General features: G+C 38.8%; 3 protein-coding genes and 2 long non-coding RNA genes across 5 annotated transcripts in view; 2 read left to right on the forward strand and 3 right to left on the reverse strand.

Annotated features, from left to right (window-relative positions):
* Positions 1–24,034, reverse strand: part of LOC133878841 (uncharacterized) — a 26,321-nt gene extending 2,287 nt beyond the window's left edge. The window contains exons 1-5 of the mRNA XM_062317386.1: positions 23,798–24,034; positions 23,267–23,423; positions 17,275–17,360; positions 7,262–7,374; positions 6,933–6,998 (exon numbers count right to left, since the gene is read on the reverse strand). Coding sequence (XP_062173370.1) covers positions 6,933–6,998; positions 7,262–7,374; positions 17,275–17,360; positions 23,267–23,423; positions 23,798–23,892 — 517 coding nt within the window. The 5' untranslated portion in view covers positions 23,893–24,034. The remainder of the gene's footprint in view (positions 1–6,932; positions 6,999–7,261; positions 7,375–17,274; positions 17,361–23,266; positions 23,424–23,797) is intronic.
* Positions 24,035–30,913: 6,879 nt separating this feature from the next.
* Positions 30,914–32,510, reverse strand: LOC133878996 (uncharacterized). Its single transcript, XM_062317549.1, has 4 exons — positions 32,370–32,510; positions 31,985–32,134; positions 31,612–31,713; positions 30,914–31,529 (listed from the first exon to the last, which is right to left on the reverse strand). The coding sequence occupies exons 1-4, from the start codon at positions 32,508–32,510 to the stop codon at positions 31,341–31,343; spliced, it is 582 nt and encodes a 193-aa protein (XP_062173533.1). The 3' UTR covers positions 30,914–31,340.
* A 146-nt stretch (positions 32,511–32,656) lies between these two features.
* On the reverse strand, positions 32,657–34,551 carry LOC133879546 (uncharacterized). The gene is made up of 3 exons (XR_009902113.1): positions 34,414–34,551; positions 34,070–34,126; positions 32,657–32,880 (listed from the first exon to the last, which is right to left on the reverse strand). It is a non-coding gene; the product is annotated as an uncharacterized LOC133879546 (long non-coding RNA).
* Positions 34,552–35,792: 1,241 nt separating this feature from the next.
* Positions 35,793–39,403, forward strand: LOC133879324 (uncharacterized). Its single transcript, XR_009902040.1, has 3 exons — positions 35,793–36,140; positions 37,444–37,539; positions 39,141–39,403. It is a non-coding gene; the product is annotated as an uncharacterized LOC133879324 (long non-coding RNA).
* An 11,700-nt stretch (positions 39,404–51,103) lies between these two features.
* On the forward strand, positions 51,104–59,988 carry LOC133880407 (uncharacterized). Its single transcript, XM_062319354.1, has 5 exons — positions 51,104–51,502; positions 51,577–51,737; positions 51,989–52,019; positions 57,887–57,989; positions 59,560–59,988. Exons 1-5 carry the CDS (start codon positions 51,182–51,184, stop codon positions 59,670–59,672), a joined length of 729 nt encoding a protein of 242 aa, XP_062175338.1. The 5' UTR covers positions 51,104–51,181; the 3' UTR covers positions 59,673–59,988.
* Positions 59,989–63,718: the final 3,730 nt, after the last annotated feature.

A 63,718-nucleotide genomic window follows, 5' to 3' on the forward strand; every position in this document is an offset into this window, starting at 1 on the left:
GAGCTCAAAAACTCAATTATTGTATTTTCAAGCAGAGCACCAGTAATAGAATTAAAAATTCTAAACAAAAAATAGAATGCTATTTCAAATTCCTTTTCTTTAGCTCTGAGCAACCAGACTTAACATAAATGTAGCCACTGGAGCCATTCTAAAAAGGGAGAAATTAGCACTACTAGGTGAAATAGATTCTTTTAGAATCAATTTCAAACAGTGATAAAACTAACCTTTCTTGAAAAATAGAAGAAAAAAAGCCCTTTGTTAGACAACCTTTAGCGTTGCCTCCATTGATGAAAACCCCTTCACTCCACTCCCTTACAAAGACCGTAGGAGTCCCAACAAGTTTCAGCCATTCAAAAGCGAAAAAAGGACAGGAAAATTTCAGCAAGAAAACGGATGCTGCAGTAGTTTGATTGCTGGGGAAGAATTTCATGTCCAAGTTACTGATGTTTTCATAGAACTTGTGACAAAGGAAGAAATGGGGAAATTGCCTGAAGAAGTTGACAATAAAGAGGTGATGCCTTTAAGAGGAGGGTAGCTAAGGGTGTGGATGAAAAATGAGAGATAGACAGGCCACTTCACCTCAGGATACATCCAATGATGCACAAGAATCAAATTCCGACCAACTCTGGAACTCCAGAGAACCAAACAAGGCCTGCTTTTCCTCTCTTTAAGTACTGTTACCTATTTTCAAATCCTGATTGGGTTAACAACATCTCTTATCCACCAGGATATGTAATTCCCTATTTTCAAGTCTACGACAGAGAATGAAAGCCATACGAACATTTGGTACTCTTCCTTCATCAATGTCGAGATAGAGCCAGACATGACGCTTCAACAAAGCAGCAAGTGGTCATGGTTAATGAGCCATAAGCCAAGGTGAGGATAACCGGTAGTTGCAGGTGGTGACTCTGAAGTGTGAGATGCTGAGCTTCGACATGGTTACAACATTTTCTTCAGGAAATTGGTTTTTCGGCTCCTACTCTATGGAATTCTTTTGTGATAATCAAGTTGCTCTACATATTGCCTCTAATCCGGTATTTCATGAAAGGACTAAACATATTGAGGTTGATTGTCATTTCATTCAAGATAAGATACTGAGAGGAGATATATCTACACCATTTGTGAAGTCTAGAGACCAACTTGCTGATGTGTTTACAAAGACTTTATGTCGTAATCGGTTAGAACTACAAGGACATTGACTGTCCATTTTGTATAAGATACAACTTGTCCAAAATAAGCAGCCGGCAAATTAACATATACAAATACATAGGAATTGAACTCCACTTAGTATGGCTCCAAATAGCCAGAAAGGAGAAGCATGAGAGCAATGCACAGGACTACAACTTCAAGCTTAATTGTTCATCTAAGAATATATAATTTTAAGGGTTTACAGAACTTCTAAACATCTTTTCCTACGTTAGATTAGGAAATGCAGAAAGGAACCAACACCGAGTTCTCTTTTCTTCCTTGTATACCATTTCACACTTAACTCTACTACAAAGGTGCATATTAAAAAACTACTAAAGACCTCTCCCCAAATGAAATTTCTTGAGACACCCACCGCACACCCGCCGCCGACGAACCACCACCTTCTCTCTCTCTCTCTCTCTCTCTCTCCCTCCCCTACCCGTTACAAGACAGTCGAATCATCTATAGAGATATGGAGGCAAACGGGAGATTTCTACGCAGATGGTCTGTAGAGTCTAAGGACTTCGAAATGGAGATAGGGGGAGCCGTTGCAGGCTTGAGGATTCGTGAGAACTGTCACAGCTCGACGAGGCCCATTCTCCTCAACAGAGATGAAACAACATGGCTACATGGCTCCTTCGAGAATATGATGATAGTTAGAGACTCAAGGGTCTTCTGGAACCAATCCATTCCTGGTTTTCCCATAATTTTAGCCCAAAGACACTCAAACAAACACGGTCACTTTCTGGTGCTAGAGGAATTCGAAGGCAGGAGGACTAGTTCGATGCAAAGAGACATTAGAGCGCATCAAAGTGGAAATTGATACTTGGCTGAAGAAATTGAGTAAAGGCCTCTGCCCTTCCTGTGCGCTAGGCCTCCTCAACGCCAAAATCTAGCCCCAGGTCCAGCCCAAGATCCAGCCTAAGGCCCAACCCAAGGCCCAGCACAAGGTCCAGACCAAGAGGCACTTCTCGCGTGCTGAGAAAGGGAAAGCCAAAGTGGGCTCCCACTCGGCCCAACCCCTCTCTAGGCTGAACCCTGACCCTCATCAGTTAAGGCTTGGCTCCCTTAACCCAAAAACCACTTTCGGCCCGTCTACACTGGAACCCTACCCATCTAACCCAATGCCGTCACTGAACACGGCCTAGCTTACTCCGACGACCTCTGCACCCGCCCCCGCTGTCTCGCTTCTTTGAGCAACCCCCTCGCTACTGTCATCGAGCGTGGTCCGGTTTAGTCCGGTGATCTCTGAGCCCCCCTTCATTATCTCACATCCTCGGGCCCCTCTGGTTTCCACGCCGATCAGCCCCCCCACCTGTGCACTCCAGTGACTTCTAAGGTCTCCAGCGCAGCTACGCCTCCTTGTGTCACGCCGGTGTGCTCTTCTTCAATGAGTCCTATTCCTCGCCGTGGGATGGATCCTCCTCCTGTTAACCAGACCACGCCAGAGACGGACTAAGAGCTCACAATTGGGGTGGGTTCTCCCACAGCTTCTCTTCGAACAACTCTAGAGCTGTCATATCCAGAGGGCACGGATCCTGATCCACAGTCAGCCCGCACCACTGAGCCCTCTTCTCCTACCCAGCAAGGGACCCATCCATGGCAGTCTCTTGTGGCTGACGACTCATCCTCCTTAGACTTGAATCCTTCCTTGTCCCCGATGGTTGTCTTCACCTCTCCCCAGCCTCTTGGAGAGAATAGAAGGGAGCTAGGCTTAGCTTGTTCTGGATTGGAGGTGGATATTTACATGGAGGCGGAGCCCACCCCAATCCTATGTTATCCAACAGTCAATCTTAAGGGTTATGCTGGGTTGCGGCATTCCAAATGAATTTTTCAGCTAGTCGAACAGCTTAGGCACATCGTGGGTCTTTCGTCCGATGGTTTTGAGGAACAGCTATCGGCCCTATTTACGGCCATTATCGCTAGCAATGCTAACCAAGGAACGGGCTCTTCCCCAAAGGCGGGAAAAAGAATTTCAAGAGAAGTGAACAATTTGTTCTGCTCTATAAACTATGATACACATAGCAGCAGTGCTCTACGTGGCAGGAAAAAGGCAAGGGCCCAAACAGATTTTTATGAAGCCTAAACGGCTTTCATGGAACATGAGAGGGCTAAACGAAGTTGACAAGTGGTTGAAAGTCAGAAATCTTTTGAGACTGCGTGTGGGAGAGTATGTTGTGGCCTGCTCCTTCAAAAATATTGCAGACAATTTCACTTGGGCTTTTGCGAGGGTCTATGGTCCAAATATCGACAGTAGTAGAAGGTCTCTTTGGGAGGAGTTGGTGGGATTTGCCTTGGTGCATCAGAGGCGACTTCAATGTTCCCCGTTTCCCTTGCGAAGGATCGGGGGAAACTTGTTTTTGTCCTACGATGATGGAATTTTCAGACTTTATTTCTGAGCTGGGTCTCATGGATCTTCCCCTTTCTGGGGGGACTGTCTACGTGGTCCAACAATTCCTCTTGGTCAAGAATTGATCGGTTTTTAGTCTCTCCGGATTGGGAAACTAATTATCCTAGGCTCCTTAAAAAAAGGGTTCCCCGACTGTGCTCGAATCACTTTCCCATTCTCCTCAACTATGGTGGCATTCAAGAGGGAAAAAAACCTTTCAAATTTGAGAATTTGCGGATGAAAGAAGCTGTTTTTGTGGATAAGGTGAGGCAATGGTGATCATCTTATAGTTTTCAAGGCTCCCCCAGCTTTATTTTGGCTTAGAAACTGAAGGCTCTATAATTCGATCTTATAAAGTGGAACACTCACGTGTTTGGTAATATCGCTTCCCTTAAACAAGCTTGAGTCGAGGAACTGCACACTTTTGATAGACTAGAGACAAAAAGAGCCTTATATCCCGAAGAGAAGCTGGGTAAAAGTCTGATTTCCAGTGATCTGGAAAAAATTACTCTTCAAGAAGAAATTAGTTTGAGGCAAAAATCAAGGGTTCTTTGGCTTAAAGAAGGTGATAAATGCACAAAGTTCTTCCATCGGCTTGCTAACTCAAACCGGAGATCAATTCTATTGAGTCGTTTTTTGTCAACGGCTCAATTACTTCTGATCCTTCAGTTATCAGAGATCACATTGTTCAATTTTATGATTCTTTATTCTCTGAGCATCACAACTGGAGGCCCAAATTGGATAAACTTTCTTTCGACTCTCTAGAGGTGGAGGATGCCTCTCGGCTAGAGCTCCCATTTGAGGAGGAGGTTTTAGAGGTGGTGAAGGGTATGAATAGAGATAAGGCCTCAGGCCCTGATGGCTTCTCTATGGCTTTTTTTCAACATTGCTGAGATATAATCAAATCTAATCTCATGAAGGTTCTCCTAGATTTCCATGCTCACAGCTATTTCAAGAAAAGCCTCAATGCCTCCTTCATTACCTTAATTCCGAAGAAAGCTGGGGCGATCGATATCTCTGATTTTCGACCTATTAGCCTTCTCAGTGGGGTTTATAAGATCATCACTAAAGTCCTTGCTAATAGAATGAGTTCTATTATGGAAAAGATTATCTCTAAGCCTCAAAACGCCTTTGTTAAAGGTAGGCAAATTCTGGATTTGGTCCTTATAGCTAGCAAATTTTGGACAGTCGTCTCAAGTCTAGCGAGCCTGGGTTACTTTGCAAGTTGGATATTGCATAGGCTTTTGACCATGTCAACTAGAATTTCCTCTTGTACATGTTGAGGAGGAGTGATTTTAGGGAGAAATGGTGCTCTTGGATAGCACATCATATATCTTCGGTTCGCTTCTCCGTTTTGGTAAATGACTCTCCAACTGGCTTTTTCAATAGCTCTCGTGGGTTGAGGCAAGACAATCCCCTATCTCCTTTCCTCTTCGTCATAGTCGTGGAAGCTTTGAGCAAAATGATCACCGCTATTGTTGACAGAGGCTTTCTCTCAAGCTTCTCTGTGGGTTCTAGGCCTCCAACCGTAAATATCTCACACTTGTTGTTTGCGGATTATACTTAGGTTTTTTGTGGGGCCAACCCTAGCCATCTCCGTCATCTCCAAGTTCTACTCTTACTTTTCGAAACTGTGTCTGGTTTAAAGGTTAATCTGACTAAGTCTGTCTTGGTTCCTGTGGGCAATTTGGACAACATGGGTGAGTTGACTGGCATTCTAGGTTGTGAGACCTCCTCTCTGCCTTTGAAGTATCTTGGCCTCCCGCTAGGGGCTTCTTACAAGGAAAAGTCTATTTGGGATGTCATTTTGGAAAAGATGGAGCATCGGTTGGGCAATTGAAAACGGATGTATCTTTCCAAAGGCAATAGGGTAACCCTTATCAAGAGCACACTCTCCAACCTTCCTACGTATTTTTTGTCCCTCTTCCCAATCCATGCTAGTGTGGCTAATCGCATTGAGAAGCTCCAACGAGACTTTCTATGGGGAGGGATTGGTGATGAATTTAAATATCACCTTGTTAGTTGGGATAAGGTTTGCTCCTCGATCTCTAAGGGAGGGTTGGGTATTCATAACTTGAGAATGTTCAACTGCGCTCTTCTAAGTAAATGACTGTAGCACTTTGGTATTGAGAGAGATGCTAGGTGGAGAACCGTGGTGGATTCCAAATTTGGCTGTTTATAAGGCGGATGGTGCTCCCTCATTCCCACGAGTGCTTTCAGGGTGGGTTTGTGGAAGAATATTAGAAAAGGTTTGGAGACTTTTTCAAGCTACACCAGATTCGAAGTGGGAGATGGAACCAGGATTAGCTTTTGGCATGATCTGTAAGTCGGGAATATAACTCTCAAGACAGCTTTTCCAGCCTTGTTTTGTATAGCCGCTGCGAAGGATGCCTCTTTTGCAAATAATCCAGAGTTCTTGGGTAGTTCCAACCAATGGAACGTGAGCTTTACTAGAAAAGCGCATGATTGGGAGGTAAATGTTTTTGCTTCTTTCTTCCAGACGCTGCATTTAGTTATAATTAGAAGAGGCGGGGAAGACAAGCTTTGCTGGATCCCCTCCAAAAAAGGCCTTTTCAAGGTCAAGACTTTTTTTCACTCCATAACTCGTACTATACGTACCCACTTTCCTTGGAAGTGTGTGGCGGGCCCAAGCCCCCCCAAGGGCGGCCTTCTTTTCGTGGTCGGCGACTCTTGGAAAGATCCTCACCTTGGACAATCTCAAAAAGCACCATGTCATCATGATGAACATATGCTATATGTGCAAGAAGATGGAGTTGTCCGTAGACCATCTTATTCTCCATTGTGATGTAGCTTCTGCCTTGTGGTACTCTCTTTTCAGTCGCTTTGGGTTATCTTGGGTTATGCCAAAATAGGTTATCGATCTGCTTGCTTGCTGGTGGTCTTCGGGCTGGTCGAGGTGTGCTACGGTGTGGAAAATGACGCCCCCTTGCCTCTTTTGGTGCTTATGGAAGAGAAAGAAACAACCGAAGCTTTGAGGATGTGGAGAAGACCCCTAAGGAACTTTTATCCTCCTTCTATCACACTCTGTATCTTTGGACTTCGGCTTATGTGTTCCCATTATCTATTAGCTTACTTGACTTCCTTACTCGTTTTTCTAGTTAGGCGTTTCCTTTTATATACTCCCAATATACTAAGGGGAGCCTCACGCTTTTAATAAAATTGGCTTATTACTTATAAAATAAATAAAGAAATAAATAAATAAACTACTAAAATAACAAACAAGAAATTTTAACTTTTTTTTTTTTTTTTTAGTATGTTAATAATTGAAGTATCCACACACACAATAGACTTAGAATATTTAAGATATGAGTCAATTGAAACAAGCATGACTCACCATGCAGCCATTGTAAAGCTGAAGACGAAGAAGTAGTAAGAATAGTAAAGGAGTAGATTATCTCGCCTGCTGGGAAAAAAAATGATAATTATTATCCAAACAAATGCCAGTAATTGGTAACAAATGGTAGACGTGACAATAAGAATGTGGCAACAACTATGGACAGCATAATAGACATTTTTTTATTCGCTGAAATTTCAATCGGTTTAACACAAAGAATATATCCGTTAATGGAGCTGAGCACATATAAAAATTAATTTAATATAGTCTTCCATTAAATGCATCTCAAAGGTATGAAAAAAAAAAAAAAAAAAAAAAATTTGGTTAACCTTCTGAATTTTTCCATGAATCATAAAGAGCAGCAAACACAAGAGGCCGACCATCCTCAAAATGGATGTAGTACGGCTGCTTTCTTGGCCCATCTTTTTTCCACTCATAGAATCTGGAGAAAGAATCAAAGTCAAGTTATAGTGTGGTAGCTCTGAAGCAATGAATGGATAAAGCAGAAAACAGACATAAATAAAGATGCAAAGCTGAGCATTTCTAGCAAGATGACCTAAAATCATATCAGAAAAAACCCTTTGAAGGAAATTAAAAAGTTTTTTGAACATCGTATATACAACTTCAGCAGAAATATTCAGAGTCAAATGGCAATGAAAGATACACACTTTGTTTGCATTATCACCTTCCAGAATATATGGATGTACACACTTTGTTTGTATAATCACCTTCCATAATATATGGATGGTGTCGGTAATTATATCTGCACAAACTGGTTTTGGAGCAATGATTTAAATAAAAAGTTATGGAACACTGTATTGGTTAAACATTGAATAAGTCAGATCCAAGCTGGAAATTCAACAAGGTCTAACATCTTCATGCCTTCTGTTAAAATGGCACAGCTGGGCGAGCTCCTAATGTATCCAGAAGTTTAATTTGGTTACTTTGATTCTTTGTCTACTGCAATGACTAATGTAAGGCCAAGACCCAAAACTATAACAAACGCCAATGGAGACTGGTCACTCCAATAAAATCACTGCTAACAAGGCGTCAGTATAGATGTTTTTTTTTATAAGTAAGGCGTCAGTATAGATGTTGACAAGGTAATGTCAAGCAAGACCTTATGTTAAATGTTGCATTGTGCTAAAAAATGTGCCAATAACGCACCCAAAACAATTTCAAATGCAGCATGTTATCAATTATGTGCTGATAAAGCACCATTGATATTGAAGACTAAAATTCACTTAAAAAGTGGGTATACTCCCTACATTGTTGGCTGAGGTTCAAATCCCCTGACTAACCTAGTACTTAAGGACAGGTCAAGTCCTTGAGGTTTACCATACATTAGCACAATATAATCCTTGTGTGGTTACCTACTTTGTCCTAGTTATCTGAAAAAATAAGAATAAAATTCACTTGATTGCCAGGCATTTCATTACTTGATCTCAAACAAAATTGAGACTACTTGTGTCCATAGTAAACACCATAGAGAATCTACGGATGGAATAGCAAATAGGGATGGAAAATGATAACGACAGTTTACGGTTTAATCTCCTGACCATGTCAAAAGCCATGGTTTCATTTCATTTGCATCTTTAAGTCACTTTCTATGGGCATTTTAATGCCAACTAATGAGCTGCTGCCTGTTTGATTATTGGGATGTTTAAAGTAACAGTCATTTGTTTAAGATGGTTACATACTACTTGCAACATGGCTATACAAGGTACCATTAAATTTTTTTTTTTTTTGATAAATAATAAAACCAATCTCATGGAAAGCGTAAGACACCACTAAGCACACATAAAATATACAAAAGGAACAACCTAACTAGAAAGAGCAAACGAAAAACAAAATCACCAAAACTAATCAACAATGATGAAACATAGGAATTATGGAAGTTGAAACCGTGCTCTTTACCGAGCATTCATTGATCTTATATAGAGTTTGATTACAGAGTTTAAGCTAAACACTAACTCTAGTCTAGCAACCGGTTTCTACCTCTAAAATACATTCAAACTATAACACTTGGAATCTTTATCTAGTTATGAGACTATTGCATTAGGACTCTATAACATATCTCGGCTTTTGGATAGAATTAGAGAACTTCTTAGTAGAGTCCCGGTTGGACACCTCCACAGATTGAGTTGCACAAGACTCCTGCTGAGACTTTGAGTCTTGTGCGAGAGGTGTTCTAATACCCTCCCGCAAGCTCAACGGGGGAGATCGCACGTTGAGCTTGAAACAGAGTTGTTGAAACTTGGCCGAAACAAGTGGTTTTGTAAGGACATCGGCAAGCTGATCGGAGCTAGGAACAAACCGAACCACCAATGACTTATCAGCAACGCGATCTCGAACAAAGTAGAAATCAATTTCCACATGCTTGGTACGCGCATGGAATACCGGATTAACGGACATGTAGGTGGCACCAATATTATCACACCAAAGAGTTGGTGGTGAGGAGGTCCGAACACCAAGTTCTTGAAGGAGTGCCTGGATCCATAAGAGTTCAGCTGTGGTGTTTGCAACAGCTTTATACTCGGCTTCTGTAGAGGACCGAGAGACAGTGGGTTGCTTGCGGGAGCTCCAAGAGACCAAATTTGAACCAAGAAAAACACAATATGCACCGGTGGAATGACGATCGTCTGGACATCCAGCCCAATCAGCATCCGAGTAAGCTTGAAGAACATTGGAAGATGAGCGATGGAGAAGAAGCCCATGAGACAGTGTATACTGCAGGTATCTGAGGATTCTTTTAACGGCCTGCCAGTGTGGTTTTAGTGGACGATGCATGAAGTGGCACACGCGGTTTACAGCAAAGCTTAAGTCTGGTCTTGTGAGAGATAGATATTGTAGGGAGCCGACTGTACTGCGATAGAGAGACGGATCTTCCATTGGATCCCCTGAAAAGGCAGAGAGGACGGACGAGGAAGCCATTGGAGAAGTAATAGGCTTTGCTTCATGCATGTTTGTCTTCTTTAAAAGATCCATAATATAGCGCCGTTGAGAGAGAAGAAGACCTGAGTTCAGTTTGTGAACTTCAACACCAAGAAAATAGTTTAAATCACCCAAATCCTTAACTGCAAATTCAGCATTAAGGAGGTGAAGTAAGTCTGGGATGGCCGCTGGATCTGAGGCTGTGATGATGATGTCATCAACGTAAATGAGCAGGAAGACGGTGACTGACTGTGTTTTGTAGAGAAACAGAGATGAGTCGGCCTTGGACCCGACAAAACCAAGTTGGATGAGCTTTGTACTTAACCTGGAAAACCAGGCTCGAGGCGCCTGTTTGAGGCCATATATAGCCTTGTGAAGCTTGCACACATGATGAGGAAAGTTAGGATTGGTAAATCCCGGTGGCTGAACCATATGAACTTCCTCGGACAAAAGACCATGAAGAAAAGCATTTTGTATATCGATCTGTTTCATTGACCAACCAGCAGAATATGCAAGGGACAGCACTGTTCGGATCGTTGTGGGCTTAACAACTGGACTATAAGTTTCTCCATAGTCCACACCTGCTTGTTGATGGAATCCTTTGGCGACCAGCCGAGCTTTGTGTCTCTCAATGGAACCATCGGCCTTCCTTTTCAGTTTGAACACCCATTTGCAACCTACTGGATTTTGGGAGCTATGTGGAGGTACAAGAGACCATGTCTGGTTATGTAGAAGAGCATTAAACTCAAGTTGCATTGCATTTCTCCATTCTGGAATACCTACAGCATTTGAGAAACAGGTCGGTTCCTGAGAGGCTGAGGCATGTTGTGTTAATAAACCCCGAGGAGCAGGGTATCGGACAGTGCCATCTGTGAGCTGTCGTGGCTGAACTATATTGTTCATAGACCTGGTATGCATGGGATGTACTCGGGCAGGAGGAGTTTCCTCATAGGAACTGGAACAAGAGCCGTGTGGTTCTGCAAAATTGGAAGAAGAGGAATCGGAAGAGGAAGGTGGGCAGAAGGTTGTGGTGAAGATGGAGCGGGTGGAGGGACAAGAGTAGGAGGAAAATTAGGAGCTTGAACAGAAGTGAAAGTAGGAGGAGTGGCAGAAGCTTGAGAAGCATAAGGAAATCGGGATTCATGGAAGATGACATCCCGAGAGATGTAAACTCGGCCAGATTCTATGTGAAGGCATTTATAGCCTTTGTGATGTTGAGTGTATCCAAGAAAAACACATTCTGTGGAGCGTTGGGAGAATTTATGAGTGTTGTAGGGTCTGAGATTTGGAAAACACGCGCACCCAAAAACTTTAAGAAACTTGTAATTAGGGACTTGATGAAATAGTTTTTCAAAGGGTGATTGATTATTGAGCAATGGAGTTGGCATTCGGTTTATGAGATAACAGGAGGTAAGGCAAGCATCCTCCCAGAATTTTTGAGGGAGAGAACTCTCGGCCAGTAGAGCTAGAGTGGTGTGAATTAAGTGGCGATGCTTGCGTTCGGCACACCCTTGCTGTTGGTGTGTATGAGGGCAAGAGATACGATGTGTGATGCCTTGAGATTGAAAATAAGAGTGGAGGTTACGATATTCACCCCCCCAGTCCGATTGTACACTGATTATTTTTGTGTTTAATAGTCGTTCAACCATAACTTGAAATTTAAGGAAGACAGACATGACATCTGATTTGGCTTGTAGAGGAAAAACCCAAGTGAAACGACTAAAGGCATCAATGAAAGAAACATAAAACCGACTTCCGTTTATTGATAATGTTGGAGAAGGTCCCCATACATCGGAGTAAATTAATTGTAAAGGACTACAAATTGAAGTACTAGAAGAACTAAATGGCTGCTGATGACCCTTGGCTTGTGCACATGCAGAGCAGGGGGAGGAAGCCTTATTTGAAGAAACTGGAAGGTGGAACTTAGAAAGAACATGCTGAACTGTGCGAAAAGCAGGATGACCCAAGCGCTTGTGCCATGAAGCTGTAGACGTGCGTTCACCGACAAAGGCTTGCTTTATTGACGAAGAACTGGCTGACGGAAGAAGAGGATAGAGGCCATCTTTAGTTGGCCCTTGGTGGAGGATGGCCCTGGTTTGAATGTCCTTAGTCAAGAAATAAGATGAGTGAAATTCAAAAAAGACAGAGTTGTCAAAGGCGAATTTTTGAACTGAAAGAAGATTTTTAGAGATGGATGGAACACGAAGGAGTTGGTTAAGAATAAATTTACGCCGAGAAAAGAGGAATGATGCAGAACCAACATGAGAGATAGGCAAACCTGTTCCATCCCCTACTCGGATCTGATCCTGGCCGTGATATTCCTCACGAGACTGGTTGAGGTGCTGGAGCTCATTAGTGACATGATGTGTAGCACCGGTGTCCGGATACCAAACATCCTCTGCTGGCAGTGCTGGTGTTGAGTAGTAGGCCTGTGGAGAAGGGAGTGGTTGCTGTTCTGGAATAGACTCCTGGCGATGGTAGCAACGAAAAGCAGTGTGGCCAATTTTCCCGCAAATTTGGCAGGTAGGACGGGAACCGGTAGCAGCATCAGGAGAAAAGTAGGATCCACGTCCACGGTTGTTGGGAGAATAGCCACGACCACGATTGAAGGGTCGTCCTCCACGGCCACGATAGCCCCTGCCTCGAGGGGGGAAGGAGCGATTTGTAAAATTTGCAGCAGCCGGAGGAATATCAAGGGCAGAGGTCTGCTGGTCCAAACGCATCTCGTGGGCCAGTAGATGACCATAAAGTTCATCAATGGATAAGGGATCAACCCTGGTGGTGACAGAGGTCACAAATGGATCATATTTTGAGCCAAGACCCTTGAGGAGAAAAGAAACACTCTCAAAGTCATTGAGAGGTTGTCCGGCGGCAGCGAGAGTGTCAAAAAGAGTCTTGATGGTTTGGAAGTATTCTGTAATAGAGCTGCTACCTTTCTTTACTGTGGCAAGCTGAAAATATATTTGCATGACTCTAGCACGGGCTTGAGATGCAAACATGGAAAGCAGAGTGGACCAGAGAGCAGCCGAGGTGGCGCTCCCAACTGCATGAACCACGTAGGGTTCGGATAATGTGGATATAAGGATGCTGAGTATCATCTGATCACGCTGGTTCCACGCAAGAAATTCTGGGTTGACAATTGTGGCAGGCGCTCCATCATCAGATGAAGGATTCGGAATCGTTTGAGGCGGAGGCTGAGATGACCCATCAAGAAAGCCGTAGGCGTCCTGTCCTTTGATGTAGGCGAGAGTCTGAGTTTTCCATGCCATAAAGTTTCCTTTGGAGAGTTTGATATGAAGATTTGGATTCATGTTAGGTACGGTAAAGACAACCGGTTGCGGTTGGGGAGGTGGTAGATGAGGTTGAGTGGCTATGGAAGCCACCGAACTGGCAGAAGCACTGGATTCAGAATCGGAATGAGCCATAGCTCAAGACGTGTGTCTTTGAGATGGCTCTGATACCATGATGAAACATAGGAATTATGGAAGTTGAAACCGTGCTCTTTACCGAGCATTCATTGATCTTATATAGAGTTTGATTACAGAGTTTAAGCTAAACACTAACTCTAGTCTAGCAACCGGTTTCTACCTCTAAAATACATTCAAACTATAACACTTGGAATCTTTATCTAGTTATGAGACTATTGCATTAGGACTCTATAACATATCTCGGCTTTTGGATAGAATTAGAGAACTTCTTAGTAGAGTCCCGGTTGGACACCTCCACAGATTGAGTTGCACAAGACTCCTGCTGAGACTTTGAGTCTTGTGCGAGAGGTGTTCTAATAAACAGAGAAAACACATACGCCACCATTCAAAGATACAAAGTTTCAAAGTAGAAATAATATCCCCCATAGTCCTCTCCCTGTCCTCAAAATTTCTATCATTCATTTCCTTCCATAAACACCAAAAGAGGCACGTAGGCACCATTTTCCACATTGCAGTGCTCCTTGGCCTACCAAAGGACCACCAACAATCATTCAAACCAATAACACGTCTAGGCATAACCTAAGACATCCCAAAGCGATGGAAAAGAATACTCCAAATAGCGGAAGCCACGTCACAACGAAGAAGAAGGTGGTCCACAGATTCTCCATTATTCTTGCACATGTAACATATGTCCATCACGATGACGTATTGACTCGTAAGATTATCCAAAATGATCTTGCCTAGAACCGCCAACCATGCAAAAAAGGCTGCCCTCAAAGGAGCTTAAGTCCACCAAATACTCTTCCAAGAGAAGCTGCTACCTTCCGAAAAAAGTCAAAGAGCTGTATAAGGATTTAAACTCAAATGAACCTCTTTTGGAAGGATTCCACCACAACTTATCTACACATCGTCTTCTCACTCTAATAGAATACAATTCCTGGAAAAAAGAGGCAAAGCCATCTACCTCCCAATCATGTGCCGCTCTAGTGAAGGTCACGTTCCACTAGTTGGAACCGCCCAAAAACTCTAAATTAGCTGCAATAGAGGCATCCTTCTCACACGCAAAGACCATATAAAACCAGAAAAGCTACCTTTAGAGTTGTCTCCTCACACCACTGGTCTTGCCAGAATCTAATCTTTGACCCATCCCCTACCTCAAAACTTGTAGAGCTGGAAAGTTTATCCCACCATTTCCTAATATTCTTCTACAACCCCACCCCCAAAGACTCCTACAAGCTCTAGAGAGCACCACCCTCCCCATAAACTGACAAATTTAGAGTCCACCGCTACTCTGCACCAAGCCTCTCTCTCAAGCCCATAGCGCTACAACCATTTACCTAAGAGAGCACGATTAAACATCATCAAATTCCTGATACCCAACCCTCCCTCAAAAATTGGAGAACAAACCTTAAACCAACTCAGCAAGTGATATTTGAACTCTTCACCTAACCCACCCTACAAGAAATCCCGCTGGATCTTCTCAATAAGGCGGTTAGCAACACTTGCTGGAATACATGTAATACGTAGGCATGTTAACGAGAGTACTCTTGAAAAGAGTAACCCTACCACCCTTACACAAATACATCATTTTCCAACTGCCCAACCGATTTTCCACTTTATCAATAACGCCGTCCCAAATATGCTTAGCTTATAGGAGGCCCCCAATGGTAAGCCAGGATACTTGACCGACAGAGAGAAAACCCCACACCCTAGGACTCAAGCCAAACTTCCCCCGACTAAAATTCCCCACAGGAACCAATTTTGTCTTGGCCAAATTCACCTTTAAGCCCAACGCAGCTTCAAAGCACAAGAATAAGCTCCACATATGACGCAAATGAGCAAGAAGAGCATCACAAAAGATCAAAGAATCATCTGCAAACAGGAGATGAGAGAAGGAAGTATTGCCCACTAAGAACCCATCCAACAATCTCCCACTAACCACAACAGAAATCATTCCCCGAGCCTCCATCACAAAAACAAACAACAAGGGGGGATAAAGGATCCCCTTGCCTCAACCCAAGGGAACTACTAAAGAAGCCTATCAGAGTGCCGTTTACCAAAACCGAAGAGCTCACTGATGAGAAACAGTGGGCTATCCATGAGCACCATTTTCCTCCAAAGCCACACTGCCTAAACAAATACAATAAAAATCCCAATTTGCATGATCAATTTGCATGATCATACACTTTCTCCAAATCCATTTTACAAATGACACCCGACTCGCTAGATCTAAGCCTACTATCAAGGTATTCATTGGCAATAAGAACCGGAACAAGAATCTGCCTACCTCTAATACCTCTAATAAAGACACTCTAGTTCTTAGAGATGATCTTCTCCATTACCATCCTAACCCTGTTTTTTTTTTTTTTTTTAGCAATGATGTTTGACACCCATGGTACTATTAAAAATTAGCATGATCTAAACATACCCAAACTGTTTGGAGTCAACTTAATGCCTGCACAAGGATTATATGAAGCCATCTTCAAATTACTGCTCGCGGCATTTTTTTTATGAATTGCAGGGAAGAAAAAAAAAAATAAATAAATAAATAAATAAATAAAAGTCACCAAACAAACCACAAATAAGGAATGGAATTTATAAACAACTCACTTTTCATAACTTTGGCTAGATTTTGGAGGAAGGAGCATCATCAAGAAATCGTTAATTAGTGCATAATTCTATTTACTTGTATAACCAATTCCATGACAAGTTAGATTTCAAGCATATGAGAATTAAAGAATATAGGAAAATAAATACTCATGGGAAAACGACCATAGAAGATGTCAAAACAAATCTCTTTGAGAACTATTACAATAACTGGCCCAAGCGTAACTATAAAGTAACAAAACCCATTAAAAATTATTTATAAATGGAAAGAAACAAATAGATACATAGGGATGTGGAAAAAAATCCTCGCTTTGCAAATATATAGCCAAATAAGAACCACATTGCGGTGAATCATCCATGCATCAATCATTTAAGCTGAGACAAGTTAACCAAACGATATATGGATGACAACATGTTTTACTGATTAGATAGTTTCACGGTCCCTCTTTACTTCTAAATTATGGACTGATACTGGTAAGGAAATTATATCCAAGGGTCATATTTCTAGAGTTTTCACAAGCAATTTTTAGTCTTTCCTTGAATACTAAATAGTTATAAATAATTTGGTAAATTAAATGGGTTAAGGACTAAGCCAACTTTTGGCCTTGAACATGAAATTTCAATGAGTTTATGGCGTATCTATGAATTTAATTATTCTTTACAGATTTGTAAGACCATATCCAAATTCTAGCAATTAGTTTCCAATTTAAGATACTCTTCACCTATTTTAGTTCAAGCAAATCAGCAGGAGGTGGCTTTCTCAACCACCTTTCGATACCAAACAACACTGACATCACAATTAGGAATAAAATGAATCCTACTAAGAAATTAAAATAAATGAGTTTGAAGAATATGAGAAAATAAATTCAATAATCACAACGAAAATCAAATTAAGTAAATAGAAGCTCAAGCAAACTAATATGTGATCAAGGGGGAAAATGTCATGAGACAATCCAAACATACAACACATTTTGAACTCAGGATAACAATGTTCTTAAGATGGAAAATTTATATTAGCAGGCCCATAAAATTTCCATAAAGGAAGGTAAGCCAGCCATTACTTAGTTGATTGTATACCTACGACAGACAATAACTCCATGGGTGTCCTAACGCTTGTTAGCTCCTCAAACCAAGGCAAAGTTTTCAAGTCAAGTTCTCAACCAAATGCTAGGTTAGAGTGCTAGAATTGATAGGATACTTCTCTATAAACCATACTTTTTTTTCCAACTAAAATGCAGAACTGTTTCTCATTTATAACTCCAAGTTTTAAATAGTAAATAAACAAAACAAGACAGGTAAATACATTGTCAGAAAATTATTCCTAGATTACAATAATAAAGAAACAGGTGCTATATTTTGAGAAAAGAGCATACCCTTCTACTGCCACAAGGCACCGACTTTTAGGGACTAAACGACGGAAAGAAGCCTTTTCACGTATGGACTCAGATCGGGCATTAAACTGCAATGCAAAAAAACAAAATGATAAGAATGATTTCAACAGAAGTACTAAGATGTTGAAGTCATCTCAATGTACAACCAATTTTAAATAAAAATTGAAAGGAATGAATATCTACCATGTAAATTATATGTGACTAAATATTTACCACGTAAGTAATATCAGAATTTATATTTAACAATTACCAAGTAGATAATATGATTTACTACCATTATTTGTCCTCATTTGAGCTAAAGTTATACAACTAAAAGCAATAAACCTCAATCAAGTTCATGGGCTTAGTCAATCTTGACCCACAGAATTAATGTTATACCACACACATGGGAACTAATATATGTATTCATAGAACATGCGAGGAAGTTTGAATAAAGATGTGGAGTATTATAAAAACAAAATACCTACATAATTTCCAGAGCAATGATGAGATAATGGGCAGGCTTCAAAGGTGACATTTCAGTCTCATTGCTCAATTGATCACAAGAAGACAGGTTAAACTTATTTCATGAAATGTCATCTTGCAATTCCAAGAAGTAACATGATGAAATTGTAGCTGGGACAGAGTAGTTGACACAAACAAAATCAACTCCACGAAAAGGTATGAACAAGTGAGCATATTCAAATGCAAATGAATACAATACATCCATTACAAAATAAATTAATCCCAACCAAGCACATTTTATTTGGAGAAGTACAAGGACTACGAAGAAGATAACAGTTAGAATTTGCCCCGATAAGTAACGAGAGTGAGATGTTACACTAACTTGCACGGAAAGATCCATAAAAATATGCGCCTCAGAGGCATTAATAAACATAACAACAATGAATTTCTAAACTGAAGGCATGATGAGAACCAGAGTTACCTGGAAATTGCATTTTGGGTTTATGGTACAGACAGGTCACAGTACACAGGGCAGATTGGGTTCATTTTCGGGTTCACAGTTCATATTCAGATCCACCAAACAATCCTCTTTTAGAAGGGACCCACCACAACTTGTCCTCCCCTTCCGTCTCAGTCTCACTAAATACAAAACCCTGAAGAACGAGGCAAAGGCATCCACGGGTCAAATCTATCTACGACAAAAGCTCTAATGTCTCTCTCATGCCTCAACTCCATCTTCTTTATCTCATAACTTTGCCTCTCTCTTGTATTTTTAGGAGCATAAGGTTTTACAAGCATGCTAGCAATTATTCATCTTTAATCACATAAATCAACCATCTTGGATGACTTTCTCCCTTATTTTCCTTCTAAAAGTGCTACTTCTAGCTCCTCAACAACGCATCAATTTCTTATTCAACCTGTTCTCATCACTTAAACGTATATTATAGAAGGTGCATAAGGAAAATCTTGTAAACCACTAATCATTTTGAAGTTCATTGGAGTTCTGCCAATCATGCCAGACTCTTCATACGAACAATATGCAGTTGTATGAGCCAAGGTTCACCAATTAATTGATCCTACAACATCCAAAAAGACCTTACACCTTTCCAATAAAATTCCAAACTTATTCTTCACTTCAAGTCACCCTAAAAGGGAATGATTAACCCCAAGAGGTAGCATCTTATAAGGCCCACTATTTCGTCACAAATAGACAACTCTCTACTTAAGATTGCATGTGATTCCCATTAACAATTTTGAATGCATGTGCAAAATTTACTAACTGTGATCTAAAAAGAACTAGGGGTAAATTTCAAATTCACATATAGAAAGAAGAACTAGGGGTAAGTGTTGCCAGAAGGATTCAAATAGAGGATGAATGATTCAAGAAGAGGGTTTCTAGTGTATAATTGGGCACCCCAGGTGGAAATTTTGAGCTACAAGTCTGGTTCTGCATTTTTAATGCACAGTGGATGGAATTCAGTGCTTGAAGCTTTCAGTCATGGCCTGCCTCTGATTGGATGGCCGATGGCAGCCGAGCAATTCTTCGACGTCAAGTTGCCGGAGGAAAAGGTGGGAGTTTGTGTGGAGGTCACTAGGGGGAAGAGCTGTGAGGTTAGATATGAAGATATAATTGCCAAAATTGACTTGGTGATGAATGAGACAAAGGCAGGGAAGGAAACGGGAAGGAAAGCTTGACAGGTGATGGAGACGATTAAGACTGCCATGGAAGATGAGGAAGGTTGCAAAGGGTCTTTTGTTAAAGCCATGGATAACTGTTTTAGTGCTGCAATGTCAATGAAAGACAGCAATGATGAAAATAGAATCTGAAAATAATGACAATAAAATCAAAAATAAAGTCTGATCAGGAATTAAGTAAGTTTGCTAATCAACATAAAGTACGATAAATTTTATCAAATATGGGAAGGTGTAAAGTACAATAGCACCAACTGAGCTTCAGAAACCTAACCCAACAACATAGTCTTAATTACACAGACTTTTATTCAACATTCGGCTCTAGTGAGGGTCAAATCTACAGCAAAGGCTCTAATGACTCTCCCATGCCTCAACTCCCTCATCTTTATGTCACAACTTTTCCTTCCTCTTGTATTTTTAGCAGCATAAGTTTTTTTTTTTTTGATAAGTAATGTTAATTCATTAATAAAACACAGAGGGGCACAACCCTAATATACAAGAAGTATACAAAAGTGCCCCTAAGAGGAACGAACAGAAAATAAATTTAAAAATTCTGCAAACGTAAAAACATACAAGCTATGATGAGAAGCTATCCAAATATATAACGTGTTAAGTAAACGCTTCCTTAGCTCCACCATCGATGTCTCTACATTTTTAAAGTGTCGCACATTCCGTTCCCACCAAATACACCACATTAAACACAAAGGAACTAACCGCCAAACTTCCTTAGCTGGACCATACCTACACAATACACCCCAACTAGTCAACTCCAGCACCATTCGTGGCATAACTCATTCTACTCCAAATAAAGTAAGAATGTAACTCCATAGATAGCGAGCAACTTCACAATGAAGTAATAGATGTTCAATTGACTCCCCACGCTTTTACACATACAGCACCACTCAATCACCACGGCATTCCTCTTTCACAGTTTGTCATGCGTCAAAATTTTACCTAAAACTGATGTCCATCAAAGAAAGCCACCCTTGCCGGAGCCTTCCACGGAAATGATGGGTCATTTTTCCTATTTAACACTTCATAATAGGACTTCATTTCAAATAAACCCCTTTTGGAGAGGATCAAAACTAACGTGTCATCCTCTCCATGTCAAATCGAAATCGAATAAAGCCGACCGAAGAAAGAAAGTACCATCTCCATCTCCCAATCCTGGACTGGATGCGTGTAAAAATAACATTCCACTAAGTATTTCCATTTTGAACAACCAAGTTATCTACCACCATCACCTCTTTATTCCTCACAATATTAAACAAAACTGAAAAACATTGCTTCAAAGATCTATCCCCACACCACCAATCATGCCAGAAACTGACATGTGACCCATCCCCCACCTCAAAACTAACAAACTTGCTAAAATTATCCCACCCCCTCCTAATATATTTCCACACACCCACTCCAAAAGTACCCAACTCCTCTTTTGAACACCAGCCACCCTTTAGACTCTCAAATTTGACGTCAATCACCAATCGCAATAATGCCTCTCTCTCCCTGCCATACCTCCACAACCATTTCCCCATAAGAGCTCGATTAAACTGGATGAAATTGTAAACTCCCAACCAACCTGAATGCAATAGAGTATAGATCATGTTCCAATTCACTAAATGAAATTTAGCCTCATCTCCAATACCGCCCCATAGAAAATTCCTTTGAAGTTTATCAAGACGATTAACCACACCCACTAGAATAGGAAACAACGACAAGTATTACGTAGGAAGGTTGGAAAAAGTACTTACAAGAAGAGTCAACCGACCACTCTATGACAAATATATTCACTTCCATCTAGCCAACCACCGTTCCATTTTCTCAATGACACCATTCCAAATAGACACGGCCTTATAAGAAGCACCCAACGGCAAACCCAAGTATGTCATAAGCAAAAATGCGACCCGACATCCAAGGAGTCGAGCCAACCCTTTGACATCCTCTATCTCACCAATAGGAACAATTTATGATTTTCCTAAATTAATCCTCAATCCTGAAGCTGCCTCAAAGCGATACACTGCAAATGTCGAATTTGTTCTTCTTGCGCACCACAAAAAATCAACATCTCATCGGCAAACAATAAATGATTCACAACTAAATCATCAGAATCCCTGGGTCCCACTAAAAACCCTGTCAAATTACCCTGATCTATTGCAGTAATCAGCATCCGGCTCAAAGCCTCCATAACCAAAACAATAAAGGTGAAAGTGGATCCCCTTATCGTAACCCACGAGTGCTAGTAAAAAAAAGCCAACGGTGTTCCATTCACAAGAATAGAAAATCTCACCATAGAAATACAAAATCGAATCCAAGCCCTCCATTTCATCCCAAAATCACAACGCCACAGCAAATAGAGCAAGAAATCCCAATTAACCTGATCATATGCCTTTTCCAAATCCAACTTACACAGCAACTCAGATTCCCCTAATTGAATTTGACTATCCAAGTATCATTAGCAAAAAGCACAGAATCCAAAGATTTGTCGACCACCAATAAACGCATTCTATGTGGTTGGAGATAATCTTGCTCAACACTGAGTTAAACTTGTTTGCGAGAACCTTGGAAATATTCTTATACATCCCCCCCCCCCCCCCCAAAACCAAACTAATAGGGTGAAAATCTTTCACATCCATAGCACAAGTCTTCTTTAGAATCAGAGACAGTAGCATTTAGACTCTTTTCAAATTGACCTCGATTATGAAATTCTGCAAAAACAACCATAAGGTCATTTTTTAAAATTGCCGAACACTTCTGAATGAAAGCCATTGTGAAGCTGTCTGGACCCAGAGCCTTATCTCCATTCAAATCCCTGATCACATCCCACACCTCCTCCTCCTCAAACCTTCTTTCTAACCAAATACTTTCATCCGCATTAATGGATAGGAAAGATAGACCATCCACCCTTGGCCTCCAAAAACATTGCTCAAAATACATTTTGTTGTAATACTGGACTATATGCTCCTAGATCTCCACCAGATTCTTGGAAGTTGCACCATTTATATTCAAAGAGTCCACACGATTGAATTTACGATGTGAGTTGGTCATCTATTAAAAAAATTTGTGTTCTTGTCCCCCTCCTTCAACCACAAAGCTCATTATTTCTGTCTCCAGGTCATTTCCTCAAAAAGAAGAGTTTTACGAGCATGCTAACAATCATTCATCTCAAATCACATAAATCAACCATCTTGGATGACTTTCTCCCTTATTTTCCTTCTAAAAGTGCTACTTCTAGCTCCTCAACAATGCATCAATTTCTTATTCAAACTGTTCTCATCACTTAAACCTATATTATAGAAGGTGCATAAGGAAAATCTTGTAAACCCCTAATCATTTTGAAGTTCATTGGATTTCTGCCAATCATGCCACTCTTCATAACAACAGTACCCAGTTGTATGCACCAAGGTTCACCTGTTTATTGATCCTACAACATCCAAAAAAGGCCTTACACCTTTCCAAGAAAATTTCAAACTTATTCTTCACTTCAAGTAACCCTAAAAGGGAATGAATCAAGATTAATCCCAAGAAGTAGCATCTTATAAGGCCCACTATTTCTTCACAGATAGACAGCTCTCTACTTAAGATTGCATGTGACTCCGATTAACAATTTTGAACACATGTGCAAAATGTACCAACTGCGATCCATAAAAAGAGCTAGGGGTAAATTTCAAATCCACTTATAAAGCGGGTCCTCTTTTGCAACACAATTACAGAAATTTCTTGATGGTCCAGCACCAAAGCTAAGCATAAACATGCCTAATTAATACAAGTAGTACATGGCGAAATAAAGTCCAAGTTTTTTTTGCAAATTCAACTTTCATAAATAATCTAGTATAAATACCATCTTGTAGTGATCCGGCTTCTCAGTTTTCTTCGTGAAACTGGGAATCAGTCCCCATGTCATGCAATGAAGAACAACACCATTACCATCAGATCCGTCTTCTCTACAAACAACCGGCAGATTATGTCCCGGTGAAACATTGTGGGATGGACGGTACCTAAGTATTCAACTTGAATTTCAATCAATATATACAAGCAGCTAAATAAACAACAAAGCCAAATAGTTGCTTGGTTGCGTGAGAAAATGCAAGAAAATAGAGTAAAATTTTCACAAATTCAGAACCGAGATTACGAAAATTCAAAAAAAAAAAAAAAAAAAAAAATTACAGTTAAACGGTTCCTAAAGAATAGTTTGGTCTTACTTCAGGTGAAACTCCAATTGCAAATTTTTCATTTGCTCTGCTCATTTATCCTCTTCTTTTTTTCTTCTTCTTCTTTTTTTTTTTTTTTTTTTTGCCATCAAAAAAAGGAAGGGAAATTTTAACAAAAAGAAAATTGGTACCGATCGAGAGAGATAGAAAGGGGGCTTTACCGGTCCGTGTGAACAATACGGACGGGGCCATCGTTACGGTGGCAAGCCCTAGGAATGTCCTCTGCTCTGAGCGTGCAACGAGCCCTCCCACACATCTCTTTCGCTTCGCTTCGATTCTGTGCTCTGTTTTCGCCACCTGAGTAAGAGCGGGAAATGAGTGTCGTACTTTGGGCTGATTGCCGAATGCTGTAGAGAAACACTTCTAGACCGTTGGATTGCAACTGTCTTGAGATTCGGTTTTTTACTCCTTTTTCCGAGTTCAGGACACTGCTACCCAAAAATAATGAAGGAAAAAGGAATACAAGATTAAATTATATTTGTTAATTTATTTTTGGGTTAAATATTATTTAGCTCATAAACTAACAGTTATTTTTTATGAAGCACCACAAACTAACAAGACATGATTTGGCTCTTCAAACTGCCAATCTGTTATTATTTAGCCCCAATCATCAGTCTTGACTGTTGTATTGGATGGAAAATATAATTTGACCAGAATATTTCAAAAATATTCTTATTTTAACTATTAAAAAATCAAAATTACCCTTTGTATTTATTAATTAGTAAAAAATTCATTTTTTAAAAAAGAAATAGTCTTATTAGATTTTTTGGATAAATGCAAAATTAATCCAGGTAGTTGGCCTAAATTACAAATCACTTCCTGCGATATAAAAAATAATTCAGATGTTGTTAGGAATGTCAAAATAATAATTTAAGAAAAATGTTAGATTTACAATACTAACACAACAAGTGCACAACAACCCCTCACATGAGGGTGGGCCCCAGTGTGTAGGGCACACCATCATGTGAGGGGTTGTTGTGCACTTGTTGTGATGGTGTAGTGCAGGAATCAAATCCCATAATTTAATTCCTGCAGTCAAAACACTTGACAAATTCTGTTAGTGTGCCATGTCAGCACCAATAGAATGATGTACGTATCACTCTTAATAACAAAAATATATTTATATAAAACATAAAAATTAATATATTTATATAAAACATAGAAATTAAAAATTTAACAAAACATTTAAAAAAAAAAAGAAAAAAAAGAAAAAAGAAATGGGGTTTGGGAAGGATTGCTACCAACAACCACCTTTTTGGTGAGGGGCGTCGCCTGTGAGCCACCCCATAGGTCGGGTATTCTAACTCACCACTCTATTTTAACTCTAAACAACTCAACAATGCTTGAATATCATAAGTATTGACCACTCATGGCAACTCATAGTGATCTAGGGTTCCATGTTTATTGCCCATAACGTATATAACTAAGCCATAAAAACACTCTAGGGTTAATACCCAAAAACTCCAATTTATGACACATAGAAATATTTAAGGTTTAGCTCTTACCTTGAACTAACTAGTTGGATTGAAGTCTTGGTCCACAAAACTCCACCATGTAGCTTATAACTCTCCAACCAAGAAAAACTCTAAATTATTTATGAAGATTAACCATCACAAAGAGAAATGTAGCTTAATTTGAAGAAAATTAGGGCTTACGAATTTACCTCAAATCAATTAGTAAAAGTAGCATTCTAGAGCTGAGAATTGCGTGTCCGGTTAAATCAATACCCAAGATTTGGATACAAACCCTAAGTGAGAGAAAAGAGAAAATTGTATGAAAGATGAGAGATATGTGAGAAAATGAGTTGAAATCATGTGCTTGGTATTTATGCCAGCGCGATTCATACGAATGAGTAAGTGCCCGTACAAATGATTAGTGTTGTCGTCTACAACTCGTACAAATGAGATTGCAGACAAACTTCTCAAACTGGACCTACGTTGCAATGCGTACAGAGTCTACAAACGACCATTGCGGACAAGACATTCTATTCTAGCCTAGCCTACAACTCGTACAAACGAACATTGCGGATGATCGTTCAGATCTACCATGCCTACAATGCGTATGTACGAGAATGGCAACGAGCAACACTAGGCAACTCAACTGCACTTGTACAAAAGAGAATTGCGGATGAGCCCACTAAACAATGCTTTTACCTTCTTATCCCCTGAAGTCTAATTTTATTTTAGTGTTTTTTTTATCAATTCTAAATGCTTTCCAATTAGTCATAAGCATTTTTTTCTTGGGCATTACAAAGATGAGTTTCTTTTTTTGATTCACAACAGTATCAAAGCTATATTTCAGTACCTTAACACACTTTTCCTTGGTTAATTAGCGACAAATTTTGATAGAGGGAGTAAAGCTTGTACCATCTATGTTTTTAAGAACAAGGACAAATTATAATTTAGCTCTTTAAACTACCGGCCGTTTTACGGATAGTCTCTCGAACTACTAATGCTTGGACTCTGGTCCCCAAAACTACCAATGCCTTTGAAAAATGCCTATTTTGGCTAAATATGCCCATAATACCCCTGCCACATGTTATTTTTCATTTAAAAAATAAAAAAATAAAAAATAAAAAAGAAGCTAAATTTTTTTTTAAAAAAATAAAAATAAAGAAAATGGGTGTTTGGGCACCCCGCTTGGGGAAGGGGTGGCCTGCAAGTCACCCAACCCCCAAAGGTGGTCAATGCCACCTCTAAGGTGGCTCGCAGTCACCCCCTAGGGCAGGGTCGCAGCCACCCCCAGGGCCTGCGGATTGCCTTCGGGCCACCCCAAAATCCATTTCGAGCTGGCCTGAAAGCCACACCAGGGTTTGGGGGTGGCTTTCGGGCCACCTTGAAATGGGTGGCGTCAGCCACCTTTGGGGGTGGCTCACAGGCCACCCCCCTCCCCAAGGTGGCAGCCACCCCCAAATATCCACATTCTACTTTAAAAAAAAAATAAAAATTTTAGTTATTTTATTTTATTTTTTAATTGAAAAATGACAGGTGGCAGGGGTAAGGGGTATTATGGGCATATTTCGCCAAAATGCTTTTTCAAACATTTTGATAGTTTGAGAGCTAGAGTCCAAGTGTTGGTAGCAGGGACGGAGGGAGGGGGGGCTGGCAGGGGCCATGCCCCCCCCCCCCGCCCGCCCCCCAAATTTCCTTAAAAAAAAAAAATTTAAAGAACACTCTAAGTGTTATGAATTTTAGATAATTACTAGTTAATTAGTATGGAGGCACTACGAGTAACACTCTAAGTTAAGTATTTTAATTTTTTATTTTAGGTGTGTTTCATGTAAAGCTATTAAACAACATGACAAAAAGTTCTAAACAAATATCAAAATATTCAATAATATTTCAAAATGTCATATATAATGTGTCTATTCAAATTTCTCTAATTTCATGCAACACTTTATACACAATGATGATGTATGCAATATAGATATAATATATGCTTATAGCAAGAGTCATGTCTTAATGCAATTCCAGATGGTCTACCCAAGATATTAACACATTCTCAGCAGGGTTGGCGCTGTCCTAAGGGACCTGTAATACAACACCTATGTCCCGGATATGTACGCATACCGTCATATACTAGCAGCCTGACTGAATCTGACTCGGGTGGCCCATGGTACTAACAAAGCCGTAATCGTGACGCCTATTGAAGCATGGTGTGCCGGTCACAAAACAACCATTTGATCCAACAACCATCGTAACACATTATAAACATTTGACCATAAAGAACAACACATATAATAGAAAGCACATAGCCGTTTTTTAGCACGAGACGGTGTACTATGTCATACGATGCAATTTAGACTTCACCATATTTTACATGCATATTCATAATCTCATAATTTCATTATCTTACTATTAATCACACATTTTCACAAAAATAGAGTTTATAGTAAGCAAAAGGATATTTCATGTGAGTTGTAAACATGCATGTTTTGATACAAAAAATAATCATGCTATGTAGAAAAATAATAATAACACGTATCCATGTGAGTTTTACTCATTTATATCGCACGACTTCTCCAAAAAGTCTCATTGAGGCTTCATAACCTAGAAATATGAGAAAAACCTATCATTAGCTTTAAACCCAGGCTAAAACAAGTATTAAGCCCTAAATAGCTCAAAATAGGCTTTCTACCCATTGGTCAATCGTTCGGCTTTGACATTGATCATTCGTCCAGTGAAGGTTGAATGTTTGGTGTTCAGGGAGAATCCCATCCGAATCTAAAAGCCACAAAACTAATTCTAAGCAAGATCTATGGTTTTAATATGATCTCTAACAAAGCCTCAAGCCTCAATAACTCTTTCATGAAAAAATCAGTACGTCAAACCTTACCAAACTACTACTCTATTGTTAAACTAGTATTAAAGTCAAAACCAAGAAGTAGAAGTAGCTAGAGATATTATCAAAACAATATGTAAAGAACGTAATAACTTTTCAAAAACGAGCTAGGCTAAGAAGGTTACTTCCTTGGGGTAAAAAGGCTCATTCCTCCTTCAAAAACTCTCTCTCACACACACACACAATGAATATACTAAGTAAGAGGGTGGTGGAAAATGGTCTAAAGGACGTAGGGGTGGGAGGTATTTATAAGAGAAGAAATCAGAGTGAATAAGGATCAACTGATCTGGCCTTTGGTGAATGTTCGTCAAGCGAAGCTTGAACGTTCGTGTACTATTTAGGGTTAGGCGATCGTTCGGCGTACGATTTTGATCGTTCCACTACAAAAAATGAGCCTATTAGCGGCGACAAAATGTCGCCCCTAATAAGTATTTTGTTGCCGCTATTGATCAATAGCGGCGACTCAACGGGTCACCGCTAATAGTCACTTAATAGTGGCGACATTTGTTGCCGCTACTAATAATATTTTCGACGAAAAAGAACTTTAAAACTTGACCCGAAAGTTGCCGCTAATGATATATATATATATATATATATATATATATATATATATATATATATATATATATATAATTCATTTATAATTAAGACTAATAACCTAGTAGTTAAGTAGAATAGTTCATATACCTAACGAACACCAAACACGATAAAAGCTAACCAGTAAAAGAATTTTTTTTTTTAAAAAAAAAAAATAACTAACTTTCAACTATATACTCCTCAAATGAGTTGAAGCTCATCTTGCTTGATCACATTATAAATATACACATTTTTTTAATCTTAAAGTAATGATAAGGATAATAATAATAATAATAATAATGACAATAACATATGGACAAGATATAAAAACGACAATCAAACTGTCAACAACGACACTAATGTGGAAGAAAGCACCAAATTCATCAAGCAAAGTGGGAAAAGTCCAAGTTGCAATCATGAATAAGATAACCACAAATGCTTGGAAGAGATGCATATGCAACTTCTTTTTAGTATATAGCACGCTTTTTCACTCTGTCTTCAAAAATATCAATAGTCAATAATACCTAAGTAGAAAGTGAAAAGAAATGAGGAAAAAACTTAGAACTGCACGCATGCAATGAACCCCAACATGGCATTGCCTTTTCCAATTAAGGTTATTTCTCAATTATAACAGTAACATGCTGTAAACAATTCTATCGAACATCTTTATGTTATTAGTGATTTCCATACATTTTAGACAATTTAGCAAACAAGATTTTCTAGAATAACATAGAATATGATAATTCAAAAGCAAGACAAATCGTTCATTTTATTTACTCTTGATGAAAGGCCACAAGTTTAGTAAAGTCATAAAAATCTTAAATATGAGCTTGCAAAACATTTCATTGAGATTCTATAACATCCACCTACAATAGCAAACATGAAACTTTTAGAAGGTAAGCAGAACTCATCAATGATCAATAAGCATAGAAAAATGACAACATTCAAAAACGCTTATTGACTCAAAGAAGAGAGAAAGCATATGATTTACTAAGTTCTTTTGTTTTTCTAGACAGTTACTAGACAAGAATTGGACATTCAATTCTCCATATTATTCTAAGAGCAATAACAACTGATATGAAAAGTCTAAACATCAAAAGTAATTTAATCAAATACCCAGTCAAACAACTTATGCAGCATATTGATATAGAAAATAGAAAAGAAAGGAAATTATATTGGTTACCTCATTGTCCTATTTACAACTGCTAATCATTTTTCATAGCTAGTTCATGCTAAAATAGGCAAAAAAATACTTAGGATACCATAAACTACAGTTTTTATTGGTGTGCATACAGTCCATATATAAGTATATCAAATTCACCAATAATAGACGTTCAAGTAACATCTCACACTGTTGAACAAATAGACAGTGATGCAAGAAAGAGGACTAATAGATATTAGCTAAAAAAAAAATTACACAAGGTCATACCTCCTTTTTCTTGTCTCTTTTTCTCTTCACCTCAAGAAATGGGTCTCATTAAAAACAAATAACAATATAAGAACATTGCACTGAAATATGATAAAGACCCAAAAATATTCTACCAAATCAAATATCCCAATTTGAAACACAATAATCAGTCTTACAATCATTCCTAGTAACTGCCCCCCCCCCCCCCCCCCCCACAAAAAAAAAAAAAAAAAAAACCCAAAAACTACTTCAAAAACATCCAACCTCATACCTATTCGGTCTACAGATATCTCCAACAAAAAACAAGTTCAATCGGGCAACACAGAGTAATGTTATTACCTTTTACAAGTTCGCCCTAAAATAATTTTGATATTTTAACACGGTGGAATAGGAAAGCCATATCCAACATAAAGTGAAGTAATAATCATGTCATGCAAAGATGGAGCCCAAGTAGACTAGTTCATATACCTAATTCGAGAATTAATAGTTAATTCCACAACATTCATGCCTAACACAATCATAACTCAAATTAAAGTTCAAACTCTACTTAAACAAATTAGTTGTTCTAAAGTAAGATATTAAGTGTATCAATGAAATTGCATATATCCCCCACTTCCAAATTCCTAGCCAATATGTAGTCAATAGCCAAACACTCCAAATAATTTTTACACATCCTTATAACTCCATGCAAGCCTTCCGCTTGCTACATTTCATAGTACTTCCACCAATAAGTGAGTGACAATAGGATTGAAATAACTTACCATCACTTAAGCCCTTGAGCACCACAAGTTCTTGCTTATCTTTCTCTCTTGCCATCTTGCATACACTTAAAAAGAAAATTATGTTATATAATTTTACTCCATTGCTTTGTTTACTCAAAGTTTTTTGACCTTGATAAACATGTCAATGGAAGTTTACTATTCAAAGTTTTTAAATGGAAAATTGCACAAAATATCTTACCTTGTATTACAAACCATAATTGTTCGAATATTTTATACTAAATACAAACCATACTTGTTCAAATCTTTTATACTATTTTGAAAGTCTTTAACAAAAACTACCACCAAAGTGCCCTCAAATTTTAACTTGGCTTCATTGATCTCCAGTAGAGCTCCCTCCATTACTAGGAAGATTAGAGTTCATATCATAATCAATAATCTTTCTAACAATTACTTGATGTCTGTGTGTGTGTGAAAATTATTGTGATTAGAAAAATTCTCCTACTCTCGAAGATGTATTAATAGTAATCTATCCATCTCTTCCATCTTTGACTGCATCCTTTGTTCTGATGCCTGCATCCTTTCTTTTGATACCCACATCTCTGACTGAATCTCTAATTGAATCTCTTCCCACATCCTCTCTTGTGATTTGACCATCTCTTATTGTTTGCGCATGCATTCTTCATGATTGTCAAATTGGCGTGCTCGGGATGAATTTAACAAGGTAGGTACCACACCACATCCCATCCCTCTAACATATCCTGAGCATGGCCCCCCTATCACTTGCAATATTATTTCTTCTTCGGTGCAATCCACGCTGTCAACTTTTGCTATGGATTCCATTTCATTCTGCACAAGCCGTATAAACATTAACTAAATCATTCAAGTTAATTATTTATATTTATTATGAATAAACATTTCATTTACTTACGTATAATATCTCAACATCACTATTTACAAAAGACCTGTTCTTCTTCGTGTGTGTGTCCCTAAAAATTTCGAGGGCACCGGGCTTCTCACCAGTTTTCTTTTCCTGCATATAAAAACACATAATTAATGTTAATTTACTAACATTATTTTGATAATGTAATACTTTAAACTTCTTTCCTTCCTGTCAACATTGTTGAGAAATGAGCAAGAGCCAGCAGTGTGATTTGTTTTCATTTTCTTTTTATTTTCCTTATTTCGATTATACTTGTCCTGATAGTGTTCAACCAAAATTCAAATATTCATTATATTTCTTACAGATGTATTCAAATCTTATAAATCTTAATTAACAATTCAGTTTAAAAATATATATTTACCTTCCATGTTTTCTCTTCAAATGAGTCACAAATCTTAGGCCAATGCTCTTGACGAATCCTATCCGGAAAAATGGCCCTCGCGTTTGTTATTGCATTGGCCACCGATGCCGAATCTTCCGAATTAATGCCTTCGAAATGACTTTTGTAGTTCTTTAAGTGTAGGTCGGAGAGAATCCATTAATAACTTTTACCATAGTATATCTTAAGGCATTCACGTGACATTGATTATTTTCATCCAACTTGAAAAAACTCTGAGACATAGAAATTTCAAAAACAATGGCAAAAACTTTGTCACGTTATTTGTAGTAAGTGGCATAATACACATAAACAATGAGATTCTTACATTCACATGATTTTCTAACATTCACTTCATTTCAATTGGGACCTTGGTCCAACAATCATAGTGTAGGCCGTAGTGGTCATTGACAATCTCCCTAATCGACCTTGGAAAAAATGAAGCAGTTTTGCCTATAAGTAAATGTGTTTTATCTTTGATTTTTATATCGATGGGACTATTCTTTGCCATTTGCTTTAACTTCTTGTTCTTGTTCTTACCTCTTCCTTTCCTAACGGAAGTGGTAGTTGTTAGTCAAAACATGAAAAACATAGTCAGCATTAACAAACCCAAGAGAAAAATGAAATAACAACGATCATATGTTCACTTACATGCCGCTGATGAGTGTTCGGGAGTAGACTACTTTCAAAATGATGGCCCTCCACCAGCGATAACATGTCTGTATCGCCAACTAAATCCTCCACGAGAGTCAGTCTGTCATTGTCCTCAATATGACCCCAACCTAGGCCTCGACTACAACTATTACTTGCTCTTACTATTCGTTTTCCTCTTTGCATTTGTAAAAGAAATGTGGATCAAACATATAAGTGGGCAATTCTTCCTAAAATAAAAAATAAATTAGAAGTATTTGAATTGACAAACGCATAAAAAGAGAAGTGTGATACATTTTTATTAAAATATGTCATCATCAGAGTCTATATCACTATTGCTTGAAGATGAATTTTCGTGATAAGATTCCTTTGAGTGTTCAGGGTCAGGAAGCACCTGATGAACCTCTCAGGAAGTGCAAGAAAATATATGGAAGAGCACAGAGGTTCAACCGTTAAAGGCTTAAAGCTAGGCTCAAAGAATCCAATTTATAGAATCGATAACCTTATCTTCCCAGATGTAAAAGGACAAAATGTTCAACAATTTTCATAAAGATTATGATGAAAGCAATGAAAGCCCATCAATGTTAACTACAAACAATCTCAAAGCCTTGTATATGTAAAGGAAAAAGAAAAAAGAAAAAAGAATATAGTGCAACACTACAACATAATAAATCAATACCTTTAAATAATAGATTGACTATAACTATTATGACGCATGATCCAATAGTGACTTTATCTTTTGGTGGTCATAAATGGCTAAACATGATACTAAATGTAAAATATTTTTGGAGCTTGGCCATGTCAAGGAAAGGACTTTCTCACCAAATTCAATTTTCAAACAACTACTATTGGATGAAAGATACCCAAATAAAAACCACCCTTCAAAATTTGCCAATGTCTGAGTAGTTTGTATCTGACTACCAAAAGATAACAAGCAAGCTAGACAAAAAAAATATATTAATTAATGCATTTGATAACTTATAACAAATCTTAAAAGATAACATGATTTGTCATGTTATTCATAAAGAAAAGAAAAAATAAAAGAAAGTAAAAAAAACTCCAGAGTCTCCAACCAGCAAAACATTGAATAAATAGTAAAAAAAAATGGATTAAAGAAAAAAAAATCTCTATACTTAGAACAAAATGACTCATTGGGCTAAAGACAAACATTAGTGGGGCCTCATTAAATGAAAGAAAAAAAAAAGTCATCTTTCCTGAAATTACTCTAAATGAGAAATAAGTTTAATCATAACTCATGACTTTGTAAATTGAAACCATAATCCTATAAATTTTGATCAATATTCTTTCCTGAAATTACTCAAAATAGAAGAAAAGAATAAAGATCCAAACTAATAATAACTATTAGATAGATAATAGTATGAATACATTTTGGAATTCTAGGTACAATCAACAACTTACGCTTTTAGGTCTACAGATTTCATGCCTTCAATAGGAGTTGATTTTTCTCAGAAGTTCCTGGAAAGAAAAGAACCAAAACCCATTAAAAGAACCCCAGAAGAAGATCAATCAAGACCCACGCATAACAAAAGAACAAGATTCAATTGTGAACCAAAAAGGAAGAAATTTTTGTTAACCAACTATCTCAAAAAGGAAGAACTTTAAGAAGTTGAAGACCAAGCAAAAAATGGATGAAGTTTCTAAGATAGCAGAAAGTGCAAGAAAAAAAGCACAAAGATTGGACAAAACAAATTTCAAGCCATTTTAAGCTTAGAACAAAGACAGTGCGGGGATGAGAATTTTACCTTTTTGGACCAGTAGCTCATGACTCTTATTCTCAGCGATGGCGGAAATGACTTTCAATGAACAAGAACAACCAACAAATGGCTCTCTCTTAATTGTCTCTCCGTCTCTCTCTCTCTCTCTCTCTCTCTCTTGATCTCAAACTCTCTCTGACTCTCTCTTTATTTAGTCTCTAGAAAAAAGAAAAAAGAAAAAACCAGATGAAAAGTTGGCCTCCCACTTCAATTTTCAGCCTCCCGCTAAATATTTTGACCAAAAAAAAAAACGATGTTGTTTTTCATTAGCAGCGACTAGTGTTGCCGCTAATGCTACATTATCAGTGACGACCCTTTAGGTCGCCTCGGATAAGTAGTAAATAGCGGCGACTTTTATATGTCGCCACTATTGATCATGAATTAAAAAAAAAAAAAAAATTGCTCCAATAAAATTATAAAAATAGTTTAAAAATTATAATCATAGTATGATTGTATAACGATTGATTGGACTATGTGCGAAATTTTGGTTTAACACCACTGTTTCCCTCATTTCTTTTTATCTAAATGACGCCATTTGCATTTTTCCATTTAATTATTTTATATGTTAATATATTTATCTAAAACAAAATTTATTATTATTTTTTTTAAAAAAAAAAAAAGACATTTTTTTTTATTATTTTATTTTTAAGAAAGGGAAAAATGCACCATCAATCCATGTGATCGGCCTAATTAACAAATCGCTCTCTGTGGTAGCAAAGTGAATTTAGTGGTCCCTGTGGTTGGATGATTCTATCGATCCTATGATCAACTTATGATCGATCAGACTAGAACTTAAGATCAATCACACGTTGGATCAGACTTTCATTTTGTCAAGTTTGATTGATAGAACTTTATCACGATCGAATTAATGCATTATGATCAATGTAAAGACCAAGAATATAAGTAGGGAATTTAGCATTTAATAAATTATATTTATTAAATCGATGAGACTAATAATTATATTTTAGGTGATAATATTTATATTATGTAAATAAAATGAGTCTAAGATAAAATAATGAAAATTGAAATAATAAAATACTACTAATGGGTCTTTAGAAAATAATAAATAATAATAACTATAGGTCATAAAGTAATAAATAATTATTTATATAGGTAGAATGTGGTTAAATTAAATGTGAGGTTATAAATTCGTTGTTAAAAGATAAAGTTTTAATATAGTGGGGTCCTAGTGTAATTAATGGAAGGTTAGGCATTTAAATAAAAAGGAAATCTCACCCTGCCACATGTCACCACCGAATTGGCTAAGGGAAGATAACCTCATCTTCTCCCAACCACCAACATGGTGACATGTGTCCCACTCTTTCTCCCTCTTCCTTTTCCTTTTTCTTTTCTTTCCTTTTCTTTTCTTTTCTTTTCTATTCTTTTCTTCCTCTCTCTCCCCCTCTCCCCAACGCACGCCCCTTCTCCCTTCTTCTCTTTTCCTTCTCTTTCTTCTCCCCTTTCTCTTCTTCCCTGCACGCACAACTCACCCCCTCCCCTGTTTCTTCTTTCCTTCTCCACCCGACGCCCTCTCTTTTCCTTTCTCCCTCTCTTCTCTTCCCATCTCTTTTGCTCAGTAGCACTTGCCGACCCAAGTGTGGGAGAGAGCTTGAGTCGTGAGAGGGATGAGCCGATCCAGGTGGAACCCGTGTGTGTGAGTTGCCGAGGGATATTTTCTTGCAGAACTAAGTGACCAAAAATGTTAAATAGTCAAGGTCAGATTTCTCTTCTCGTCTTTAATTTCATTGATGTTCTTGGATTCCCTTTGAGAACCAAATGGGTCTTTTGGGTTTGATATTTGGGTGATTTTTGTATAATCGAATGGGTCTTTCTTTGGGGTTTGATTTATAGATTGAAACCTAGGGTTTTATTGTGATTGTTGAAGGGGTGTTGGCCGAATGGTACAAGCCTCTTGGGGTTTTGGTTTTTGGTAGATTGGGTTGATGTTTTTGTGGTTTTAATCTATGATTTATACTGTGTTATGAATTGATTTTGGGTAGGATTCACGGTGGATAAATGAAACTGTTAATGATCTCTTTGTGTTGGCCGAATGATGTTTGTTTTATGGGTTTTGATTCTTGATTTTGATAACCTATGATTGATGCTTTGTGGTAAGTGCTTGATGTTGGAATGGAAAGTGATTATGAAGGGTTCTTTGGTGAAAATCCAAATCTGGTCGGTGGTTGTAAACTGGGGATAACTGTGTTAATTGATGGTTAGTGTTCCATTATGTTGATGGTAGAATGTTTGGTTGAATTGGGTTTAGTTTTGGAAGAAATTTGGTAGATGATTGTGGCTTATGATTATTGGAATTTTAGTGGTTTGATGTAAAGGAAAATCTTGTTATATTTGATGTTGTGTTTTAGGGCTTAGCTTGATGGATTGATACCATGGTTGTTATATTTGAGTAAATGTTAATTAAGTGGATTGGTTGTGGTTAGGTTGGCTTTGTTGAGGATTTGTTAATACCTACTGATTTAGGAATTTATTTGGATATGATATTCGTTGATTTTCATGGAGTAATAATGAGATGAGTTATGGACTTTAGTGGGAATTAGGTTATGTGGTATATGGGATTTTGAAGGTAAAAGTAGGGTTTGTCAAGTGACTATAGTTAATCCTTGGTTGTTTGGTGGGGGATAAGAATAAAATATGTGAATAAGTGATTTAACAACTAATGCATTTATTCATGAAAAGTAGTTGTGTATCATCGGATTAGACTTAAGCGTGGTACGTGTATATATATATTGTTAACTTAGTAAATTAGTAACAAATCATTAATGGATTAACAATGATAATGTGACTTAATAATAGTAAGTAGACAAATAAAATAGTAAATGTATTTACAGTTAATAAACAAAATAAGATATAGACATAAACCTAAATGTTAACCTAATAATAGTTTAGAAAACTTAATTAGACTTAGACACTGGTAACGCGACGTGTGAGCACGCGGGTAGTTTATAAGTCATAGAGAATATGTTCAATAGCTTAGTCTAATATCATATATGTTTGCAGGCACGTAAGGTGGAGACTTCAATTGTTCTCCAACGGTGAGTTCAAGGTAACTAGAACGTGGGGGGATATTCGAGTCATGAATCCAATGCAGCCAAGGTGAATATTTTACTCACTGAAGGATCTTTGGAATTTAGATATATGAATTGCTATGTTTAGTTTAATTTGATGTTAACTCTATGATGATTATTTGGTATATGTAATTATGAACTATATGGTAAATATGATATATGTTAATGAATTGATATTAAAGGATGCATGAGATTTGTATTGCGAATAAAGGCATGATGTTGAATTGATGTTGAGTATTGCATGAGATTTATATTGTGAATATGATATATGTTGATGAATTGATATTGAAGAATGCATGAAATTCGTATTGTGAATTTATGTGATAATAAGACAATGTAGAGATATGTATGAAAATATATGTGAAGGAGTTTGTGAGAAGTTGGACTGTGAATTGTATGGATAAATGGATATTGATGAATCTTGGTTGTTTATGATTATGGAATTTGATGATAAAATTGTTTGTGATTGAGTTGGGATGTATTGGATTGTAGATTATATGGATAAATGGATGTTGATGAATCTTGGTTGTATATGATTATGGAATCGTTGATAAAATTGTTTGTGATTGAGTTGGGATGTATTGGATTGTAAATTGTATGGATAAATAGATGTTGATGAATCTTGGTTGTATATGGTTATGGAATTTTGATGAAGATATGTATTGATGATTGAGTTGTGAAGTGTTGAATTAAGAATTATGTTGAGATAGTTGAAATTGATATGTGAGAATTATTAGAGATTGAATAACATGATGTTGAATATATATATATGGAGTTGCGGATGTGTGTAGAAGGAAAAATAGTTTGGACATACATGTGTAACAATAAGGGTATGATGAGGCAATTTGGTATAATGAGAACTTGTAATTGATAGATGGTAAGTCCAGTGTTGTAGTATCTGGCACAGTGGTAGGTCAGAGGGTAGTAGTTCTTGGCTGAGATGTGTGGTAAGCCTAGCATTGAAGTGCTAGCACTAGTGAGATGTGTGCCCTGCGGGTTGTAGCTTTACGGGCAGTGTTGACGGTAAGCCTAGCATTGAAGTGCTAGCATTTGTGAGATGTGTGGTAAGCCTAGCATTGAATTGCTAGCACACGTGAGATGTATGCCATGCGAGTCGTAGTTTTACGGGCGGTGTTGACGGTAAGCCTAGCATTGAAGTGCTAACACTTGTGAAATGTGTGGTAAGCCTAGCATTTAAGTGCTAGTACACGTGAGATGTATGCCCTGCGGGTCGTAGCTTTACGGGTGGTGTTGATGGTAAGCCTAGCATTGAAGTGCTAGCACTTGTGAGATGTGTGATAAGCCTAGCATTGAAGTGCTAGCACTTGTGAGATGTGTGGAATATTGTTTATGGTATGGGTGAAATATTGTTAGTAGAAACCGTGATAATATATAAGTGTGTGATGAACAGCTGACTTGTACTTGATAATGTGTTGTTGTGTGAAATTAATAATTTGTGAATAACGCTATTGAAGCCTGCATGCATTTATGTTTGTGTATATTGTATACTTAGTGAGTTTTATACTACTGAGGCCTCAGCACTTCTTATTGAGGCGATGAACTCATACTTTTACCTATATGGATGTGGCTATCATCACAACCGTATATATGAAATTCCTTTGACTGCAGGTACTCTGGTCGTAGTTGATGACGTTGTAGAAGTGTACTTGGGATATTATGATTGAAGCTCGCTACAACGGTCGTAATTGGTGGACCATGAGTTTTCCATTGTCTTATAGGTTTTGTTTATGGCTTGTGACGCTTGTGTCACTTGTTGTTGTATAAGTCATTTCTGTTATGTATTTATATTAAGGAATGATTTAAACAAATAGATATTAAATGGCTCTTGTTGTTGTTAATTTGTGATATAAGTATAAGATGTGATTTTCGCTATTAGGTTCATGCTTTCCACTGCATAGTAGATATACGTTATACTCTGATTTACCAGGTACATATTATGGGGTATGTACCATATGTTGGCTTCGCGACATATCATCGTGCCACTGTGAAGATCCGTTTATATTTTAAGGGATTAATGTTTATGGAATGTTTTGTATATATATAAAACGGGTCGTCACAATCAATCGGAGTAATGCACTATATAGGATCAATCATATCTTCTATCGATCCTGTGATGAACGATTAGACTAGTACACTATGATCGATCGAACTCTATACAAAAGCAATAGGTTCTATCGGATCTTTTATCGATCATATTTTCCTATCATGATCGATCGGACTAGTACACTATGATCGATTAGACGTTCGATCGAACCTTCACTACGTCAAATTTGATTGATCAAACTCTATCACGATTGATCGGACTAATGCACTAGGATCGATCTAATGTTTGATCCATTGAAGTAATGCACTAGGGACGATCAGATCTTCAACCGATCCTATTATCCTATCATGATCGATCGAACTAGTACACAATGATCGATTAGACGTTAGATCGAACCTTCGCTATGTCAAATTTGATCGATCAAAATCTATCATGATTGATCAGAATAATGCACTAAGATCGATCTTATGTTCAATCCATCGAAATAATGTACTAGGATCAATCGGATATTCTATCGATCATATTATTCTATAATGATCGATCGGACTAGTACACTATGATCAATCAGACATTTGATCGAACCTTCACAATGTCGAATTTGATTGATCAAACTCTATCATGATTGATCGGACTAATAAATTAAGATCGATTGAATGTTCGATCGATCGGAGTAATGCACTAAGATCGATCGGATTTAATAAGTCTTGAATGTTGCATTCAAGCCCTTTAACTCGCATTTGTTAAATATTTTTCCCCCTGTCAACTATTAGTGGCGTAAAATGTCGCTGCTCCTATATTGAGAGAAGCCAATATCCAAAACAAGAATGAGAGAGTTAGGGAGAAGAATGAAAGAATCATAGATCGAAAAGCCTAATCTTTTCTCCACTCCAATTGGCTAAGCAAGAGAGATAAAAAATAGTACATTTTCAAGCTTGTGATGGAAAGACAGAGAGAGGTTTTCCACTTGGAAGAGAGAGAGAGCAATGTGAAGACCGACAGTGGGAGGATAGATGAATGCCCAAACGGCTGTTTGGTCATGAATAACGACAGTGGGTAGAGGAGAAATGTTCGATCTTAATAGGAGTAGCGGAGGGAACGTGGTTGAGATGTCACACACACACACACAGAGAAACGCTAGTGGAGGAAAGCCGAACGCTGAACAGAGAATGCCGATGATGCCAGATGTTGAACTCGTCTGAATTTTGAACTTCAGCGCTGAACAAGTTCTTAACGGAGAGAGAGAGAGAGAGAGAGAGAGAGAGAGAGAGAGAGTTATTCGAAATATTGGGGGAAAATGACCTAAAATTCCCCCTCTTATAGGCCTACAGGTTTTCTATGGTTTTTTGGCTTTAAAAAAAAATATCGTGGCATTGATGATCGAAAAATGGTAGGGATAAGGATGTGAATCATTTCTCTAGGACTGATAGCATCTTTAACAATAATTGTTAAAGTAGATATTAAAATAGTACAACTCTTTATTATAGATACCATTTTTTTAATATTCTCTCTAACAAATTTTCTATTATACTCATTACGTGCATTTAAATATTAGAAAATAATAAAAAAGTTCTTTATAGTGTGAATAATAAATAGACTCTTATACCTGTTTACATTATTTTTTTTGAACGGAATAACTGCTTCTTATTAAAATAAATGATAACAACAAAACATGATCCCATGACAGGAATCTAGAGATGTAAACATTCCCTAATAATAAGCTCCGCAATACAAACCGGGGCCTCCTCTAACCAACAATCAAACATCCATCGCCACTTTAGCCAAAGTGTGTGCCACACCATTGCAATCCTTTTCACGTGGACAAATTGGGCAAATCTAAGACCATGAAGCTCTTGTATTATACTTTCTGTTAAATGACCAGATTTGGATAAATGAGGAAGGAGAGATCTAATTTCATCTACAACCTATGATGCATCTCCTTCCCAAATCACGTTCAAAAAAACCAACCTCCTTGTTGAACTTGACTGCCCAGAGAGCAGCCATTGCTTTGGCTATCCTTGCTTCAATCCTCAGAGGATGCACAACACAACGGGCCCCCATAAATTCCCCCATTCTATTTCATGCAACAATCCCAAGCCCAACACAACCCTTCTTAGAGTTGATGGTTGCGTCCCAATTGACTTTTATGTGATCATTGAGAAGGGGGGGGGGGTTACATGCTTGTTGTATTGTCATAGGAGGTTCATCAGTCACCTCCGTTGAAGACTGTTCTGGCCTGGTGCAGCGATGAAACTCCTTCAATGTCAAAATTGCTTCTGCAAACACCTCGGAAGGATTTAAGAAAACTTCTTCAAATATAAAAGAGTTTCTTCGAAGCCACAACCTCCGGGCTATGATACTCATCAACTCCATATTTTCCTTTGAGAAGTGCTGCATGAAATCCTCAAACAGGGATATAAAAGAAATATAGCCCGACCTACACTTCTAGAAGCATGACTTTGACCCCCACCATACATCTTGAGCCGCAGGGCATGTCCAAGTAACATGAATGGCAGTTTCTTGGTCTATTTTACACAACGGGCACAGGTCATCCTCAATCACTTTTTGCCTTAACAAGTTTGCCCGAGTTGGAAGGATCTCATGACATGCCCGCCATGTGAAGACCTTCACCTAGTTCGGGACCCTTAGACTCCATAGAAACTTCCACAACCCTTGATCATTGACCCCCAAAGACCTCTGTCCACTAAACATATCATTTAAACTATGTCCCAAGTGATATGCACTCCTGACTATAAAATTTCCATCTTTAATGTCCTTCCATATCAACCTGTTCGGGGGGAGACAAGGGCTCAGAGGGATATTTATGATAACATTTGTTTCTTCCTGCATAAACACTTCCCTGATGTGATCTTCCTTCCAGACACCATGCTCGTGGTCAATTAAATCCCCCAGTACTGATTGCTGTCCGAGGAGCCGAGGAGTGGACTAGATAGTGTAAGTAATAGAGGTTGGCAACCAACGCGCCTTCCATATATTGATTGATCGACCATCTCCCACCCTCTATAGCAAGCCATGTTCCAGTAATTCCCTTGCACTACATATACTCCTCCAAACGAAAGAGGTTTGAGACCCAACCTGAGTTTCCATAAAAGTGGAGGTAGGATGGTATTTTGCCTGAAGGAGTCAAGATATTAAGGAGTCCGGATTCTGGATAATACGCCATCCTTGCTTGGCTAGAAGGGCCTTGTTGAAGAGGACCAAATCCCTGAATCCTAGGCCATCTTCCGATTTTAATTTACTCATTTTTTCCCAGCTCATTCAGTGAATTCTAGACGACTTAGACATGTAATTCCACCAAAAACTTTGCATCAATGCATTGAGCTCCTTACACAAAGAAACGGGTAATTGAAACACACTCATACAGTAAGTAGGAATGGCTTGAACCACAACTTTCACCAATTCTTCTTTACCTGCCTGGTATAGAAACTATACCTTCCAATTAGACAATCTGTTGATCACCTTCTCCTTGATGTACTGGAAAGCTTGGGCCCTTGATTTACCTATAAAGGTAGGCAGACCTAGGTAAGCATCAATTATGAGCGTTTCTGTTAGCCCAGACAATTGTAAGATCTCCTTTCTTATTTCCCAACTTGTATTGCGACTGAAAAACATTGATGTCTTCTGAACATTAAGTTTCTGACCAGAAGCTTGTTCATATCCTCCAAGGATCCTCATCAGCCTTCTCCATTCAATAGTGAAAAATGGAATTGATTTCTAAAAATAAATAACAAGTGTGTGCAATAGTGTGCAACAAAATATCACAATGTGGAATTAAAAAAGACAGATATTTTGTTGACGAAGTGGAAACTCAATTAAGAGAAAAACCACTCCGGGGCAGCCAAACCCAGGATATCCACTATTCAGAAGACAAAGCTAGATACAAAGCAGTAACACTCACATACCCCTGATGCAGTGGTCGTACCTTGCTCTCTAACGTGTAACCTAACACGAATGCTTCCCAACCAGGTCTCCTACCTGAAAGGGTCTTCAATGGAATCCTTTATCTTAGGGCTGACCACTAAGATAGACTTCAGCTGTAGCGCAGCAACAACACACTTGCAATGGCTTGAGAGAGAACAAATCAGCTCCAATATTCTCACAAAATACTCTCTAAGCTCTAGTGGAATTCAATACCGAATTCTTGCAGTTTTCAATGACCAGGAGCCTCTATTTATAGGCAGAGGTTCAAATGGGCGACTGCTGTGAAATATACGGGTGCCGTCCAGACAGTGGACATGGGCCTTCCGGACGGACAACTGTACGACCAGAATTTTTGAGATTTTCGCTGGAAATCTTTCCTGTTTAAGAGCCGCGTCCGGACGGTGAGGCACTGTCGTCCGGACGGTCGCACGTCCGCTGCAAGTAACTTCCATATAAGGCTTTGGGCATCCAAACCATGGGGGATGGCCGTCCGGACGGTTAATCTTCAACACGCAATTTCCATATCTGATAAGGGCGCGTCCGGACCATGAGAGGCAGGCGTCCGAACGGTTGAAATTGAATCCCCAATTTCCATATTTGTTGAACGCGTGTCTAGACCATGCTGACAGACGTTCGGACGGTTGAATTTGAATTGCGATTCTTGCCTTATGTATGAGCGCGTTCGGACGAGAATCCATGTCGTCCGGACGGTTGCAGCAATCTTCCCTTATATGAACTTGGAAAGAAAATCTGAAACTGATCGATCACTGGGCGTCTTCCGGACGGGCTGCTGAGTTCTCCGGATGGATGCAAGCTGGAACAGAAGATTCTCGATACATTGAAGGGTCCGAACGGAAATCCACGCCGTCCGGACGGATGATGCTTGGTCTGTCGGCGTCCAGACGGTATGGCACGTCGTCCGGACAAATGGAATAGTGGACAGATGAGCGTCCGGATGGGATGACACGTCGTCCGGACGGCTGACAGGGAACCAGAATTCTTTTGACTTGCAAGTAGTGCAGACTCTTCTAGAGGTACTCTGAATAGTGAAATCCCTGTTAAAAGCATCTTTACATACAAGTGATTTTGTCAAACCATAATGAAGCCAATTACAACCTAACAAACTCCCCCTTTGGCCATTCTGAGACAAAAATCACTTGACCGGTTTGGAAATACATTCCCGATTCAAATAAAACTTACTCCCCCTTTTTGTCACAAAGGGACAAAGGGTAAAACAGAGTAATAAGAAAAATCACACAACAATTACTCCCCCTCAAGGTCTCAGAAGTACAAGAGTAAATAGAGTAATAATATCCACAGACAAAAGCGTTCTAAAATCCTAAACAATAAGAAAATAGAGAAATGTCTGCAAGTGGCCCAAAAAAGAGGAACATAAATCCTCCAAGTATCAAATCCTGTTGATCCACTGAAATCAAGTAATGAGAGAAATCCGTATAGAAAGCTGGATTTGTACTACTTCGACTTCTAGCTCAGGAAGCCGAGAACCATGGATTGAAAACCTTCAATCTCTTCATTTTGCAAAGCCTGAAACTGGTTATCCGTAGATTGACATCCTCTAAGCAACTGGTCCGCAAGATAAATGAGGAGATTCACCACTGAATCTCTAACTGATGCATATTTGAGGGAGATGCTACGCAAGGCTATACATGAGCTGGGGGAAAAAGCTCATCTTAAATCCTGAGACCTTTGGAAATTTTGAACACATGACCTCAAACAAAATTGATTTTCCAAAGGATGCATTTGTCAAACACTGTGCTGGGAGCCACTGGATGTCGTAATCCTGAACAAAAACCAACCAGAAATATCTCCAAAAATACCATTAGATCCTGTTAGTTCCAAAAATAATGTAGTATTTAAGACAGCTGTCAATTGGATGCCCGAGAATTACAAAAACAAAGATCGCAATCCAAATGACCCAGATATTTCAATATCAACCAAACACACAAACAGAATAGGATTTTCATGCACACTATCTCAAGAAAATATCCCAACAAATATTCCAATATTCTAAAAGCACAAAAATTTAAAAGAATAATGGAAGACACAATAAAGATCATGGGATGAGAAGAGATGTGCAAAGAATGCCAAAATCTCGAGAGAAATCCACGAGAAAAATACACAACATGCCATGACAAATCAATAAAAAATGCAAAGATGTGTGTATGGAAGAGAAAGAGACGCAAGTTTTAAACCTGTAGAGATCCTGTCCGGATGAGTCACTTAAACATCCGAACGGCTACTGCTAGGACAGCGAACGGCGAGACTGCGCTCGTCCGGACATAAGAATAGGTCCGTCCGGATGCTACACACTGAAAATCTGAAATTTGAGGAAAATTTGTAGAAAAATATTTTTTTTTCCTAAAGTTAGCTTCAGAACACGTATGCATAATCAACTGTTAAAACGGTCAAATAGCATTGCAAAAATATGTAAAGATATAAATGAGAGTTAAGCATTCAATGAGCACAAATTTTCTTGCAGATAGAAATTTTAAATAGATTACTCAACTCATGCAATGCGTGTGTGTGTGAAGACTTTCTTAATAAAGTATGAAATTCACTGATATGACAAAAAGCAACCAGATTTTTCAAACAAGAGAGAAAATCAATGAAAAATTGGTCAAAAATCAAACTTTATCTTACTAGGGCGTAGCCACCCTCATCTGATACACTCCCTCTAAGATGCAGTACCTAATTGTTTTACTTGTACCATGAAGGACAGGGTACAATTTTACTTGCACGTATATTGCAAATTCAGCACATAAGCAGTGAATATAAGCATATAGCACAGAAAACTGAAGAGTTACTGCTTGATTCTATTGATGCTGCAACCTAGAGAGAATGCCAGAATTTTTAGGTTATAAGTTCAACTAGTATCTGGTCAATTTGGCAATTTTATCAAAAACCTTTTCTCTTGTCTAGATTTTCTAGAAGCAAAAAGTCAGAGAAGGAAAAGATGTACCTTTAAGGGAGTCTTATAACAGAACTTAGGTAGCTTTTCATATTTGAAAGCTATCCATAAGGACCTGCCAGGAACATGTAACATTCTTCCTCGTGCCAATGGCTTCCTAAGGTCCACTTTGATTTTAACTTTGAGGTATTCACGCCATCCCGAATCGTCATCATGTACATCAACGTCCTCCACAACACCAATGGAAGCCCCAATTTTTTTGCACTGTGGTCTTCCCTATACACGCCAATGGAAGGTTATACATGTGCATCCAAAAGGATGCATGCTCAAACTGCATTGCCGCCAGCGGTGTGAGGCCATCAAATTTAGCCAGAGCAATAAAGTTGCCATCAAAAATCCATGGGCGACCCTCCAATATTATGTTCTTGTCACAGACTTCCTTAAACTCTACTATAAACATATTACTGCCAATAATTTGAAACGTAACTATTCCCACAGGACGCTAGATTCTAATCAACGGAGCCCAAAAATCATCTTTCGGCATAATCCGGTCTACCAAAATCTTACCAACCAAGCACACTTGCCCCTTATGCACCATTGGTGCAATTTCAGCAACATCCAAAGCCACCCCAGCATTCTCATCCTCATTGAGGGAGAATTTTCCCCACCTTTTTGATAACTCCTCCGCCATGCTGGAAACCGAGAGGAACACTCCTCTTCAAGAAGAGACAACAAAGACAAAATACAACTCCAAGCCCTTATGGGAGGATCGGAGGACAAGAGCTTCACCTCTATCGTGTTTTCAGAGAGAAAAAACATAGAAGGAAGGCAATATATTTATTCTACCTATTTACTATTTACACTAGAAAGAAAAAAAATTATTTTACCTATTCTATTGGAGAAGAAAAATGAGAACCATTTACCTATTTCGGTTAAAGATATTGATTTTCAGAGAGAGAGATATGCGAGAAAAGTTTGGAGAAAAGAAAGAGTTGAATGTACTGAAATTCTTATTAAACTCAGTAAAGGTACATAATGAATTACAACTGAGAGAAAGATATTTATACTAAAGTTAATCTAACTGTTCAACTAATATCAGTTAAAAACTAACTGTATAACAGAAAGAAAAACTAAATAACAAATCTGTCGAAAACTAATCTGATAAAAATATCTCAATACCCCCCCTCAAGATGAAGGGAATATATCATGGACATTCATCTTGGACTTAAGCAGCTGAAAAGGACCCCAAGCTAAAGCTTTTGTGAAGATATCAGCAATCTGATGCTGAGTGTTGATGTGGAGAGTACGTATAATGCCATCTTGAATCTTATCTCGTACAAAATGACAGTCAAGCTCGATGTGCTTGGTTCTTTCATGAAAAACTGGATTTGCTGCAATATGGAGGGCAGCCTTGCTGTCACAAAAAAGCAATGCAGCCTGTGGATGCTCAATCTTAAAATCCTTAAGCAAAGCAAGAAGCCAAACGATTTCACATGCAGTGGAGGCCATGGACCGGTACTCTGCCTCAGCTGAAGACCGAGAAACGATGTGTTGTTTCTTAGATTTCCAAGAAATGAGAGAATCACCTAAGAAAACACAAAATCCTGTGATAGAACGACGTGTATCCGGACAACCTGCCCAATCCGAATCACAAAAAGCCTTTAAATGAAGTTCAGATGCAGCAGAAAAGAAAAGGCCTTGACCAGGAGAACCTTTAAGATAACGTAAAACTCTATAGGCGGCATCAAGATGAGTTTGACGAAGATGAGCCATGAACTGGCTGAGTTTCTGGACAGCATAAGAAATGTCAGGCCGGGTTATGGTCAAATATAGAAGACGACCAACTAACCGACGATAGACCGAGGGATCCTCAAGTAAAACACCATCAGATTGAGACAACTTCAAGTTGGATTCCATAGGAAATTTTGCAGGCTTGGAGGCAAGTAATCCACAATCATCAATGATCTCCAAGGCATATTTACGTTGGGAAACAGAAATACCTTGAGTATTCCGAGCAACTTCTAAACCAAGAAAAAACTTGAGAGGACCAAGGTCTTTCAACTTAAACTGAGTGTTTAAAAAATCAGTCAACTGAGAAATGGCCTGAGAATCATTACTAGCCAATATAATATCGTCAACATATACCAACAAAACCACAAAAGAAGAACCTTGAACCCGGGTAAACAAAGAGTAATCAGAACGGGATTGAGAAAATCCAGAATTGAGCAAAGTGGTTGAAAATTTTGAGAACCACTGTCTAGAAGCCTGCTTTAAGCCGTATAAGGACTTAGTCAATTTACAAACTTTAGAAGACTCTCTGTTTGAAGAACAACCAGCAGATAGTAAATTCCCTTTACAATCAAAACCGGGAGGAAGAGTCATGTAGACCTCTTCATGTAAATCACCATGCAAAAATGCATTGTTTACATCTAATTGGTGAAGAAACCAATTTTTAGATGCAGCAACAGCCAGTAAAATGCGGACAGTGGTGAGTTTAGCCACTGGTGAAAAAGTGTCATAATAGTCTAGACCTTTGCATTGGGTGTACCCCTTGGCAACAAGCCTAGCCTTGTAACGTTCTATAGAACCATCAGCTTTATATTTGAGTTTATAAACCCATTTACAACCAATAGGCTGCTTATGAGAAGGCAAATCAACGATTGTCCAAGTATTGTTAAGCTCAAGAGCAGAAATCTCAGCATGCATAGCATCTATCCATTGCTGAGATTTCACTGCTTGATGAAAAAATTTGGGTTCAACATGTGAAGAAATACTAAGACAAAAGTGTTTGTGTTTAGAAGAAAGTTTATGATAAGCAAGACAAGAAGAAAGAGAGTAAGGAATACCTGATTTGTTAGAAGAAGATGAAGAGGATGGGTAAGTAGCAAGTTGGCAATGGTAGTCTTGCAAAAAACCTGGTCTACATTTAGCACGAGTAGACTTTCGAGAAGGAACAATATCTGTAGAAGGAATATCAATAGGACCAGAAACAGTATCTGGAGGAAGATGATGAACATCTGAAGAAACAATATCAATAGGCTGAGTATTATCAGTAGACTGAGGAGAAAAGGATGGTACAATGTGAGGAGAACTAGACTCTGTAGATTCAGAAAAGGGAACTGGTAAAACAGTAGGATTAAAAGATAAAGAATCAGAATTAGAAACAGATTTGCTGAAATGGTATTCGGCTTGTTCTTGTTGAACTTGTACCCTGGGGGGTACCCATGCAATTTATAACATTTTTCCATTGTGTGGCCGAGCAGACCACAATGAGTACACAAAGGCCTGTCCTTACGAGATTTGCCATTGTGATGTTGCTGATTCTGATATTGTGATGAAGCTCTAGTCATCAGTGCAGCAGTCTCCACTTGAACAGGATGAACAGAAATCTCACGCTGCCTTTCCTCTTGAATAACCAAAGAAAATATCTTATTGATCGAAGGTAATGGATCAATGAGGAGGATCTGCCCACGGATCTGAGCAAAACTTTCATTCAGTCCCATGAGAAACTGAAAAACATAATCTTGATGCGAATGATCAGCAAGAATTTTAGGTTTATCACAGGAACACTGTGGAATTGGCCGATAATTGATCAATTCGTCCCAAAGCCCCTTGAGTTGGGTAAAATACTCACTGACAGTAAGGTTTTGTTGTGAATGCGAGGAAATCGCTTTCTGCAATAGGAAGATTCGAGGGCCATTTTTCTGTGAAAAACGATCCTTCAAATCGTTTCACATATCTTCGGCCGAGTTGATGTAAATCACACTCGTGGCAATATCCTTGGACACAGAATTCAAAATCCAGGACAAAACCATATTATTGCTGCGATTCCAGGCATGAAATTCATCTTCAAGCTCAGCAGATGGTTTCTTGATCGATCCATCAATAAACTTGAGCTTATTTTTGGCTATTAAAGCCATGATCATGGAACGGCTCCAAGTGTGATAGTTGTCGCCTTGAAGAACTTGAGAAACCAAGACGGAACCGGGACTGTCCCCGTGATGAAGATAATAAGGACTGGAAGAATCAGAGAACGCAAAAGAGAATGAGCCAGACGCCATGGATGGCTGCTCTGATACCATATTGATTTTCAGAGAGAGAGATATGCGAGAAAAGTTTGGAGAAAAGAAAGAGTTGAATGTACTGAAATTCTTATTAAACTCAGTAAAGGTACATAATGAATTACAACTGAGAGAAAGATATTTATACTAAAGTTAATCTAACTGTTCAACTAATATCAGTTAAAAACTAACTGTATAACAGAAAGAAAAACTAAATAACAAATCTGTCGAAAACTAATATGATAAAAATATCTCAATAAAAGATGCTCTAAAATACTTAAATCTCACCTATAATTAAAAAAGCCCATTGATGCCAATAACAACCGTTTCCGTCGGCATGCACGCCTTACAAAATAGACAGAAATTTCTTACAAATTAGTTTGTAAAAAATTTTATACAATCCATATATAAGAGTGATATATTTCTACATGTTTTTTTATTAATGCTATTAAAAAAAAGTGTGAGAAATACATGCTATTAAAACAATATGTGCTTCTCACATATCAAGAGACACATATCAATCTTATATATGGGTTATTACAAAATTTTGTAGGGAATTCTGTCTTTACGAAATTATTTGGAAATTATGCACAACACAGATACACCGGTAGTACCCGGCTTCTGGCGAGCAATATGGTAAAAAAAAAAAAAATACTGTACCTAGCGAGCAACGACGATGACCACGCTCTCCCTCACCAAACGAGTGGAGGCCTTCGCTCCATACCTACGCTCCGCGGCCCAGCATCTCCGGTGGGCCAGGACCGAGGCGGGCCCATCTTCAGGGCGGCGGCGGCGGCGGACCATGTCGCCGTCCCTGGCGAAGAAGGGGGAGGAGAAGTCGGAGTGGTGGATAGTGGACGGCGAGATGCACGAGATCGGGGATCACGTGCCTCCACGCGAGCGGTTCGTGATACCCAGGGACAACATCCCTAACAAGCGCCGCAAGCAGCTGCGCGAGCAGTTCATGCGCCGCACTCGCCTCGTCCTCAAGGAATCGGTTGGTCCTCAATTCCTCTCATTTTTAAGGCATAATCTACTTTCTTTCATTTTCTAAGTTATTGTTGTATAAAGGAGCACGAGCCTTGGTGCAAGAAGTACATGGAATTGTATAATGAGCTTAGAGAAAACTGGGAGAGGCTGTACTGGGATGAAGGCTACTCAAAGAGACTCGCGCTAGATCATGCCAACTACGACTCTGCTGAAGATGATGACCAGGATTTTTCCCCACACAGGTTTTCCTTTTCACTTTCTACGGCTGAATTATCAGAATATGCTTATTTTTCCTCTGCAACATTTTAGACAACTGTACTTCACTGATTGATGATGCAACTCATATTGCGGCCCATGTTGTGTATTTTGTGCTCTTAGAAAACTCGGTTATGTTTTCTAATATTTTAGTAAATAACTCCCGATTAGTTTGCAGTAGGAGTATGTAATGTTGACAATGGACACTTAATTTTACCTTCTTTTGATTCTTTTTCAGGAGCAGGCGATCTGCTGCTGAGCCAATGAAGGTATGGGTTTGGTTTGACTTCTATATGTCGTCTTGTTTGCTTCAGAAATATCATAAAAAAAAATTTATAAAAAAGGGTAGGAATTGGAATGGGGAATTGAATTCATTACAGGACTTATCTGCTATAGAGTGCGATAGAACCACGGGTCGACTATGAAGCTGATAGAAGTTAAGAAACTTGAGATTGGGTCAACAGGTTTTAATTGAAAGCACATTCGGATATAGTGTTGACGATGGCTTTATCTGGGTACCACTGTACACTATTATGAAAACATTAGGCATAATGTCTTGGAGGATAGACCTTCTTTACAGCAGCTTCAAGACTACTCAACTTCTTCTTCATTCTTGATAGTCAAATACAAATTATGTGGAAATGAAGGAGCAGAATAGATGATATCATTAAATTTCATGGCGTCAACTGCTGTTGTATTCGTTTAATATTGATAATAAAATTATCTTTGATTTAATTTTTGTGTTCAAATTCCGAATAAAACTTGAATCCATAATTTGGGGGTGTTAGCATGCTTATTATCTCAATATTCATAAGTTAGTTTTCTAGCCGTGGCAAAGGCAAGAGGGCTATGTCTGTTTTCTGAGGTTGCGATGGTGTTGTTGTGGGTGCCTTGTACTTTGGTGGGTTTCAAGGGTGAGGGTGGGGGTTTCACTTTGGGGCTTGTTTTGTTACTTCGGATCAACTTGTGATCAGGGAGTACATTGTGCATTTCTATAACAGATCGTTTTTTAGAACAATTTAGTTGGCGGCACAAACTAGATGGCCATGCATTTGATTCCATTGATGAGCAAGAGGCCATTTGGTTAGAGTGTCCGTTTCAGGAAAGTGAGGTTCTGTAGGTGGTGAAAGGTATGAATAGAGATAAGGTGCCCAACCTGATGGTTTCACTATGGCTTTCTTTCAAACTTGTTGGGATGTGGTTAAAGAAGATGCTATTAGGGTGTTTCATGAGTTCCATGCTAGTAGCAAGTTTGAAGAAAACCTCAATGATACTTTCATTGCTCTTATTCCGTAGAAACTCAAAGCTGTTGATATTAAAGATTTCGACTAATCAGCTTAGTAAGTGGAGTATACAAGATAATTGTCAAAGTTCTAGCCACTAGATTGAAAAATGGTTGTAGAGAAGATCATTTTGAAGCCCCAAAATGCTTTTGTTCTGAGTAGGCAATCCTAGATTATGTTCTTATAGCAAATGAATGCCTGGATAGTAGGATTAGATCTGCTGAGCTAGGTATTTTTGGCAAATTGGATATTGAGAATGCCTACGATCATGTTAACTAGGAGTTCTTATTTTACTTATTTGGATGTGTGGCTTTAGAGAGACATGACAGAATTGGATACACATTGTATTTCTTCTGTGCGTTTTTCCTGTTTTGGTGTATAGCACTCTCTTCGGTTTCCTGTGGATAATGTGGACAACATGGGTGAGTTGATTGCCATTCTAGGTTGTGGGACCTTCTCTTTACCCTTGAAGTACCTTGGCCTCTTGCTAGGGGCTTCTTACAAGGCAAAGTCTATTTGGGATGTCATTGTAGAAAAGATGGAGCATCGGTTGGCTAGTTGGCCAGTTGGAAACAAATGTATCTTTCCAAAGGCGACAAGGTCATCCTTATTAAGAGCACACTTTCCAACCTACTTACGTACTTTTTGTCCCTCTTCCCCATCCCTGCTAGTGTGGCTTATCGCATTGAGAAGCTCCAACAAGACTTTCTATGGGGAGGGATTGGTGATAAATTTAAATATCATCTTGTTAGCTAGGCCAAGGTTTGGTTCCCAATCTCTGAGGGAGGGTTGGGTATCCGTAACTTAAGAATGTTCAACCGCGCTCTTCTAGGTAAATGGCTGTGGCGCTTTGGTATTGAGAGAGATTCTTGGTGGAGAACTGTGGTGGATTCCAAATTCGGCTGTTTATGGGGCGGATGGTGCTCTCATGTTCCTACAGGAGCTTTCGGGGTGGGATTATGGAAAAATGTTAGAAAAGGTTGGGAGACATTTTCAGGTTACACTACATTCGAAGTGGGAAATGGAACCAGGATTAGCTTTTGGCACGATTTGTGGGTCGAGAATATGCCTCTCAAGATAGCTTTTCCAGCCTTGTTTGGTATAGCCGTTGCGAAGGACTTCTCTGTTGCAAATAACCTAAAGTTCTTGGATGGTTCAAACCAGTGGAATGTGAACTTTACTAGAGAAGCGCATGATTGGGAGGTGAATGTTTTTGCTTCTTTCTTCTACATGCTTCATTTTGGTATAGTCAGAAGAGGCGGCGAAGACAAGCTTCTGTGGGTCCCTTCCAAAAAAGTCATTTTCAAGGCCAAGACTTTTTTTTCCCTCCTTGACTCGTACTATAGGTGCTCGCTTTCCCTAGAAGTGTGTGTGGCGGACCCAAGCCCCCTCGAGGGCGGCCTTCTTTTCGTGGACGGCAGCTCTTGGTAAGATCCCCACCTTGGACAATCTTAGGAAGCGCTATGTTATCGTGATACACAGATGCTGCATGTGCAAGAAGACGGAGGAGTCCGTGGACTATCTCATTTTCCATTGCGATGTGGCTTTTGCCTTGTGGTTCTCTCTTTCCAGTCGCTTTGGGTTGTCTTGGGTTATGCCACGACGGTTATTGATCTGCTTGCTTGTTGGTGGTCTTTGGGCCGGTCGAGGAGTGCTACGGTGTGGAAAATAGTGCCCATTTGCCTCTTTTGGTGCTTATGGAGAGAAAGAAATAGCCGAATCTTTGAGGACGTAAAGACCACTGAGGAACTTTTATCCTTCTTCTATCACACTCTGTATCTTTTGACTACGGCTTATGTGTTCCCTTTTTTTTTTAGCTTTCTTGATTTTCTTACTTGTTTTTTTAGTTAGGCGATTCTTTTTGTATACTCCCAGTGTACTAAGGAGCATCTCACGCTTTTAATGAGATTGACTTATTACTTATCAAAAAATATATATATATATTCCTCTCGAGCTCCCTCTGAGCACCAACCCCCCTTCTTGAGCCCATACTTCGAATTAATCACTTATCTCCATCAGGAATGTTCCTCATGCCCAAATCTCTAAAGCCATTTACCAAGAAGAGCCTTGTTGAAAACCATCAACTTTTTAATACCCAACCCCCCTTGGAAACAAGGATGCAAACTGTCTTCCAATTAACCAGATGTATTTTGGGATCCCCGCCTGGACCATCCCAAAGAAAATCTCTCTGAGGCACTCCAATTGACTAGCTATACTTGCTGGTAGCGACAGGAGGGAAAGAAAGTATGTAGGAAGGTTGGATAACGTGCTCTTGACGAGCGTAAGACACCCCCCCCCCCCCTCTCTTTTGACAAATAGATCTTTTTCTAGCTAGCCAACCTTTTTTCCGTTCTCTCGGCTACCCCATCCCAAATGGCTCTCGATTTGAAGGGGGCACCTAGAGGAAGACCCAGATATTTCATAGGAAAATAAGAAATTCTACAACTGAGAATACCAGCTAGCTCCTTTATATTAGGAACCTCCCCCAGTGCGACTAACTCAGATTTTGGGAGATTGATCTTCAAACCCGAAATGGCCTCAAAACACAAGAGAATGTGATCTAGATTATGGATATGTTTACTATTTGCATCACACATAATAAGTGTATCATCTGCGAACAAAAGGTGAGAAACTTCTAGAGAAGAAGCGTTGATGTTGTTAGCTCAAAAACCTGATACAAAACCCCCAACCATCGCTCTAGAGAGCATCCATGACTAGAACACAGAGAAGAGGCGAGAGAGGGTCTCCTTGATGAAGGTCTCGGGAACTCTCGAAAAAACTGTCCGGGCTACCATTGATCAAGATGAGAAAGTGAGTTGTGGAAATGCAAGCAGAAATCCACTTTCTCCATCAAGCACCAAAACTGCATCGCCTCGAAACATAATATAGAAAATCCCAATTGACACGGTCATAAGCCTTTTCCAGATCTAGTTTGCACATAACACCAAGAACACTTGATCTCAGCCTGCTATCCAAGCACTCGTTGGCTATTAGAACTGAATCTAGAATTTGCCTTCCCCCAATAAATGCGTTTTGGCTATAGGAAATAAGATCTCCAATCACTTGCTGCAATCTACCAGCAAGGACTTTTGCCAAAATCTTATAATAACTCCCCACCAGGCTGATAGGTCTCAAATCGCTTACCTCAAGCTGCCAGTCTTCTTTGGGATAAGAGCGATAAAAGTAGCATTAAGACTCTTCTCAAACCTCTTATGCTTGTGAAAGTTATGAAAGACACTCATAAGATCAGCCTTAACCATAGACCAACAGGAAAGGTAAAAAGCAATAGAAAGACCATTGGGGACCGGAGCTTTGTCTTCATCCATGCTATGCAAAGCTTGAAGAACCTACTCCTCTTGGAATGGTCTCTCGAGCCAACCCACATCTAAGGGGTCTAGACCATGAAACGCCAAACCATCTAACTTGGGCCTCCAAGGGGCAGTTTCAGGAAATAGCTTCTTATAGTGTTGATTGATTGAATCTTTTATCATCTCTTGCTCCGATGTAACACTTCCTTCAATACAAAGATTGGAGATAAAGTTGTTTCTTCTATGAGAATTAGCAAGACGATGAAAAAAATCCGGTGTTGTGGTCCTCCTCTTTTATCATCTCCATGGGGTTTATTTATTTATTTTTTATACTTACTGTGTACTTAGGAGCGCCTTTTGCTTTTAATGATATTTGTCGTTTAATTTTTTTTAAAAAAAAGTATATATTTGCAAATGTAGAAGCTTCTCCCTCACCATTTCCATGGAATTCGAGGCCGAGTTCACCGAACCTACTCTCAGATTAAGATCCAGCATTTTCTCCCTAATAAAATTCAACTCCAAAAAAAAAAAAAAATTCTCTTAAGAAAAACAAGAAAAAAAAATATTAGTGAGAGAAAAATTTGTTAGAGAGCAATAGAGAGAGAGTCTGTAGTTGGTAGTGCTCAATGATGGAGCAAAGTACAAAGGGAGAGAATCCTTTGTGAAGGACAGCCTTTTTTTTTTTCTGAGCAAAACCCTTCGTGAAAGACATGGGTAAAAGACCCAGCTGTATGATTTAATGCATTTCTCTTTCTTTTTCTAGGCTTGTCATTTAATGTATTCGCGTGGGCATCATCATCAAGAGCAAGGGAGATTTGCATGTTTTTTGTTTTTAATTTTTTATGAATAAGATTTGCATGTTTGTAACGTGTAAAAGACATTTTACATGGCTGTGATTTAAGATCATCGAGGCGGCTGCTGTTGCTTACTTGAAAAATAGGCTTGAGATTAAAGGCTTGAAAATTTGCAATTAGTTGACTTATCATCATCTGTGCTCATCCATCTCCATCATTTGTGCTTGACGTCTCTACTTTGGCTCTACTTGGTTGTGGAACCAATTCTTGAAAAGCAATCAGATCTCCCTTCATGACTGCAAGGGCTTCCAGAACAGTATCGGCCGCTGAGATCTTCCTTTCTCTCATTGGGTTGGTTGATCGGTACTGCAACTACCTACCAAACCGATGGGTTCGGTTCGTGCCGGTAGCCAACCCCCTGGATTTGTCAGTACAAAAGACCATCTGCCAATGGCCATTAGTCTATATACCAAGCCTAAGGGGTTGGTGCTCAGCCCCTAATCTCTCCATCATGTCTTTTCTAGTTTTTCCAGGAGAATGGTTCGAAAGAGGAAAAGGGAAAAATCTATCTCTAGTATGACCCTTATATATGCAAGAAGGGTGCAGTTTCAGTTTTGTAAATTCTGCTATGAGACTCGCAGATGTGTTTTTGTGCTGGAAATATCCTTTATTTCAGATTGAGATTTTGATCACTTCATGTTTAATCTACTTATGCGTGACATTACGATACAAATGACTGGATTTAATGCAGGACCAGGGTTTCAATAGGAACATGCAAGGTGGTACCCGGGAAATGGTCAGCCGAATTCGGGATAAGTTTGAATATGACAGAGAGAAAAGAATGAGAGATAAAGGTACGCACAATGTGCTTGAGCTTTTATTTTCTTGCTCACAATCTTATTCCATGTTTTGGTGACACTGACTCATTGGGACCTAGTCAGCAAACCATTTCTGTAAGCGAAAACAATAGTCTAAGTAGTAGCATGAGCTAGGTTTATCTATCAACTTCCTAACTTGTAGCTAGTAGTCCAAGCTCAAGGTCAGTCTTCCAGCTTCCTAGCTAAATGTGCTTGAGCTCAAATACCACTTGACATCGTGTGGGTGAGTTTGCAATATGTATTTTTTTGGCAACTTGCGTTAACTATAGCCCCATAACTGGTCAGAAGAACTTCCCACTTATCACCAAATGGTTTTAAGCTAGTGCTGAAACTTCCCCTCCTAAGTCTTTTTTGTTTCTGTTTAGAGTCCCTCCTTATGTAAGACTCCTGAAACATTGGTGAGATAATTAAAAGGAATCCTGGATTTCAAGCATAAGTTGTCTAGCTGTCTAGCATCCACATAAGGTACAATGATATCTCTTTCATCGGCCCTGAAATTATAATGAGCAAAAATCAAAAGTTTTGAACTTAAAAGGGCCTGACATACTAAGTTGATTATTTAATTAGGGTAAATTACACTTAACTCTTCTAAGCTACTACACTCCTCTTAATTACAGGCTGAAACTTTAAATCGTTGTAAATCATCCCCAAAATTAAAGTTTCAGTTCTAATTTCCTCTTCCGTCAAATTCTACTGTATTTTGGACAGAAGATGTGGCACGAGTTTTGAACCTTCAAAATGACCATTTTGCCCTTGATTTGAGATCACGAAATGACCATTGCACCTCTATTGTTTGACTTCAAATGACTCAAATACCATTGCAGTGTTTACAAAATGACCGTAGTGCCCTTCTAACAAAAAGTCAGAACTGCCCTTGATTTGAGTCTGAAAGCAGTAGTTACTGGCAAGCATTTGGCTGGCCAGTTTTATCAAGCTATGTTTCACTGATTGAATTGGAACTGGTTTATAATTACATATCCTTGAATGGTGCTATTATGGTCATAGCTTTGGAAAAGCATCCCTAATAGTTGACTTCATTTTGGTAACTGCAACAAAGCAATTTTTGTTCACTGCACACCTTCCACTATATTATGCTTAATTCACTTAGCCTACATTATGAAATAGTAAATAAGATATTAGTTGAGTAGAAATGGAATCATGTCATTGTTCTTTGTGTTGAGAATGGGGGCTACCTTATTCCTTATTTTGGATTGATTAAAGAAATTAGTGTCACGCTGCCACAAACAATTTGATCATTATCATGTGACATCTAAATGCCTGAATTAGTCTCCCTTCAAACTTCGGTGTATTTAGTGCTGTAAATTGCTTGGGATATACGCCTGTGCCTTTCTGTAGTTTCTTCCTTCTATACTATTACATGCCCAAAGAAAAAAAAAAAAAAAGGCATCTAATTGCCCAATAGATGAATGGTCTTTGTTCTATTTGTACATTTTCTTTTTGACTTAAAACATTTTGAATTGGGATGTTTTTGGTGCAATGCTAATGCATTTATGTTTTTTAATTATTATTATTATTATTATCACAGCATTTGCACCGATGAATGGAGGAAGAAATGCTTATGACGAACACGATGATTCAAACTCCTGGAAGCAGCCACTTGATGCTGAGAGATATTTCTCCCAAAGTGAAAGTGACTAACAGGACTGCAAATAACCTATCCAAAGGGACAATTTTGCTTCAGTTTTTCTCCAACTCTACTCTAGCAGCATAGCCTTCGTAGGAAAGCTTATTTTAACTGAACGAAATATGTTGCCCACCAAACTTATTTCCATGCCATGCCCTGAGTAGTTACATCCGATGAAGGAGGGTGGTGTAAAAGAAAGCAATTATGATATATCATTTTCGTAAAAAAAGAAAAAAGATTTATGAAATGAGATATTTTGTATCTATAACATGAAGAAAAGTCCTATGTGGCTGGTGTTGTTTCATCATATTTATTTTGTTATTGGTGATACATGTGCGAGCACTTCCAGAAAAAAATAGTACCTTATTGATGCCCAGAGAGTCAAGGAGGCTGACAGCATCATCAAGAAGATTAAAATGTTGGAGATAGTTTGCTTGGATGGCCCAGATTTGCTGAGGGGGTTTTAACCCAAAACCAAACGGCGTACTCCAAATGGCAAGAAAGTTAACTTCAGACATGTTGTGCACTTTGCAACATGTGTCTTGTGTTGTGCACAAGTTGTGCAATATCACTTCTCAATGTCAATGTATCCTTGGACCCACTGATGCAAGTGGAGGATCGTTCTCTACCGTTACTGCCCATTACAGTAATGGCTGGAGCATTGTTCTCAATTGCACCCACTGTCTGACGGACTTCCACTTTGAATTTGCTTTGATCCACTGCGTCTTATTCATGAAGAAATTTGGCTCTCTCTCCATCACGGAAACAAGGCCCTTTGCCCAAACTAGCACGGAAATAAGGCTCCCTCCATCACGGAAATAAGGTCTCTTGCCTAAATTAGGAGTGGAGATGTGGGTGTAATTATTTGTAATATTCGTACTGAATCCGTAAAATGCGGATATCACTTTTAGATATTCGTATCAGTGCTATGTTTTTTTACTATCAACATGCAGTTATTAAGTACGGTTATTATCTGTTATCTGCAAATAGTTAATGAGCCTGTTTTAAATGCTGGTAAAAATAATTTTGACTAATTTTTAGTCTTTTGGGCTTGTTTTGAAAATATAATGCAACACCGAAAATATATAGAACTGAGAATATTTATTGTAATCAATGCTTACAAGAAACACCCTTACATTTTTTTTCTTCCATAATTCAATGAGCATAACAATCAAGCCATCAAACTTAAAAAAACATAAATTACAAATCCAACACAAAAAATAAAATAAAATAAAATAAAAATTCATAACATAAATTGTCTAAATATAACACATTCATAAGTGGATGTTAATGGCGTTGTGTTGTGTTATATATATAGATGCGGTTATTCATATACCCTAAAGCTGCTATCTGCATCTGCACACACGAATAGTATTTTTGCTAACCACATCCGCATAAGCGGATCGAGGATAGTGGATAGGTGCGAATAGCGGATGCAGACAACTAATATCCACTTGCATGTACACTCCTAGCCCAAACCATGAGACGAGGGTTGTGAAAAAAATAAGTTCTGCTAGACATGGCCCATCAACGCTTAATTGGCGGCCGATAGGCTGTAGACTTTTTTCATTTCCAACAAAGTCAATTTGGTATGCGAAATAAATTTTAGAAACTCATTATTTCAACCAACATCACCCCGACATTACTCAGTTTACCGTATTTTAAAACGACAGTTTATTGATCTGTCAAAACGATGTTGTTTTGACATATTATTTAAAATTTTAAAACTGGGCCATAAAAGATATAAAATTTTGGCCCAAAACCTTATTTTCGACCCAACAATGACATGTCCCAAATCTTAATTTCGGCCTAACCTAGCCAACATTACTGACTCTCACCATAACCGACATATCGGTGACAGAAAAGAACATTCGCCGAAGAAGAAGGTGAAAATTCTAACTTTATCGACTATGGCTGTGCGAAATGTGAAAATGCCTATTTCGTTATTGAGTTATTCGACTGCCAAATTTCTTGTTGATGCCTTATGTGACTGGATTCTGGACTATTGGATTTTGTTTTATTATAAATATTAGGGTTAAATACATATTTGCCCCATGTGCTTTACGACCTTTATTTTTTGCCCCCTCAGTTTCACTTTTTATCAAATTTGGTACCGGTGGTATATGAAAAGACGGAAATGGTACCTCCGTCTAATTTCCCGTCCAAAACTAACGTCCACCCACGTCATTGTACAGGTGTCGGCGTACATGCACGACACCTGTCTCCGTGCACACCTCAGCCAGAGATAAACATCCACGTCAGCCTCTCTTCACTGCCACATCACTTAAGAGGGAATTTTCGAAAAAATTGGGACTTTTCAAAAAACCACAGAGTAAAGATATTTCTTTTTGATGCAGAAAGTACCATTTTTCTTAACTTCTGATAATTTGTAACCCTAAATCCTCAAATTCGTCTTTCTCCCCCAAATCTCTTTCGTTCCTTCTCGCCCCGTTCAATCTCCCCCGAAGCTAGTTCTAGCATTTAGGCCGGATTTGTTGTCGGAGGCAGCAGCTTGACTTTCCCGGAACCCACTTGGCCAACCTTCTCAGAACCCACTCGCGACAGAGTACCAGCAAAAGACAGAAGGTATTTCTAAGACCCGAATGTGATATTTCTTGATGCTTTGTGTGAACTTTGTTTGTGATATGAGGAAACCCAAGAAGCTTTATATACATCTTTTGTGTTGGGGTTGGTTGTTAGGTAACTTTATATATATATATGAGTTAGGTTTTGTGGGCAAAGCATAAAGTGCCGAGATTTATGAAGGGTCCCCAATGCACTGTGTTTTGTGTGTTTTTGTCGGTTGTAGCTTTTGGCATTTTTTGTCATGTTGATGTCTGGATGTTGTTGGAAACGATGTGTAAAGAATTGGGTTCTGGGCTTCAAATTTTTAGGTCTTCCAACTTCCAAAAAGTTGAATGTAGTAACCCTCAGACTCTAAAAGGTCCCCACTCATTGATGCTAGTTCTGACAATGCTGGTATGGTAGGTTTAACATTATGTTTCTTAAAAGGTCTTGAATTCATATGTGTTTTGTGGTCCCCAGTGCACTGTATTAGATTAGAATAAGAAGTAATAAAAGGTCTTGAATTCGTATGTCATATGGTTCCCAATGCACTGTGTTAGATTAGCATCCCAATCTTGCCATTACTATACACTTAAGATTAAAATAAAGAAAGTATATATATCACATGTTATTATTGGTTGACAAAGGCTATTTAGGACAAATCTCATCCCAATCTGGCTTTTTTTCTTTTGGAACAGAGGAGACGCTGTTGTTGTTGTGAGTGAAAATGATTTCAAGTTTATGCTTTATTGCTCTTGGTTAATAGGTCCAGTTTGTTAGAGTTAGGTGCCCAAGAATACAAATTCTATTAATTTAGTGGATGCTCATCCACACATTTTATTAAAAGTGTGCTAATTACTTGTTAACTTAGTGCTGCTTCAATTGTCCATAACATAATTTTTGTACTTTGTGCAGAAATGGATACAATGTTTGATCTAATCATTTACCATCATGGGTCTCTGTCCGGACACAGGATGGAGTATATAGGAGGGGACATTATGGAAATTCAACAACTGGATGCAGACAAGTTTGCCAGTTGGGACATTACAAATGTACTAGAATGGTACTTGGGGTACCGATACAATGACATACCGGCAATGTACTACAAGTACAACAATCAAAGCAACGAAGATATACACGGTTTGAATTCAAACAAAGATTATGAAAATATGATAACTGGGATCATAAATGGTCACAGGAAGAGGTTGCATGTGTTTGTGGACCATGAAGAGGTTGAACCGGTCCCGATTGAAGTGGTGTCCCCAATGTTGCTTCTCTCTCAGACTCCTTCAGAGGTGGAGATTCAATATTCTGAGGATGATGTGCCAAAACACAGTTCACAGCCAACGGAGCAACCTACTGTACAGCCAGCGGAACAACCTGCTGTGCAGCCACCACAGCAGCCTGCTGTACAGCCAGTGGAGCAGCCTGCTGTGCAGCCTGCCCTGAAGTCTGTCCGAAAGTCTACCTGGAAACCGCGGAGGCAGTCAGTCCG

Source organism: Alnus glutinosa, chromosome 10 (assembly GCF_958979055.1).
Source record: "Alnus glutinosa chromosome 10, dhAlnGlut1.1, whole genome shotgun sequence".
NCBI lineage: Eukaryota > Viridiplantae > Streptophyta > Magnoliopsida > Fagales > Betulaceae > Alnus > Alnus glutinosa.

What these genes read in the sequence shown, in the direction of transcription:
- LOC133878996 (XM_062317549.1), bottom strand. Translation starts at nt 32,510, where the DNA reads ATGGCAAAGAATAGTCCCATCGATATAAAAATCAAAGATAAAACACAT. An exon ending in TTGAAGAGAAAACATGGAAG is followed by an intron (nt 31,714 to 31,984) that starts GTAAATATATAT and finishes TTTTATATGCAG; the next exon opens with GAAAAGAAAACTGGTGAGAA. An exon ending in GTGATGTTGAGATATTATAC is followed by an intron (nt 31,530 to 31,611) that starts GTAAGTAAATGA and finishes CGGCTTGTGCAG; the next exon opens with AATGAAATGGAATCCATAGC.
- LOC133880407 (XM_062319354.1), top strand. Translation starts at nt 51,182, where the DNA reads ATGACCACGCTCTCCCTCACCAAACGAGTGGAGGCCTTCGCTCCATAC. An exon ending in CAGGATTTTTCCCCACACAG is followed by an intron (nt 51,738 to 51,988) that starts GTTTTCCTTTTC and finishes ATTCTTTTTCAG; the next exon opens with GAGCAGGCGATCTGCTGCTG. An exon ending in GAAAAGAATGAGAGATAAAG is followed by an intron (nt 57,990 to 59,559) that starts GTACGCACAATG and finishes TTATTATCACAG; the next exon opens with CATTTGCACCGATGAATGGA.